Source organism: Vulpes vulpes, chromosome 11, assembly GCF_048418805.1.
Source record: "Vulpes vulpes isolate BD-2025 chromosome 11, VulVul3, whole genome shotgun sequence".
Taxonomy (NCBI): domain Eukaryota; kingdom Metazoa; phylum Chordata; class Mammalia; order Carnivora; family Canidae; genus Vulpes; species Vulpes vulpes.
In genome coordinates, this window is record NC_132790.1 from 39,809,657 (window position 1) to 39,881,745 (window position 72,089).

Below are 72,089 nucleotides of genomic sequence, written 5' to 3' on the forward strand. Positions count from 1 at the left end.
CAAACGTAAACTTCACTAAAATGGAGTGGGGAGGCCAGAGGTGGACGCTCTCACACTCCACCACTCATCCACAATTTTAGATGCCAATGAGTAGAGATGGACTTTGCAAGGGGATACCACTTTACTTTCCCGCAGGAGGAAGAAAGGTTTTTCTCCTCCCCCAGCAACAGCTTAGCCAATGGGACACTTTCACAACTCAGCCAATGAAAAGCCACTGTACTTTAAACTCCTATGTTACTCCAATGGACATCTTGTTCACAACAGCCCTCCGAAATGCCTTTCCTCGATAGAAGGCTGCCCAGCTGCTTTGTTTTCCCCTCTTGCCTGTGGTTTTGCAGTAGTGTGCATGTTTGGAATTGTAATTTTGTGCTATTCTCGACCCATTTTTGTTGGTACAATAACATAGTTTCATTTTTAAGATTAACAGTTGAGCTCTTTAGGAAAACACTAGGGATATTTTTTGTTCATTAGCCACCTCCTCCCTTTCCCCACAGCGGACTGTCCTGATTACTGCAGAATCAACATTAGGGAAGTTGCAGGCCAGCAGGAAGGCTGTCTCCTCCCGTAGCCGGACTTCCTCCTCCCCCCCTTAGGCCCCCTGGGGACCCGAGGGCGGGTAGTTGTTGGCCCCTGGCCTGGAGGGCGGGGGCGCTGCAGCGGGGCTCGGGGCTCGCAGAAAGCCCAAGCCCGCGGGCACCGGCACCAGGCACCACCGCCTCCCCGGGCGCGCTCTCTGTATCTGCAGGTTAGAGGCCGGCTCTTTCCGGAACCCCAAGCTCTGTCCCCAGGGAGCCATGGCGACATCCAGGGCCTGTCTCTACCTTGGGATGTGCGTGGCTGCAGCGCTGGCGTCTTTCCTGGCGGGATTTATGGCGGGTAAGTGCGCTCCCCTTCCCGGCGCGGGCTGGCGCTGCTCCCTGCCACGCTGGGGAGCAAGGAGAGAAAGCCTGGAGGGCTGCGTGCCGGCTTCCCCGAGCCCCGGGCCCTCCAACTCCGCGGGGTTCAGCCCACCTGGAAACCGAATGGAATGCATTTGACCTTCTTAATGAGGTGCGACTGACATTCAAGTGAGTTCCGCACACTTGTCAAGAGCCCTTGGGTCAGGGCTGTCCCTATCCGCAGGGATGAAAACGCGGTTTCATTTACAGGCGCTGCTAGTGCATGGACAGCGCTGCAAAAACTGCCCCAACGTAGTCCTTTACTACGTAGACATTTGTGTGATGTTTGTGTGTCAGGCATTGTGCTGTGGACTAGAGCGCCCCAAGGAGAACAAGAAAATTAGAGGCCCGTGCCTTGATGCATTTCATGTAGGAAAGTGAAAAGAATAAGGCCCCATGCAGGGAGCCTGACACGGGACTCGATCCTGGGTCTCCAGGGTCATGCCCTGGGCTGAAGGCGACGCTAAACCGCTGAGCCACCTGGCTGCCCCATAACACTGGTTTTAACCAACTCAGAATTACACTGCATGGTAGAATTTGAAGGATTTCTGCGTCTAATATGAACATTTTTGTAAAGCTACCCTTCAGCTATTTAAGGACTTTTTTTTTTTTTTTTGGCTTCTAATTTTTATAAAAGTCAAAAGCAATTATCTAAGTACATATGGTAAGTATATGTGTATGCGTTCTCTCCCCTAGGCTGGTTTATTAAGCCTTTGAGAGAAACCACCACTTCACTCCCCTATCATCAAAGTATACGGTGGAAACTGGTATCTGAGATGAAAGCTGAAAATATTAAATCATTTCTTCGGTAAGTTTGTTTTGATGTTTGGTCTTAAAATGTTTAAAATATTGCAAAGGAGAAGTGTATTACAACTAATTTTATTCATGTGGGTAATCTTTCTGTGAAATTATATGATCTCACATTGATTTATGGTAGTTTAAAATGTCCCTCTAAACTATTCAGGGTAAAATGTATTTGAATGTTGCAGGAGTGAGTCTTTCTTCTCTAACTTCATCTACAGAAAAAGTACCGGGTTGCTTTATTAAGAGATGTTTCAACTACATGTAACTTTAGACTGCAAGTGAATGTTATTTCTTCCTTATGCCTGGGTTCAATCAGCAATTTTATTTAAAGGTCCCATTCTGTCAGGAAGACTTAGATGGTTGTAAAATTAGATTTAAAGGAGGGGAGATTAAAGTTTCAGAAGGTCTGTCACAAATTAAACCTTTGTCCCACATTGCAAATACAAGTAACACAAATTGGACAAAATAAGAGCAAAAGGATCAGTGCAAAATTCCTGAAATGCTAAGAATGCATTTGCCATACAACCTAGCCATTTTTACCCTTGGGCATTTATGCTGGAGAAATGAAAAACTATGATCACGTAAAACCTGTACACCAATGTTAATAGACAGCATTAATCATAATATCCAAAAACTGAACATAAATGTCCCTCCATCGGTGAAAAGTTAAAGTATAGTAGTTAATCTTATACGTTTTTCTTTTTAAAAATTGCTTTTACTTTAAGCCATTTGCACTTGCAGGTTAATTTTAGAATCACCTTCTGAATTCCTACAAAAAAATCCTGCTGGAACTTTTATTAAAGTTGCATCAATCTATAGATGAATTCGGAAGAGAAGCGACATCTTTAAAATATGGAGCCTTTCAGTCTCGTTATTCATTTGTCAGAGGGAGGTACTATAGTTTAACTTTTCACCAATGGAGGGACATTTATGTTCAGTTTTTGGATAGTATGATTAATGCTGTCTATTAACATTGGTGTACAGGTTTTACGTGATCATAGTTTTTCATTTCTCCAGCATAAATGCCCAAGGGTAAAAATGGCTAAGTTGTATGGCAAATGCATTCTTAGCATTTCAAGAATTTGTTTAACTGCTTTCTAGTATGGCTGTATCACTTATGTTTTCCATTCACATTATCATTCTTAATTTTACCCATTCTAATAAGTGCATAGTGATACCTCATTGTGGTTTTAACTTGCAGGCCCCTAATGGGTGCTTACTCATCATTTATATACCATCTTCAGTGAAATGTTCATGTCTCTGACCTATTTTCTATTTGGGTAATTCTGTTTTTTGTATTTTTGCTATTGAACTTTGAGAGTCCTTTATATTTTCTGGATAAGTCTTTTGTCTTTGTGACATTCAAATAGTTTTCTATTTGTCTCTTCATGTCTTTTTTTAAAATTTTATTTATTTATTCATGATAGTCACACAGAGAGAGAGAGAGAGAGAGGCAGAGGGAGAAGCAGGCTCCATATAGGGAGCCTGACGCGGGATTCGATCCCGGGTCTCCAGGATCACTCCCTGGGCCAAAGGCAAGCGCTAAACCGCTGTGCCACCCAGGGATCCCATCTCTTCATGTCTTAACAGGGTTATTTGTAGATTAGATGTTTTAAATTTTAATGAGGTCCAATTTATTGCTTTTTCCTTTTATGGATCAGATACTTGGGTTCAGATCTAAGATCTCTTGAACTAGATCTCTTTTCCCCTCTCTTCCCTCTGCCCACACATTTTATACTTTACATTTTACATTAATTTTGTGATTTGAGTTAATTTTGTCATAAAATATAATGTTTGGTTGAGGTGCATTCTTTTGCCTATGGATGTCCAATCGCTCTGGCACTGTTTGTTGAAAGACTATTCTTCCACTTAATTGCTTTGCACCTTTGTTAAAAATCAGTTGGGCATATTTGTGGGAGTTTATTTCTAGATTCTCTATTCTGCTCTATTAATCTGTATGTCTGTTCTCTGCCAGCACCACATGGTCTTGATTATTGAAGCTATATAGTAAGCCTCAGCAATGTGTAGAATGATTCCTCCCATCTTATTTTTCTAAACAATTGTTTTAGCTATTCTATATCCTTTTCCTTTACATATAAAACATAGAACAAACATACGTCTACAAAAAAACATTGCTGAAATTTTTTTTTTTTTTACCATGATTACACTAATCTTATAGAACAATTTGGGGGTACTTGACATTTTTCCTATGCCCAGTCTTCTAATCCATAAACATAGTAAATCTCTCCAGTTATTTAGGTCTTCTTTGTTTGCTTTTATAACGAAATTTTCAGGATGCAGACCCTGGATGTGTACTGTTCGATTTATATCCAAGTATTTAATTTTCTTTGGAGGAATTGTAAGTCATATTGGGTTTAATTTCAGTTTCCACATGTTTATTAATATATAGAAGTACTGTTGATTTTTTTTGTGTTAAAAAAAACTGTAGTTTTTTGCATCCTGTAGTCTCTCTGAACTCATGTCTTTAGGAGTTTTTGTTAATTCATTGGGATTTTCTCTGTAGACAATCATGCCATTTTCAAATAGGGACAATTTTATTACTACCCTTCCAAATTGTATGCGTTTTATTTTATTTTATTTTTTTTAAAGATTTTATTTATTTATTCTTGAGAGATAGAAGGAGAGACAGAGCCAGAGACACGGGCAGAGACAGAGCCAGAGACACAGGCAGAGGGAGAAGCAGGCTCCATGCACCGGGAGCCCGACGTGGGATTCGATCCCGGGTCTCCAGGATCGCGCCCTGGGCCAAAGGCAGGCGCCAAACCGCTGCGCCACCCAGGGATCCCTTTTTTTTTTTTTTTTTTTTTTAAAGATTTTATTTATGTATGCGTTTTAAACTTGGGTTTGTTTTGTTCTTATTGTGCTGACTGAAATCCAATAGTATTTCTTTTTTGTTGGTTTCTAATCTTAGAGGGAAAGCATTTAGAGTTTCATAATTGTGATACTGTCTATAGATTTGTTGTAAATGCTCTTTATTTAGTGAAGGAAATTCCCCTGTATTCAAAATTGCTAAAAGATTTTTATCATGAATGGATATTGATACTGTCAAAGGGTCATTTTTCTGCATCAATTTCTCTGATCATGTTTTTTTTTCTTTACCTGGTTAGGAATCTAGCGATTCCTTTACTGATTTTTGGAGGCCTAGGGATCAAATTATATCAAGAAGGGAGTCACAGTCTCCGGGAGTGCAAAAGTGTATATTTTTCCCATTTATCATGTAAACTTTTGCTTTTTATATTATGAAGATTATTTATAGGACAGAATTACCCTTTTATCTTTATGAAATGTCCTTTTCTTTGGTAATTGCTGTCTTTAAGTCTATGTTATTTGGTATAAATATTGCCACTTCAGCCTCCTTACATTTACATTTACATGGTGATCTTCTTCCATCTACTTTTAATCTACCAGTTTGTTTAGAATTAAAATGTACCTTCAATAGAGAGCATTTAATTGCCACGTGGTATTTAATATATTTTGGTCATCTTAAAGTGTATCATCCTCTGTAGACAGCAGATAGATAATTTGCTATTATATTCCTTCTGGTAATCTATGCCTTTTAATTTGAGTATTTAGTCCCTTAACAAATAATATAACCACTGATATGGTTAAACTTAGCTCTACTAATTTATTGTTTTCTGTTTACTCCTTTTTTGTTCATTCTCATCTTCTGCCACCTTTTTAGTAAAATTTTATTTCAGATAATCTTTTACTTATACATTCTTACATTGTTTTTTTTTTTGTTTTTTGTTTTTTGTTTTTCTTTTAGTAGATGCTCTGGTCCTTACGTCATACATCTATAACTTATAACTCCACTCAATTCTTATTTTTGCACAACTTAACATACAATAGAGAACTCACATTTCTATATTGCCATTTATCCTCCCCTCTATTATCCTTTATATTAGAGCTGTCAAAAGTATCTTATCTACAATGCAATATAAACCTTGAAAAGTAATTTTTCATTGACCACATATGTATTGAAAGCCAATTAAAAATTAGCATTTTATATCTTATTTCCAGTGATCTTCATTTGTTTTTGAAAATTTGGGTTATCCCACGGTATTTCTATTTAGTCTAAATAACTTTCTTAAGCATTTTTAATGTGAGGTCCAGTGGTGACAAATACTTAGTTTTTCTGTCTATAAAATCCTTACTAAATCATAGTTTTTGAAGCATAATTTTCCTGGATATGGACTTTTAAGATGATTTTGTTTTCTTCTCCTTTCAGAAATTTCAATGCTTTTTCATTGTCTTCTGTCTAATATTGGCATCTTATGAGAAGTTTATAGTTATTCAAGTTATATAACATACATCATTTTGTCTTTAATTTTGAGTAGTTTTACTATGTGCCTAGGTATAGTTTTAGTCAAATTTATTCTGTTTATGGCCCTCTGAGATTCTTGACTTTGTAAACTTATATCTTTCACTAAGGTAGGAAGGTTTTACTCATTATTTCTTAAAATTTTCTGCACTATTCTCTTTTCCCCTTCCAAGACTCCATTTAAACCCTAGAATCAAATAGAGTGAATACAGTATGGTGTGTTTCCTCCTGATTTAATGAGGTCATGAAGTTCCATCTTAAATTCCATGGATGAACTAGAGCAAACTATAGTAATAAGGTATGAAAACGACTATACTATTTTATGAAATTGAGCTGATTTATGATGGAGGTGCATTAGATATTAGGAAGCAAATTTAGAATGTCTGTTTTGAAGTGCTCATTTAGAGATAAAATAATCACTAGGAAGTTAGGATGCATGTCATTTATTTTATTTTTATTTTTATTTTTTTATGATAGTCACAGAGAGAGAGAGAGAGAGGCAGAGACATAGGCAGAGGGAGAAGCGGGCTCCATACCGGGAGCCCGACCCGGGACTCGATCCCGGGACTCCAGGATCACATCCTGGGCCAAAGGCAGGCGCTAAACCACTGAGCCACCCAGGGATCCCTCTGACCCACAGTTTTAACAGCTTCCAGAAGGTATAGGTGGTAACTTTTGGTGTGAGATTTAAGAGTCCTTATTTTTTAAAATGATTTTCTTTCTTTTTTTTTTTTTTTTCTTTTAAAGATTTTATTTATGAGAGAGAGAGACAGACACATAAGGGAGAAGTAGGGCCAGGATCCTGGGATCACAACCTGAGCCAAAGGCAGATACTCACCACTGAGCCACCCAGGTGCCCCCTGAAAGAATCATTATTTTTGAAAGAACTCCTAGCACATCTTCTAGCCCTGAGATATGTGGGGGCATGGGAAATAAAACAGCTTGCAAGTGAGCAGGGTCCTCCGAGGAAACCAGTTAAGGCAAGGAAGTCAAGCAAACATTCAGAATGGTGGCTGAGGGTAAAAGAATTGTTGATCATAGTTGTAGAAGGTTTATGATCGGTGAAAGAGCCCAGGAAGGAGAGGTGTTCAAGATTGGGTTCTTGATTCTAATGTAGTAGGAAGAATTCGATATCTCCCCAGCCTCAACTGTTGAGTATTCATCCTCCTTCATGTATTCAGTAAGGATTACCTCCTTTCCAGCCCAGGAGTATCTTGACTGGTCCATAATCCAGTCATTATAACTCTTCCTTCTGGTGATGTTTCTTTCATTTGAGAAGAGGTATATATTCTATGATCAATGAAATGAGAGGGAAATTTAGCTGTGATCTTCTACCATAAGTTTTCCTCTGTTGAACACAGAAGAGGAAATAGATGTTCTTGTTTGTACATGTTTCTCCTGAGCATTACAGTGTGAGTATATGATATCTGGAATTGTACCCACCTTGGGACCATAACGAGAAATTTAGAAATGAACTAAAGGATGTTACACCCTGTGGCTCTTTTTTTTTTTTTTTCCACTTCTTTATTCCATTTCAGTGGGTTCTTCTCTTTCTTTTTTAAGAGTGAGAGAAAGACTGCACATGCATGCAAGTAAATATGTGGGATGGGGAGGAGAGGCCAAGGGGCTGAGGGAAAAGAAAGAGAAAGAATCTTAAGCAGGCTCCATAACCAGCACAGAGCCTGACAGGAGGTTCAATCTCACAACCCTGAGATCATGACCTAAGCTGAAATCAAGAGTCTGATGCTTCACTGACTGATCCACCCAGGCTCCCATTAGTGGGTTCTTTAAAAGATGGATGGCAAAAGTTCATGGTTAATCCTTCATTATTAATTATAAGAATGTTATCTGCTTACTGTAGAAAATAAAACAATAATAAATTATATAAAGTAGAAATATCTCAAGCCCTACTTTTTAGAATGCATGTGAAATAACTTCTGTCTATAAATTATTTTTAAAACAACTTTTGTAAGGTATTCAATATCCATAACCTGTAGATTTCATTTAATGATATAGAAAGGGAAAACTGCACAGAGAAGATACTGGAGGAGTCCTAATGGATAATGAATAGCTTGCAGTGGGAAAAGGGAATGAAAGAAGTGGTGATAGAGACTCAGGTAGGTGGGACAGTATTTATGTCTCAGAGAAGACCTTGTGCAAAGGCAGTAGGTAGTCACTGCAGGAGAAAAAGGAGTCTACCAAATGCTTTAGGGTGGAGAATTTTATATGGAGAGTGGTGGGAAATGAAAATGGAAAGGTAGAAGTGTGGGTCAGATGAAAAAGAACCCAATACACCATGTTTGAGTGTGAACTTTATAAAAATGCACAGTGTAGGGAGCAATACAAGGAGTTCAGGCAATTAAATATTATCAGTTGAATGATTTCAAATTATCGCTGTTCCTCAAGGTCAGACAACTATGACTTTTGTATTTTAGTCCCAGAATTTAATGACTATGAAGTTATGAACAAGTTATTTAACTATTTTCTCAATTTCGTTATTTGCAAAATGAGGACAATGGGAGAAGGGTTGGGAAGATTCATTGAGTTGACCCAGGTGAAAGTGCCTGGTCACATGTCTGGCATGTAGTTTTCAGTGAATGTCAATTATCCTTTACTGCCTGTCTTTTGTTGGTTGTCCCATGGTTGATTAAAAACCCAATTTAGAGAAGTATTATTATTTTACTGAAAGGGAGGGTGGGGTGGAGAGTGGGAGGGGTGAGAAAATATTTTAAAAATATTATTTACTCTCATGTAAAATGAATCTATATAAAAACTACTTTTGTGAGGCCACTTAAATACTACAACACATTTATACTCAGAACCAAGAGAACATTGCCTAAATTCAGTTCAATAAATATGTTGTATAATTTCCAGGTAACAGGGAGGAAGGTAATATAAAATGAAAATGCATGGACTTTTAACCTCAATGAAATTAATACGCAATTGAATAGACATAACAAGACAACAGTTGAGGTATACATTAGATTGCCCAGCTGGTCTATGGCAAACATGATGAACGGCCCCCTGCTGCCCAAAATGTCCTAACTGATGATGAGCAAGGAGAAGCACCAGTGGTATAGAGGCCTGACTTTCTTCCAAGGTGTCTTCTCATACCTGCTGATTACATGTGTTTACCATGGAATATGTTCTTTTCTGGGGAAGCATAATGTGAAAATTGTAGTTACAAATAATTTTTAAATTGGCATACCTATAATTTGCTATTGCTAGCTATTTTTTTAATCTTTGATGTAGAAATGATAATACCTAAAAGACGAGGGATGCATCTAGAATAATCCTTAGGCATATTGTCTGAATATGGTCTTTAACTCCCACTTGTATTTTATTTTCATGTAGTTCTTTTACAAAGCTTCCTCATCTGGCAGGAACAGAACAAAATTTACTTCTTGCCAAGAAAATCCAAACCCAGTGGAAGAAATTTGGACTGGATTCCGCCAAGTTGGTTCATTATGATGTCCTCCTATCCTACCCCAATGAGACAAATGCGAACTATATATCAGTCATGGATGAACATGGGATTGAGGTGATGTGGAATTATTGGTACTCTTTGTATTTTGTAACCCCAGTTTATGTGAATTGGGATATAGGGTCAATAAAAATAGAAATTTGGTAATAGTGCAGTGGAACTCCTACTTTTTAGAAGAGTTGATAAGTTGTAAACTAATTATTCAGTGTTTACTGTGTTAGGCACAGTGCTAAATCTTGAAGCCAGAAGGAAGCCTAGAAACATGATTCCTTTGCTTTAAGTAAGGCAGGGCAGATGTTGGAACACATAATTTTAAATCGATATGGTTAAGTGTTAGGAAGAATATGGTTTGGGTTCTTTACACAGAAAAATTTCACTTCAACTAACATGGACTTAGATTAGGCTTCTTGAAAGAAAACTTTCCTGATATGTGAGTCATGAAAGATCCTAAGGATTTAACAACATGAAAAAAACAAAGAAGAATTCTAGGCAGAAAAAAATGCCGGCTAACGTTTGGAGACCTATAACTACCTTAGTATTATTGAGGAATTTAAACATTTTCTGTATTTCAAAAATGTGAAGTATAAAGTAAGCCACAATAAGAGATAAACCAGTATTTGTTTTGGGGACAGATCATAGGAGGGCTTATACATTGTCCTAAGGGGCTTAGAATCCAACTTCAGTCAATGGAAAGCATTGACAAGTCCTAAGCAATGGAAGAATATGGCTAGAGAGGCATTTTTTTAGATAGTTTGGATCATCTGCAGGTTAGACCTTGACTAGGTAAAAAGTTCAAGTCTTAGGAGAATAGGTGAAAGATGAAGCCCTAAATGACGATGTCAGTAGGAATGAGGAAGAAGGATGATCTAAGAAGTAATTAGGAAGCAACATTAGTGGGAATTGATTAGTGATTAATTGGAGGAAGGATATGAAGACAGAGTTCAGGATGACTCCTATGTGTCTGGAACGGATATCTGAGTAATGATGCAACTCATAATAGCAAGGAATGCCAAGCAAGAAGTAGGCCTGGGGTGAGGGATGATAAATTCAAAATTTGACATGTTGAGTTTGGACATCCACGCTGAAATAACCATCAGGCCCTTAAATACACGTGTCTGAAAAGGAAAGCTTTCTAAGTATTTGGGCTATGGACAAAATTTTGGGAGTCCATGAAATCTTATAGGAAGGGAGTATAAAATGAGGCAGACAGTGGCCTGGGGATAAAACACAGGAAACATTATTTAAATACATTTGAATTAAAAGAGGTCCAAAAAAGTTGGAAAGGAATCATTGGAACAGGAGGAGGAGAATCGTGGGGGTGTCACCTTCACAGCCCTGTTTTTATGTGGGAACTTCTAGTCACCTGAGACTGCATGTATTTCTAGAAGTTGCTACTATTTTGAAGGTAGTAATAATAATAAAGCTCTTCTTCACTGTTGCCAGTGGAATTTACCTGATTAATTATTGAGCCTAGTTTTAGAATATTCTATCGTTAAGTGTATACTTGGGGGCATTATTCTTTAATAACAATCTGGAATGTTTCTCTCTAACTGCATGTGTTACAATTCTTGCTAGATTTTCAATACCTCCTATCTTGAGCCACCACCAGATGGATATGAGAATGTTACAAATATTGTTCCACCATATAACGCTTTCTCAGCCCAAGGCATACCAGAGGTAAAATAAGACTTGTTTACTCAATTCTTTAAGCCTTCCTTTGTTATTTAAAGCCTATGTAGAGGACTAAAACCAAGATTAGGTGAATCATTCATGCTGATCCACATTTTGAGGTTCAATCCTATGAACAACCTTTCTAAAAATAATCTGAGGGGAAAAAAAAAGAAATACATAAAAATCATAGCCTGATGAAGCAGATGCCACTCTGAAATAACAAAGAAGCTGCTGAACTCATCTTTAATTTAGTTATGTCAGTAGTTGTTTTTATTAGCTCTTTTCCTTTGTTTATAGTTTGATTTTTTTTTTTCATAGATTTATAGATCTGGTTTTATAGATCATACCATAGAAGTTCTTAAATTAATACTATGTTTGAAAATTAAACATGTTTGGGATTTCTTTTTCCTTTTAAAAATCCTCTTTGTAAAAAAAAAAAAAAATCCCCTTTGTTTCACTCGCCTCTCCCCCTTCAATCTGTCTCTTCTCTGGCAACCCTCAGCTTGTTTTGTATTTTAGAGTCTGTTTTTGCTTAGATTCTGCATGTAATTGAAATCATATGGCATTTGTCTTTCTCAGACTTATTTCTCTTAGCATAATACCCTCTAAGTCTATCCATGTTGTTGTAAATGGCAAGATCTCACTCTTTTTTATGGCTGAGTAACACACATACACCACTTCTTCCTTATCCATTCATCTATCAATGAACACTTGGGTAAATAATGATGCAGTAAATATAGGGTGCATTTTTTTAAATTAGTGTTTTTGCTTTTTGGGGGGAAGTATCCAGTAGTAGAATTATTGGATCATATGGTATTTCTATCTTTAACTTTTTGAGGAGCCTCCGTACTGTTTTCCACAGTGGTCGCACCAACTTACATTCCTACCAACAGTATGCAAGGATTTCTTTTTTCTCTACATCTTGGCCAACACCTGTTACTACCTTTTTGATACTAGCCATTCTGACCCATGTGAGGTAATCTCATTGTGGTTTTGATTTGCATTTCCCTGATGGTTAGTAATGTTGAGAATGTTTTCATGTGTCTGTTGCCAATCTGTTTATGTTCTTTAGAAAATGGTCTATTGAGGTGTTTTGCCCATTTGAATTAGATTATGTATGTATGTTATTTAGTTTTTGGTATTGGGTTATATAAAGTCTTTACATAGTTTGGATATTAATCCCTTACCAGATATATCATTTGCAGCTATCTTTCTCCTTTTTAGTTTGGTTTATGGTTCTCCTAGTGATGCAAAAGCTTTTTATTTTGATGTAGTCCCAATAGTTTATTTTTGCTTTTGTTTCCCTTCCCCAAGGAGACATATCTAGAAAAAGGTTGTTAAGGCTCATGTCGAAGAAATTACTCCCCTACGTTTTCTTCTAGGGTTTTTATGGTGTCAGGTCTCATGTTTAGTTTATTTTTGTGGATGGTTTGAGAAAAGTTTCTTGGTTTCATTCTTTGGCATATAGCTGTCCGATTTTCATAGCACCATTTTGGAGAGACTGTTTTTCTTCACTGTATATTCTTGCCTCCTTTGTCATAGATTGATTGGATAAGTGTGGGTTTACTTCTGGACTTTATGTGTCTGTTGTCATGCCACTATGATGCTGTTTTGATTACTCTGGCTTTGTAGTCTATCGTGAAATCTGGGATTGTGATACCTTCAGCTTTGTTCTTTCTCTTGCTCACATTGGCTGTTGGAGGTCTTCTATAGTTCTTACACAAATTTTAGTATTACTTTTTGTAGTCCTGTGACAAAGGCTGTTGGTATTTTGATAGGGATTGTGTAGAATCTGTAGATTGCTTTGGAAAGTATGGAAATTTTAATGATGCTAAATAATATTCCAGTCTGTGGGCATGGATTATCTTTCCATTTATTTGGGTCTTCAATTTCTTTTAGCAGTATTTTATAATTTTCAGAGTATAGGTCTTTCAAATCCTTGGTTAAGTTTATTCCTAGGTATTTTATTATGTGGTGCAGTTATAAGTGGAATTGTTCAAAACATAGTTGGGGGCACCTGGGTGGCTCAGTGGTTGAGCATCTGCCTTCAGCTCAGGGTGTGATCCCAGAGTCCTGGGAGTCCCATACTGGGCTCCCTGCAGGGAGCCTGCTTCTCCCTCTGCCTGTGTCTCTGCCTCTCTCTCTCTGTCTCTCATGAATAAATAGATAAAATCTTTTTTAAAAATTAAAAAAATATATAGTTGGAATTTTTAAAATTATCTTTATTTCCTTCAGCTCCGTATAGTCTGATAATCTCTTCAAAATAGAACACTGCTTAAAGTGTTATATATTGGCATTTTTTTTAACTTTTCAAAGTATTAAAACATCTTCTAAAAACTTCTACAGAATTAGCATGGATCTGTTTTTCAAGCCCAATCCAGGATAGATAACTTTTGATGATATGGTATTGTGGAGCAAACTTATTCTATTGTTTTCTCTTTAATTAGCAGTATTCTGTATATTTTTAATTTTTTTTCTTTTCTTACAGGGAGATCTCATATATGTGAACTATGCTCGTACTGAAGACTTTTTCAAACTGGAAAGAGAGATGAACATCAACTGCAGTGGCAAGATTGTTATTGCAAGATATGGAAAAATCTTCAGAGGAAATAAAGTATTGTATCATCTCCTCTTTTTCTAGAGGGAAGAGGATAGTGTATATCCTCTAAATGTGAATGATCAGCTTGCATCATGTTTTCCAGGATTACCTCAATATATGTATTTAACAAATCTTCCTATTTGTCATGGTTGCACAGGAAATCTGTTTTTATGTTACTTCACATACCTAGAAAAGGAAGTTACTTTTACTACAGAAACAAAATTTGTTTTTCGAAATTTTATGTAAACTGAAAAATGAAAGCTACCCTACATTACCCATTTTATTAGCCCCCAGACATGATCAATCTTAACAGTTTTTCTTAGACCTAATTCTGTGACATATAAATATAAATTTTTTCCATATACTAGTTTTACATGTTATACTTTAACAAAGATGGCATCAAATACTATATATAACTTTTTTTCTACTCAGCAATAATATATGGGTATCACTCCACGCCAAAACATTGAGAGTTGTATAATGTGTGGTTAAGAGTATAGGACTCTAGATCCATACAACATTGATTCTGGTCTCATCTAGGTTCCTTGTTCTCTAGATCTTTTACTGTGAGCAAGTTATTTAATCTTTCTCTGCCCATGTTTCCTCATACATAAAGTGGGAATGCTAATAATACCACTAATCTCCTAGAATCCTTAAGACTAAATGACTTTGTTTGAAAGCACTTATGATAGTGATTGGTACTTAATTGATTCTCTATAGCTACTTAGTAGGTAAATACCTTGTTATTTTGGATGGGTACATAATACTTTCTAGAATTGATAAGCAGTTTAGCCATTCCTGTGTTGATAGATGCTTGGCTGGAATTTATTACTATTAAAAATAATCCATTGTGAACATACATTGTATGCACTTGAACATTTATGCAAAGGTTTTTGTAGTATGGATTCCTAGAAATTGAATGGCTGAATCAACATGTATGTCCTTTGAAAAATTTGGAAGGCATTATCAAATTGCCCTTCAAAAAAGTTGTGGCAGATTGTACTCCCATTCATGTTGTAAGAAAGCTTTCTAAATATTGAATATGTTTTCATTAATCAAGACTGGTGGTAATCTGTCTTTTGCTACAGTATTTCTGGTAGTAAAGAATTCAGAATCTTGCAGGAAAGATTTTCCTATTTGTGGTCAATTTGGATTGTTAGAAAATGTTTACAAAACACAGTGGGCAATTTTTCACACACTCTGTATAGATCTTAAATTAGTTTAGTTTTATAAATATTTATATGATGTGCTAGACTTTGGAGGGTGGGTAGTTAAAAGGGAATGAGACATGGTCCATTTTCTAAAAACACTCAGTCTGGCAAGGGAGAAAGATGTTTTAAAGACATACAATGGGTCATAGTATTTTAATATAACAAATATGTACAAAATAGAAGAGATAGAAAAAAGGGAGACATTAATTTTGCAATTTTAGTGACAATAGGAATGTTTCACAGAAGAGACAATAAGTTGTTTGGAGTTGTATAGAATAAATGAGAGTTGTTAGTCCCCCAGGAGATAAATTGTACTCGAGGCATAAAGAACTAAATGTGTAACAGCATGATAAAAAGTAGTGTCTTAAGTTCCTTACATTATTAAGTTGATTTTTCTCTTAAATGAATTAATCATTTGTCAATTCTACATTATGGATTGCACATTGCCTCTGCAGGTTAAAAATGCCATGTTAGCAGGAGCCATAGGAATCATCTTGTACTCAGATCCAGCTGATTACTTTGCCCCTGCCGTACAGCCATATCCTAAAGGATGGAACCTTCCTGGAACTGCAGCGCAGAGAGGGAATGTGTTAAATTTGAATGGTGCTGGTGACCCGCTCACTCCAGGCTATCCAGCTAAAGGTAATGGATGGGCCTGTCACTGTTCACCCATTTTTGCAAAAATAGTACTTGCCTTTATAGAAGTCATGAAAGCAAACATCTACAGAATAATCTCAAAACTGTATGCCACTACGGTATTGTGGATAACTATTACCAGGAATTAAAAAAACATTTTCCACATAATACTTTTGTTTCAAATTTTCACGAGGTGTGGACATGGAGAGGGAAGGGTCAGTTGAATTTCCCTCTTCTTTGAGTAAAGGTGCCGAAATGCAGATCCCCATACCCAAAGTATATTGCTTTTACCAAACTAGAGCTTTGGTTTTCTGAATTGCCTAGTAATTTTATGCTTCTCTAGATCGTACATTTGTATTTTTTTAATACCACTGAGTTTTTTGGTGTTTAAAATATAAAATGTGAAAAGTTTTGACATCTGTTTAACTGTCTCCACAATTAAGATAATGAATATATCCATTACCCAAAAAGTTTTCACTCATCTCTTTGTAATGCTTTCCTCCCAACCCTTCCTACCCACTCCCTGCCAATCCCTAGGCAACCACTAATCTGCTTTCTGTCAGCAGAATTGTTTTGAAATCCATCTGTGTTGATGTCTGTGTCAGTAGTTCATTCCTTTTTATGCTGAGCAGTATTTCATTGCATGGATACACTATTTGTTTATTCATTTATTGTAGGACATTTGGATTCTTTTCAATTTGGAGACTCTTGTACATAAAGCTGCTATGAACTCTTGTATACAAGTCTTTGTATATATGTTTTTATTTCTCATAGGTAAATATATAGAAATGGAATGACTGGATAATATGATAGATGCATATTTAACTTTTGAAGAGATTTTCTTTTTCTTTTTTTTTAAAGATTTTATTCATGAGAGAGACAGAGAGGCAGAGACATAGGCAGAGGAAGAAACAGGCTCCCCACAAGGAGCCTGATGTCAGACTTGATCCCAGGACCTCAGGATCAAGACCTGAGCCAAAGGCTCAACCACTGAGCCACCCAGGTGCCCCTTTGAAGAGATTTTCAAATTGTTTTCCAAAGTGGTTATGCATTTTACATCCTCGCAGCAGTGTGTGAGTGTTCCACTTGCTATATATCCTTACTACATTTAGTTTGGTCAGTCTTTTTAATTTTGCATTGTAATAGGTATGTAATTCCTTCAAGTTACATTTTTTTCAAAGTTTTGGGGGGCTATTCTAGGTCCTTTACATGTGAATTTTAAAACCAGCCTATTAATTTGCACTGAAAAGCATGCTGGGAATTTGTTCGAGATTGAATTAAATCTATATGTCAATTTGGGGAGAATTGATATCTTATAAAATATTGAAGATTTTGATCTGCATGGCACAATTCTCCATTTACTTAGGTATTCCTTAATTTATATCAGCATGTTTGTAGTTTCACTGTACAGATCATGCACATCTTTCACATTTATCCATATGCATTTCCTGGTTTTATGTTTTTCAAAAACACATTTTAAATTTTAATTTCCATACGTTCATTGCTAGTAAATTCTTTGTATTTGTGGAAGAAATAAATTGATCTTGTATCCTGCAAACTTGTTTAACTTACTAAGTAATTCTAGGAGGTTTCCGTGGATACCATCAGAGTTTTTACATAGATGATCATGTTTCCTGTGAATTCAGTTTTATTTCTCTTTTTCTAGTCTAGATGTCTTTTACTTTTTTAAATGTCTCTGTCATTGTATACTGACTAGTATGTCTCAGACATTGCTGGAAAAAAAAAAGTGTTAGAGCAGATGTCCTTGCCTTGTTCCTTCCTCAAGCAGAAGAAATCCAGTCTTTCTCTGTTAAGTATGATATAGCTGCAGGTTTTATTTTAGGTTCTTTTTGTCAGGTTTACCCTTTACCCAAAGATACTGAAGTTCCCAAAGAGCTTTTGATTATGCAGATTTTATCTATGATTACATACCACATTTGATAGTAAAAATGAGTACAAATTCAACTTTTAAAATATGTGGCTCTTTAGGTTGTTCATGTATTGTTAGGTGAGCTTTGGTAACTTATGTTTTCCACGGATTTTTTCCATTCATCTAAGTTAAATTTAATAGAGTTCATAATATTTTCATTCTGTGTGTATGTGTGTGCATGCACATGTGTGCTTATGCATGTGCAGGTTCTACAGTGATATTCTCTTTATTCTTGATCATGGGATTTTTTTTTCCTGAACTGATTTGCTAGAGATTAATCAGTTTTATCAATTTTCAAAGAACCATGTTTCTGTTACCTATTTCTCCTGATCTTTTTTACGTTCTTTTCTCTGCTTCTTTTCCCATTTGCTCTTGTCTAGTTTTAAGGTGGAATATGATGTGATTTGACTGAAATCTTACTTTGTTTCTAAGATAGGTTATAGAACTATTTTGGCTGAAAGCCAAAGTCTCAATGAGGTTGTAAGTCTGACAATACTTTTCAGTCTTCCTTTAAAGAGAATATTGTATTACTATTTGAAAAATATTTTTATTATTTCCAAGATCTCATAAATTCCCTTTAATTTTTTTTCAGTTATACCTAGTTTCAGAATTTGGGACACATTTTCCAGGCAGCTGGTTAAATGAAGCTTCTCTAGAAAGGATTCAAGATATCGATGAGGAAATAAAATACTCTTGTAAAATTCAAGAGAATTTGTTGAAATGTCAAAAAAAAATTAGAAATTTATAATACCTACAGTTGATTTCACACTAAAATTTAAATGATTTCATTTCTTACTGTTGAATTAAATAGGTCATATTAGGTAAAACAATCATTGGCTTTGAGGGAACTTTAAATTTTGATATAATTTCAAACATGTAGTAAATCTAAGACAGGAATAAAAGAAATTTCTTTATACCCATGCTCAGATTCTTCAGTTGATTTCATTTTGTGCAATTAATTTCTGCAGAGTACACCTTTAGACTTGATGTCAAAGAAGGAGTGGGAATCCCCAAGATCCCTGTACATCCTATTGGGTATAATGATGCAGAAATATTACTACGGTATGATTTTCTAATTGGATATGAGATTTAAGATTTTACACTAATATGTCCATTTTCTCATCTACAACCAACGTAATCTAATAATGTTAAAAGTAGTCTAGTTGTATACTTGAAACCAATGTTATATGTCACTTATACCTCAATAAAATTTTTTTAACTTAAGGGAACAAAATAGGAAGATGAATTTTTAAAAGAGTCTTGTATCAAAATAGCTCCTGAAGTAAGAATAACAGAGCACAATAGGAAATAGCAAGAAACCATTAGTCTGGTACAAATGAAAGTCTTAAGTACAAAACTGTGTCCAAAGATAAATACTGATTGGAGATTTTTCAAATATTTGGATTTTCTTGATATTTATTTGATGTTTGTACTTGACCTGTATTTTAAAAATATTACAGTGTCTGCCACTTATTAGATGTGTGAACTTGGACTAGCTACTTAATCTTTCTCTGATTCAGTTTTCTTATCTGTGAAATGAGGGATAGTAATTGTTTCTCCTTGGTAGGTTTATTAGGAGGAGGAGATGACATTCAATGCAAGCGTGTAAAGTATCTAGAATATAGTAAGCATTTAATTAATGTTTGCTATTTTTGCATTTATATTACTGATGTTCTTTCACAGATCTCCAAACTTTTATTTTTTTTAGATGTCTGTACCAATACAATTTAATAATTGCTTTATGAGTGCCTACTAGGTAATCAGCAGCTTCTCTAGAAATTAATTTCTTCTCCTTAACATGCCACAGATGCAGGATAGTTGGAGGTGACCATGTGAAGAAAGACCTGAAGTCTCAATGAATTTTAATCTAGGGGCCAGGGGGACTGACTCAAACCACTGGGACCTCAGACCCCAAAGCTTTGTCTCCTCCAGTTTTTATTAAGAGAGTCAGCAGGTTGGCTATAGGAATGATTAACTTTGGGAAGCAGAGAAAAACATGTTTACTTCAAAAGGTAAAAGAATAGGCTATTGACTCAAGCAGGGGGGCGCAGAGGAGCTTTATCTGGAGAACAATGTGGTCAAGAATCAGTGTGCTGACTCTGGACCTCCCATATCCCCAGTGTGCTGAGGGCTAGGAGATTCAGTTCTCAGATAGGCTCTGCAGCTGGTTCCCCACATTAACACAGTCCTGGATTGCCTATTTTCAATATTTCGTATATCTAATGCTTCCCTACATAAAGTCAGAAGGAAGGAGGTTGTTGTTTCTCATTTCCTCTCCCTATTTTTTTTCCCCAAGCCCTCTTATCACAGACATATTAAGTACTTCATCAATTTTGGCTCTCTTGCTAAAATGTAAGTTCCACAAAGGGAATATTGACAGTACTTGGCTCAATAAATATTTGTTAAATGTATGAATGAAATATCTCATCAAACTTCATGATTTCTTCTAAGAAATTGTGATGCTCAGCCTTTTTACGTAATTTTCCTTCTCTCTTGACAGTCACATGGGAGGAACTGGTCCACCAGATGACAGCTGGAAGGGAAGTCTTAATGTGGATTATAACATTGGGCCTGGCTTTGCAGGGCATGAGTCCTTCAGGTAATTTTATATTACTTTAATAGACTGGAAAAGTTTTATATGCTTAATGGAAAAATGTGAAGATAACTGCTCTGCCAAGTTATATTTTGCTTATCTTTTTCTCATTTTTTCATAGTAAACACTTGATCATTTTATATCACTTAAGAATTACTGAGGGAATGATATGCTGAATTCTTCCAATAGTGAGATCACTGATAACCTTTGTTTTACAAAGTCTTAACCGTGACTACATTTGAGTTTAGGTGAAGTAGGTAGTTAAAATATTAAACCTAAACTTTTAAAACAGTGTTTCAGGGATCCCTGGGTAGCGCAGCAGTTTAGCACCTGCCTTTGGCCCAGGGCGCGATCCTGAAGACCGGGGATCGAATCCCACGTCGGGCTCCCGGTGCATGGAGCCTGCTTCTCCCTCTGCCTATGTCTCTGCTTCTCTCTCTCTATCATAAATAAAAAATTAAAAAGAAATAAAACAGTGTTTCAGATAACCCAATATTTCAAATGTAAGCATTCTGAAACTTACTTTAAGGGAGGGAGTACAAGAGAAGAGAGAAAGGAGCTCACATTTATTACTTACTGTGTAGGTGGGTTAAATGAGTTAAAATGGAAAAGCAAATAACTATTGTAAGGCTCACTGAATTAGCACGGTTGTAGAGGAGTGATCACAGAATATTCATTGAGTTTAGTATTCTAGAAAGATTAAGTTTCCACTGGATCAAGGCAGGCAGGAAATGGCAGTTCGAGAGATCAGCTTGTGTAGAGTTGTGAAACAGCCATGCCATGATTTAGAATCTTAAGTAGTCTGATTTGCTTGAGAGAGAAAGAGAAATTTAATGCTGATAAATCAGAATATATAGCTCTTTTGATTAAACCAAAATTAGTAAATCAGTCTTGTTTGCTAACACTTTAACAATGCAAACTTGGATTCTCAGTGTTTTCTTAGTTTTTGTAAAAATATTTCTCACTTCAGACCTTTTAAAGTATTAGAAGTTCAATATTTTAAAGGAATTTTAGAAATACTTCATGTAATTACTTGTCTCTGTAACTCAGAGTTACTTTAGAATATGAGAGTTTATTATCAATAGCAGCAGGAAAATCTAACATACACAATTAAAGATAAAGGCCTTTCTGATTTAGAAACATAATGACACAGAGAACAGAGAAAACATATAGCTTTAGTTCTACAATCTCAGTTCAAGAGTAAACTCAAAAATATACAAATTCTCTGGTCTAGATATTAAAAAGTTCTTCACTATGGGCACAAAATTCTTAATTGATTTGAGCTCAAAATGGGCTCACACACACACACACACACACACACACACACACACACACACACACAAAAAAAAAAACTGTTCTTTCTCACCAGGAAGAACTTTTGATAATTGATTAATCCATCTACAGGGATTCTGTCATTTTTCTCTGACAAGACCTCTTGATAATTATTTATAGAGATTACCAAATGACAAGACCTAAAATCAAATTTTTAATCATTGCTCCCACCAATAGGGAATAATTTACCTGCCATAAGGAAACTAGTAGAAATATAAGACACAAAATCAGTAGGAAAGACATTATAAAGTTAGAAGTCCACAAAAAGACAAATGAAGAAACACTCTGAACTACAGAGGACAAATGATGGTTGCCCAAAGGAGGTGGGTGGGGGGATGGGTGAAATGGATGAAGGGGTTTAAGAGTCTACTTACCACAATGAACACTGAGTAATGTATAGAATTGTTGAATCACTACATTGTACATCCAAAACTAATATAACATTGTATGTTAACTATACTGGAGTTAAAATTATAAACTTAATAGTTTAAAAAAAGTTAGAGATAGAGTTAGCAGAGTAAAAATGTCACTGCTGGTGGTTTACCTCCGAGCCAAAAGAAGACATACCTAGGTTTTAGGTTACCTGCAACTGGTTCAATGAGGTGAATCTACTGCACATTTCAATGAGACTTCCAAAAAATGATGGAGGATTTTTTTAGAAGTAAAACCATGTTTCTCCTATAAATATAAAATGAACATGTGTCAAAATTTTCATTTAATTCATTAGTTAATAAGAGAACCGTGAAGGAATTGAAATTGGTTCAAAGGAGAATTCAGTGATGATACCAAAAAATCAGCTCATCAGGAATACTGAAAGTATTTAATAGCAAAAAAACCTGTTTCTTCTATGTTGAAGGAATCAATTGAACATTCACTAGACATTGTATATTTCAGTGGATGTGGTATTTCTACAAGTTAAATTTGGTCTCTACAGAGTTGAAATAGTCTCATCAAAGACAATGGTAGGCAGAGGTGACGGATAAGCTAAGGCCTTTCTCACTTTTCCCTTACAGGGGTATATTCATTCATTTCACAAATATTTATTGAGCATTTACTATAACCCAGTTACCATTCTGGGCACTGGGGATTCAGCAGTGAACAAAACAGGCAAAATCCCTGGAGCTTACATTGTAGAGTTCATTTTATTTGAAACATGATGAATTTGAAGTGATAATAGGACAAAGACATAGATATTCTTTTAGAAACTCCTGGAGTCAATGATTCTTAAAAACTAGAAAGACATACGAAATAAATATGTGGATTAGCTCGTCTGAGAGTCTGAACAGATAGTCTATGTTTGCTTTCAGGTTTTGATTAAAATAGGTTTTTTTCCTCATTTGTAACATTATTCTTTTCTTCATTTAATGCCATAATATCAATGATTTGGGGTTTCTTACTAATAGATCTTAGGCTCATATTTTTAGAAACACATGCTAAAAATGTTTCTGCTTTCTTGCTATTTTTATCTCTCAGTAGCAAAATAAATGTCTTAAAATGGAAAAAAATACCCATTAGATTCTTCCCAAAGGCACTTTGAATATTGCACATGATTTGTATATGAAATCAGAAGCACAGTATCTTTATAGAGGGGAAAAACGAAAATCTGCACTTAGCAGTATCCAAGTTTTGACAACTTCTTGGTTCTTCCATCCATATGAATAACCACAAACTAGAAACTGCTGGGATTCCTCTCTATCTACTCTCCCACCCTGCTCCATAGATATTCATTTTTATTCATTTTGTTTCCTTGTGAAAATGAGACTCCGCATTTTCCCATGTCATTTTGGATTCATAGAATGTGAATGGGTTTTTTTCCCCCTGACTATTTGCGACTGATTTTATTTTCCCTTGAATTATAATTTGGTTAATTACATTTCATGAATGGATATTTAAAAGGCTGGTTTCAAATCAGAATCAACAGTAATTTTCTGGGCTAGAAAAGTTTTGTTACATAGTTGTACATTTTAGTCGATGCTTCCCAAATTCCCATTTCCTTCCCAAATTTCCCATGTTTCTCTTTGGCAGCACTCAGCCAGCTATTTAACAATGTACTGATATTCTGCTTCAAGAGTCTTGAAGAGAGTCACTGACTCACTGACCAGCAGGAATTAATGTAAATACAAAGACACATTTTTTTAAATTAATTAATTAATTTATTTATTTTTTAAGATTTTATTTATTTATTCATAGACATAGAGAAAGGCAGAGACACAGGCAGAGGGAGAAGCAGGCTCCACACAGGGAGCCCGACGTGGGACTCCATCCCAGGTCTCCAGGATCACACCCCAGGCTGCAGGCAGCGCCAAACCGCTGTGCCACCGGGGCTGCCCACAGACACATTTTTAAAAAGCTTGTTTGTTCTCTAACACATAATTGGCTGCCTTCCTTATTTTTGTAATTAATAGTGTATTTAAAAATTTTAGAATGAATACCTAAGACATTTTGAATAAGAATATTTTGGACTTTTTTTTACTTAATTTATTTAAATTCATTTTGGGAAGATATTGGACTTTAAATATCAACAATGTAGCTATGAGGGAGGAATAATAAAAATATTGAGATTCAGTTTTTAAAAATCTGCCTTTAAGCTTGCTAAAGTACTTAGGAGTAAAATGCATTAACCGTTTACAAATTGCACACATCAACAATATTAATTATTGAATTTAGGCTGGATATATGGGAATTCATTGTCCTGTTATACAGTTTTCTGTAATTTTGAGATTTTTTCATAATACGATTGTGGAACAAAACTCTTTGATGTAATGCATGTAAAGTAATTTATTCCCTTTGAAATTCTAGGAAGGTAAGAATGCACGTTCATAACACTAATAAAATTACAAGGATTTACAATGTCATTGGAACGATCAGAGGATCTGTGGAACCTGGTAAGTCTGAATTTTTTTAAACACTTCATTTTTACTAAGTTTAAGAGTAAGAGAAAACAAACTTCAGTCAGGAATTGATTCTTTTTCCTTGACGGATGTGAAACAGCTACATTTGGGGAAAAAAAAAATAGTACGACTCTAAAAGGAATCTCTATAGTGTTGATTTTTATTTTTCCCCGTATGGAAGAATCTCAACCAAAAGGAAGTTTAATTTAAAAACCTAAAATGGGGATCCCTGGGTGGCGCAGCGGTTTGGCGCCTGCCTTTGGCCCAGGGCGCGATCCTGGAAACCCGGGATCGAATCCCACATCGGGCTCCCGGTGCATGGAGCCTGCTTCTCCCTCTACCTGTCTCTGCCTCTCTCTCTCTCTCTCTCTGTATGACTATCATAAATAAAAAAAAAAAAAAAAAAAAAAAAAAACCTAAAATGCAACTCTTTGTAATGTATTCAAAGTTGTGGTTCTTTTGAACGCATTATTTTCCAGATAGGTACGTTATTCTAGGAGGTCATCGAGACTCCTGGGTGTTTGGAGCAATTGACCCGACCAGTGGGGCTGCTGTTTTGCAAGAAATCGTCCAAAGTTTTGGAAAACTGATGAGCAGAGGTGAATAATGCTTCCTCGGTAGCTGATGACAAAAAGGGACTCACTTAATTGTCCTCTATTTTTAGGCACGTTAATGTATGTTAACAATGATTGCAGGCTGGAGACCTAGGAGAACCATCATTTTTGCCAGCTGGGACGCAGAAGAGTTTGGGCTGCTGGGCTCCACAGAATGGGCTGAGGTAAGTATGACCAGAGGCTCTTGTTAGTTTCTTTTTTTTTTTTTTTAATTTTTATTTATTTATGATAGTCACAGAGAGAGAGAGAGAGAGGCAGAGACACAGGCAGAGGGAGAAGCAGGCTCCATGCACCGGGAGCCCGATGTGGGATTCGATCCCGGGTCTCCAGGATGGCGCCCTGGGCCAAAGGCAGGCGCTAAACCGCTGCGCCACCCAGGGATCCCTCTTGTTAGTTTCTTAATAACAGGGAAACAAGTACCTGTATCTCAGGATGAGCAGAGATACAGAGATAGATTCCATGACCTAAAATAGGTTTAATTGGGAGAAAGACTCAAGAATTTAAGAAAGTTTGTTTTTATTTTCACATCAGTTTGGCAAAGCAGAGTAATCTCTTAATTACTGGACTAAATCCAAATTTATTCTTGTCAAAACATTTTGGCTCCTGATTGTATTTGTTTTGCTAATTGAAATTTGTAAGCTCAAAGAATAATCAGGGGATCCCTGGGTGGCGCAGTGGTTTGGCGCCTGCCTTTGGCCCAGGGCGCGATCCTGGAGACCCGGGATCGAATCCCACATCGGGCTCCTGGTGCATGGAGCCTGCTTCTCCCTCTGCCTGTGTCTCTGCCTCTCTCTCTCTCTCTGTGACTATCATAAATAATAAAAAAATTTAAAAAAAAATAAAAAAGAATAATCAGACCTAGCAAGCTTTTCTGAAAGTAGATGGGCCTATGTAAAAATGGATACAGATCCTTGGAGTTGATTTTCAAGTTTTGAAGTTGCTTTGGAGTTCTATCTAAGAAAACCTGTGATCTAGTAAGGTGACTGGATTATAATTTCATATTTGTAGACTCCATATACATTGCAACCATAGGTATATATTACCATTTTAAAAAAGGTAAGTGGTTGATTATTGAGTAGAAGATAATCTTGGAAATGGAATTACTTTAGTAAATTGCCTTTATAATTTCAGATATTTATGGTATGATTGAATTTCAGATATGATTGATTTTTTTCATTTCACACTGGCTCCTAATGCTTGATCTGTAGGTGTTTCTCCTAGGCCCCCTTCTTTCATCATCTTCCCTAGGCCTCCCACTGAGTGACAAAGTTCTTTAATGTACAATGTTAAGGACACACATTTTTGTAAAGACAGGTGCAATATATAAAAGCACTTAATCTCCCTGAACCATGTATTTATCTTTTATGAGTTGAGATTTTTTTTATGAGTTGAGATTTTATGGAATTATTTTAAAGATTTTTTAATTTTTATTTATTTATGATAGTCACACACACAGAGAGAGAGAGAGAGAGAGAGAGAGAGAGAGGCAGAGACACAGGCAGAGGGAGAAGCAGGCTCCATGCACCGGGAGCCTGACGTGGGATTCGATTCCCGGTCTTCAGGATCGCACCTTGGGCCAAAGGCAGGCGCTAAACCGCTGCGCCACCCAGGGATCCCTATAGAATTATTTTAAAGCATGTCATACATTTCTTGTTTAATTTTCAAATACTTTCCTCCTGACTCATTTCCTCTTCACTTTATTTTTTTAAAAGATTTTACTTATTTGTTCACGAGAGACAGAGAGAGAGAGAGGCAGAGACGTAGGCAGAGGGAGAAGCAGGCTCCATGTGGAAAGCCCGAGGCAGAACTCAATCCTGGGACTACGGGATCACGCCCTGAGCCAAAGGCAGACGCTCAACCTCTGAGCCACTCAGATGTCCCTTTCTCACTGCACTTTAAAATAGTAATGTGAATGAAACAAATATGGGGATAAAATCATACAGTTACTTGTCTCCTATTACCCTTATATTCAGTGGATGTTGCAAAGTTTTGTCATCACATCAGTAATTATGAATATGCATTTTGGAAGCAGACTATTAATTTTGATAAATTTCCTATGGAAATGTAAATTCTTGTGAATACATGTAAATATAAATATGTGTCTCTAATTTTAAGCAGCTCAAGGATAAAAAAAATCTAAGCTATAAAGAAATAAATATACTTTGCATTAATCTAAATAAATCTGGGCTAGGGACAATTGTAACAGTTTTCAATTCTTGATCATATTCAGTAGCATACTTTCTTTAAATATAGTTAAGGAATCTTTCTTTCTACTAAAAATGTGTTATAGTGGACACTCTGACTCTATATGCATTTATAGCAGGGGCAACTGCCATCTGGCCATTGTGGTCAAGTGAATATAGCCAGCGGTCCTCACTTGTGCCATAACCACTCACAGCTTTAATTTTTTTTATTATAATCTTAAAATTTAGGTATTGTTGACAGACAATATTTTTTTTTAATTTTTATTTATTTATGATAGGCACACAGTGAGAGAGAGAGAGAGAGAGAGGCAGAGACACAGGCAGAGGGAGAAGCAGGCTCCATGCACCGGGAGCCCGACGTGGGATTCGATCCCGGGTCTCCAGGATCGCGCCCTGGGCCAAAGGCAGGCGCTAAACCACTGCGCCACCCAGGGATCCCGACAGATAATATTATATTAATTTCAGATGTACAAGTTGTGGATTGACAATTTTATACATTATGCAATGCTCACCACAGTAAACGTAGTTCCCATCTATCACCATACAAGATTATAATATTATTGACTATGCTGTACTTTACATCCTCATGAATTATTTACAACTGGAAGTTTGTACTTATTAATTCTGTCACCTGTTTTGCCATCCTCCTACTCCCCTCCCTTCTGACAACTACCACTTCTCTATATTTATGAGCTTTTGTTTGTTCATTTATTTCTTAGATTCTAAGTAAGTAAAATTCTACAGTATTTTTCTCTGACTTCAATTAGCATAATATCCTCTAGGTCCATGTATGTTGTCACAAACAGCAAATTTCATTCCTTTCTATGCCTGAGTAGTAATCCAGTGTACACTCACACATATACCTCATCTTTATTCATCCATTGATGGATACTTGAATTACTTCTGTATCTTGGCTATTGAAAATAATGTTGTAATATATACAGGGATGCATAGATCTTTTTGAATTAGTGTTTCAGGTTCTTTGGGTAAATAGTGGTAGAATTACTGGATCATATGTTTAACATAGAATTAAATTAAATAGAATTATTCTATTTTTAATTTTTTGAGGAACCTCAACACTTTTCCATAGTGGCTGCACCAATTTACATTCTCACCAACAGTGCAAGAGGGCTCCCCTCTGCCTATGTTTCTGCCCCCCTCTCTCTCTCTCATGAATAAAATCTTTAAAAATAGTAATAAATTTAATGTTATTTTTTTTTCCTTTTGTTGTTCACCTTGGTTGCTTGGTTTCCCTGTCTTGCAGCTCACTCATCTGTTCTGCTTCCTCTACTGTGCTGTGGATTCCTTCTAGTGCTGTCATTTAGTTGTATTTTTGAGTTCTGGTGGGTTCCTTTTTAGATTTTCTCTTTGTTGAAGTTCTTACTAAATTAATCCACTCTTCTCCCAAGTCTGGTGAGCATCATAATGACCATTACTTTGAACTCTTTATAAGGAGTTCAAAGATGGATTATAAACAGATGGATTATCTGTTTCATTTAGTTCTTTTTCTGGGTCTTGTTCTTTTGTTTGGAACTTCCTCTCTTCTGATTTTTCTCTTTGTTTCGATGAATTAGGTGGAATGGCCACCTCTCCTAGTCTTGAAGTGGTGATATGTAAAAATGTCCCCTGTATAAGCTGTGTACTTGGTGGTTTTGGCTAGCTGGCTGGTGCTGGATAGGTGTTAGCTGGGGCACTCTGCATAGAAGCACTCTGTCAGGTCAGTTACGACTGAAGCAAGTGTAATCCAGGCGTTCCTGGAGTGCTTGGCACCATGGTCACTCTGGAGGGACAGCTGAAATGGAATAGGCTCAGGCCAGGGGTTTTTGGGCTGCTTTGGTGGGATGGCTGGAGATGGCATGAGACCAGGCTTAGGTAAGATGAGGGTGCTTTGTGCCTGGGTCACCTTGATGGGCAGTTGGAGCTGGCATTAGGTTAGGGGCCTGAATACCTCTGATCCTGGAGAGTTCAGCAGTTCTACCACTTGGCAGACATTCTAGAGTTATTAATAAATGAATTTCCTTCACTTAATAGTCTAGTTTCCCTTTAAACTACAATTTTTGTTTTGTTTTTCAGTGCCCCAGGGTGGATAAGTCTGCACATGGGCCCCTCAGTGATATCCTCCCTGAGGGGTGGTTGTTACCAAGGTTACTGTGTCTCTCCTGTTCCTTTATGTGGTCCTTCTATTCTTTGTTGTACAGAAGCTTTTCGGTCAGCCCTTAGTTCCTCCTCATATAGGAAGTGCTCCATATGTAAGTATAGATTTGGTGTGTCCGGGAACTGAGTTCAGGCTATTTCTATGCTTCTATCTTGGACTGCCTCCTATGATAGCATGTTCTTATGAGGTAGCAAGTTAGAAGTAAAAAGGCTCCTTCAGCATATTTTCATCAATGTGGTGGTATTATTTTGCGTGTCTGTGTATGTGTGTGTTAAAGTGAGAGGGAGGGGAGGAGAGGAGGGAGAGAGATTATTGAAATGTCTTTTCTTCTCTGTGGTTTTCCTATCCTTTTTAAAATTTTTTCTTCATATCTCTTCTTTTAAAAATAGGTAAGTGGGATTCTCACTTTTAAAATTTTACTTCGTTATCCAGTCTCAATAGATCTCTTAAACTTCAGTGTGTGTAAGGATTTCCAGAGATACTTTGTAGAAAATAGATTCCCTGACCTTTCAGAAATTCTTCCTCAGCAGGTCTGCAGGAGGGCCCAGAATTGGGGAGCCTCAGCACTTTATATCCTAATGCCAAGTAATCAAGGAACCACACTTTGAAAATACTTCTGACAATTCCTGCAAACAGTAGCTACCTGGTATTTTCCTTATTTTAATTGCATTAATGCTGTCAATCAGCCAGATATCTGCATTTCCTTAGAAATTGTAGTCAAAGACCTAGGCATTAATTTTCTTTTTTTTTTTTTTTTAACATTTCCACAATTGTAAATATTGTGAATTCAGTAACAACTTTGCTTCAACTGTAGGAGAATGTAAAAACACTCCAGGAGAGAAGCATTGCTTATATCAACTCAGATTCATCTATAGAAGGTAAATTTTCTTTCAGATTATTAAAAAGCATATCATCTTTTAAGTCTGCAAATTGTAACTTGTAAACTTATTTTTCTATGAAATTCCTCAGTGATATCTTCATGTTCCATTTTGCCAGAGAAAATTATGATTCAAATGAATCAATATGATTCATAACTAAACTATTGATCTTAATTTCTTTAGTATATTTGCCATTTGCCTATCTTGAATTACTACTTAAAACTCTACTAGTATTAACCATATTCTTCCTGTGGTGATATTACAGGAATTAGGCTAAAATATTTCAGAATATTTTACAAAATATTCCATGTAGAAATATTTCCTTTATGTATTGGAACAATTTGAGATAAGCACAACTATAGACTTCCCTAGGAACCTGGTATGGGACATTTGTGTCTCTAGGCTTTCATTGTATGATGAGGTCTAGGTAAATTTCAGAGCATACTTATAAAGTTACTGAAATGCTCTACTCTCATGTCTTGATACTGTTGAATTAAGTAAGGAATGAATGATATAGTTTACTACATCCTTTGCCAGTCCCCGTAAGAGATACTACCTTAAGAATGATGTTATGATTACTATGGGACCTGCTGCCTTAGCAAAGTCTTCCTATACCTGTGTCTGAAATATACCCTACAGCATCTCTTGCTCCTAAAGAACTATTTCTACTCTATTCTAATTCCTTGGAAATGATGCCTCCAATTTCAAATCTATTATATCTTGTTTACAATTAACAATAGAATTAGACATTGGAATTTCATTTGGAAGTATTAAAATCACTGTATTTTATTTTTTCAGGCAATTATACTCTCAGAGTTGACTGTACACCCCTTCTTTACCAATTGGTATATAAGCTGACAAAAGAGGTAAATAGATGTCTTAATGTTTTCTGATGAATGGATAAGTGAATAACACCTGTTTTCTTAATTAGTGGTATGATGTGTAAACTGTACCTTAAAAATTCAAAGCTGATCTGTATAAATACCAAGTCAGAACAAAATCTTTAATACACTATTTAAATGTCCTAACTATAAAAATAGTATTACTAGTGTCTTCTAATAGCAGTTGTTAATAATTGAGTGCACTTTTGTCATGCATAGGGTATACAGTTTCATGTGGTAGAGGTATTTTCAGTGAGCTGAAGTGGAAAAAGCCTTGGGTTCAGGGCCCTCTAATGTGAATTCTAGCAGTAACAATGATAAAAAGACAAAGTCACGGAATCCAAATACTTAGTAATCTAGAGAGGATATACACTTATAAGTGAGGAATTACACTTCAGTAGAATATTAGATACTACAAACAATGGAAAATAGTTATGGGATAGAGAATCTGAAATCCTGGGGTAGCTGGGGAAGCATCAGAAGACGTTTACAGAATAATTAGTGCTTGGGCTGTAAAATGGAAGTATGTGAAAGTAAGAGAGAAGGCATTCTCAGCATGGAACATAGTACCTAAAACAGATGTGGAGATATGAAAGAGACTGTAAGCATAAGGTTTTGGTGGAAAGATGGTAAGAAATGGAGCCTGACAAGTAGGACAAATTCAGAAATCTGGTGATGGAGAACTTAAAAAATCTTTAACAAGATTATACAGTTCATATTTGTTCATTAGAAAGATCACTCTGTACCAGTGTACTGAATAGATTAAGCTGTAGTGACTCTAACAGCAAAATGGAGATAATTCTACTTAATCATTCAGGAATTTTGTAAATATTACTGATAAAAAATACTCTGAACTCTGTACTCTAAAAATTACATAATCCTTCAACATCTGTGAACTTCATTTAAATTGTTCATTATAGATTTTAATTACAAAAATATTTCTTTGAAGTAGGTATCACATTACAATGTGAAGTAGGCTGAAGGGACACCATTCTGGTTAGTGCTAGACTGAGATGGTGATTCCAGAAAATGAAAGGATTTTTCAAGGATTCAATCTAATAAGCAGGATGTGTGAGTTGGAGCAGGTTCTCAGCTATTGCAAGTTGTCAGGAACAGAGTAGGATAGAACCCAGTGATTTGGCTGGAAACGAACAAAACATCTCCAAAGCTGCAACATGCTGGTGGGCAAGGGGATGACTAGAGTGTCAGGACTGTTTCCAAGCTGAGGGCCTCCTATGCAGTGATGAGGCAACAACCAACTTTGTAGAAGGCCAAAGAAAATATCAGAGGAATTGATGTTTATGTTCAGATGGGGACTACTATCCCCACTTCTGCAGTGTGACAAAACTAGGGTTTTCTGTTTTGTTTTGCTTTTTAAAAGACTTTATTTATTCATGAGAGAGAGAGAGGCAGAGATGTAGGGCACGGGAGAAGCAGGCTCCCTGCAGGACCCTGGGATCACGAGCTGAGCTAAGGCAGACGCTCAACCACTGAGCTACCCAGTGCCTCAGAAAACTAGGGTTTAAAGAAGGGAAGCAGTACACCAAAGGTTATAATGCTTTCAGAGCTGCATAAGTACAGTATGCCTTTTTTTGTTGTTTGTTTTTTTTCCTTTTATTTTATTTATCTATTTTTTTTTGAACAAAGCAGATCTATAACCAAATTTCAGGCTGTATGTGTGATAATACGAATCTAAAATAGATGTTAGCTTTCGTAGTCTACAGTTTTTCCACCACGTGGCCCTGCTTTTCTTAGAGTGGAAAAAGAAAAGTATGTTTATGGGCATACTTTTAATGAGGGTACAGAGGTTCATGTATTCATAGAAGCTCTTAAAATTTCTAAATAGGAATATGACGTTATGCAAGCTTTTAAAATGCATCAAATTCCAACTCTGTTTAAATATAATTTGACTTTCTAAAATAGCAGTTCTTCCTTCACCCACCTGCCTTACCAAACCAGGACTTACGTTGCCAATTTCAAGCTCAGCTTCTTCACCCATATATGTTGCCCTGAGGCCTCTTCTTACAGGTCTTCTTGAACAAAAGCAATTTATTAAAGTAAATCATCTACCCAAAGTTTGACTTGCTACTAAAAGAAATCTAAGCTGCCACAAATCAAAGTGATGACATTTGTTAAAAATCTGAAACTCTCGTAAAGTTTACCAAAAGAAGCAGGAAATTTTACCCCAAGTACATGGCAAAATTACATTAGGCAGGCAACAAAATTGAACGAGAATTTGGTTGGATTTTTTCCTTGCCATTTGCTTTTGTTTTTCTATTAAGAACATGACACACATCCATATAATTAGAAATTGATCGCATATGGCTTCATTTTTGGCATAAGTTTAGTTGCTTCTGCCTCTAATTCACAATGTTTTTCTTTGCAGATCTCTAGCCCAGATGATGGTTTTGAGAGTAAATCTCTTTATGAAAGCTGGTTGGAAAAGGATCCTTCATCTGAAAATATAAATTTTCCTAGGTAAATTATGCTTTCTACCATAGGACAAGTTATGAACTCCTCTTTGCCCCTTATTTCTCCAGACATGCAATTCTCAGATGTGTCAACAGAGTAAAGATAATCCCACAGAATCCCTCTTTGTAGCCTTTGATTTGCTAATCAGACAGAATAGCCAAGTCTTAGAATCTATAATAGATTCCAGTTTTGCAGATTTTGTCAAAATTATGTCACATTAACAGGTATTATTTTGCATTTTTGCATTAAATTTCAGATATTAGATGTATTAACTCCAAATGATAATGATGATGTCAAAAAGTGGATTATCTTCTTCTAAACCAAAGGGGCATTATAAAAACCAAATTGTGCCTTTACCTGTAATCAATTTATTTTAAAAAATATTTAAGGGGGGGTTGGAGAGAGAGAGAGAGAGAAGGAGAAGCAGACTTCTTGCTGAGGGGAGATCTGACCTGAGATCATGACCTGAGCCGAAGGCAGATCCTTAACCGACTGAGCCACCCAGGCACTCCTACCTGTAATCAATTTAGAATACTATTAGTTTTTTACTACTTATTCATACAACAGCAGCTTTCTTGAATTTTTTTTCTCCTGCAATACTATCTCTGAAAACTAGCAGATGATGGTAGGACTTTATAACTTTATTCCATATTCCAAATAAGTCTTGTGAAGGTTTGTGTTTCCACTATAAAAATTTCACATGCTTATTAAAAAGAAAATACTGGAGTAGAAGAAAAGCTTTTAAAAAACATCCAAGGTCAGGGGCACCTGAGCGGCTCAGCTGGTTAAGCATGTGCCTTTGGCTCAGGTCATGGTCCTGGGATCAAGCCACTTTAGCTCTCTGCTCAACAGGGGGTCTGCTTCTCCCTCTCCCTCTGCCCCTCCCTGATGATTGTGTTCCCTCTGTCTTTCAAATAAGTAAATAAAGCCTTAAAAAAAAAAATCCAAGGTCTAAATCTCAAACATATAATAGTTTAGAAGTATATAGTTCTGTTCCTAATGCATATGTAGTTTTATATTGTTTTACTATTAAGAATTTTCATTACATATGTATACAAAAATGTGTAGTCATTTCTTTAGTAAATGCAAATAACTATATTGCTTTTTTTTAATAATAAATTTACTTTTTATTGGTGTTCAATTTGCCAAAATACAGAATAACACCCAGTGCTCATCCCGTCAAGTGCCCCCCTCAGTGCCCGTCACCCACTCACCCCCACCCCCCACCCTCCTCCCCTTCTACCACCCCTAGTTCGTTTCCCAGAGTTAGGAGTCTTCATGTTCTGTCTTTCTGATATTTCCTACCCATTTCTTCTCCCTTCCCTTCTATTCCCTATATTGTAATTGAATTTCTAAATAGGGCACATTTAGATTCCTCATGATGTTAAATATATTTATTTTCTTTTAAATATATTTTATCATGGCAGTTTTCTTAATATTGTTCTTGGAGGGTAGTGACCAAATCTTATTTTCCCCTCTAAATAAATGCCATAAAATGCTGGAAATATCCGACTATAGTCACTAGGCTGCTGTCTTTGGCAGTGTTGAACTCTGGCTGCACTCAATGCAGAATTACAGGTTTATCACACCAGTTTCTAGGACATGATAGTAAAGTATCCTGGAGTGCTGTACCTTCTCCTAATTCTTGTAAATGTGCTATGCAGTTCTTTGCTTGGATTCATTGTTGCATTTATTTAAGTTCCTAATTTTTTTATGTATTTATTTCTCCCATCTGTGTATATATTTATATCCTACATCTAGAATCAACAAACTTGGATCTGGAAGTGATTTTGAAGCTTATTTTCAGAGACTTGGAATTGCATCAGGCAGAGCTCGTTACACGAAGAATAGGGTAAGCCGTTTTATTATTTTGGATACAAAGCACTTTATCCAACTTTTTGTTAGGAATTTTAAACAGTTTAGTTTTGGGCACCAGGTCACATGGCCCAGAAGAATTCCAGGGATAAAGGCTGACTTCATGTCCCTTTGTAGATGGACTAGGAATTAATTTGGGTTATTCTATGAATTTTCCCTGTAGGATTATTCAGTGAAGTGGTGGTAGCTGACAGAGTAATGCCAGGGACTTGGCTGGTTATCAGAACCAAGTAAGTAGTTTGTAGCCTTTTTCTGTACAGGCTTTTGTTGGAAAATCTCATTCTTCTCACCTTTTCCTGAGGAAAACGTTCAGGTGAAGAACCTGTTTTCGTTACAGGGGATGCCAGGCCAAGAGTCTTTACTGTCCGTGGCCCTTCACATCCCCATCCTGCCTGTCATCTGAGTCCAGGGCTCTTGAGGAGCAGGGAATAAAACAAGTTCCTCCTAATTTTTAAGTTGATTCTCGTTTCTGTTCTGCACTGACTACTTTGTACCATTGTTATTCAGACACATTGATGATATACAGGTCGTAGGATATGCCAACATATTCCATGGCTGCTATGTTATAAATTATGTGATAAACCAAACTGAAGATTACATCGGTAAACTCAGATTTGTCAGATTTTAGTAATTTTCAAATCATAATCGCAAATCCCCAATACCTTGCTTGACTATGCAGAATATGCAAATTTGACTATCCAGAATATGACGAAGGACAGAGATGAAAGCTTGACTATGCAGACTATGCTTGACTATGCTTGACTATGCAGAATATGCAAATTTGACTATCCAGAATATGACGAAGGACAGAGATGAAAGCCAAAACAGCTCCAAAGTAACCCAAAACAAGTGCATAAATCTGTATAATACTCATTAAACTCTTTTACATTCTGTCATCAATCTGAACAAAGTTATCTAGTTTCTAAGACCTTGTGGATTAAGAGTATTAAGAGACTGAAACGGGATTCCTTTTAGTGATACTAAAAGCAAAAAAAAAAAAATGTTAATCTTAGAGCAAAGTAACAGACAAAAACTAAATTTAGGAAAGGCAGCCCTAAGAAGTCAAAAAATATTTATATAAAATACCCCTTTGTAATGATTTATAGTGGTAGCCCATAATTATGTAATAAAGGGTAAATGGCATTTGGTTATACTGTTCGGAAAGGCAGAGAAGGTGCTTAGATACTGAATTCCTCAACTGTACAGATCTTAGCCACCCAGAACCTTTCATATCCAATTGATAATTTTATGTGTTAATATGCAATTTGAGGATGTACTCCTTAATTTCAGTTATCAGAAATAAAGACAACTTTCAGGAAGTATTTTGAATGATTACATGAATTATAAAGCAGTTAAATTTTAAGCTGGTGATAGTGTTATAGTTAGATTTCAACTTTTTTTTTCTTTTTTCTTTTTGCTTCATCGTGATAAAACTCAGGGTGCCACTTAGTATTATTTTTTTCTGAACTTATGATTACATCAGTCCTTTGAGTATTTGATGTTTGTCTATATCTAATACCTGCCCTTTTCCTCCCCTCTCAGAAAACAGAAAAGTACAGCAGCTACCCGGTATACCATACGATTTATGAGACGTTTGAATTAGTAGAGAATTTTTATGACCCTACATTTAAAAAACAGCTCTCTGTGGCTCAGTTACGAGCAGCACTGGTTTATGAGCTCGCAGACTCTGAAATCATTCCTTTCAATATTGAAGATTATGCAAAAGCTTTGAAAAACTATGCAACAAGTATCTACAATTTATCTAAGAAACATGACCAGCAATTAAGAGACCATGGAGTATCATTTGGTAAGAATGGCTGGGTATTTTATAATCTTCAAGTTAGAGCTTTAAGATACAGTCTCCTCTTGTCATCACTGTATACACTCATCCTAGAATATATCCCAGTGTTTTGCTAAGTTAGTGCTACAAACATTGGGTTGGTAAAGATTTTCCCTTTATTGCTGCCTTTAAAAATATTTTTACTGCTCATATGCTAAAAATACAATACTACACAAAGATGGGAAAACAGAAAACCAATTGCACTATGTAATTATCATTATTATTGTATATATTTTCCTACATGATTATCTTTTACATGGTCTCAAGCATTCTTTCATTTTATAATTTATATAGGCATTTTGTAGTTACTGTTCTATACAATGTGCCTCCTACAAAGCAGGGATGAAATGTAGTGCTGTAGTACTGAGTCTGGAAATAGTTACCCAGTTCAAATCTTGGCTCTAACTAGTATTTAATCACCGTGTGATGTTGGGAAAGGTACCTGATCCCTTTTTTTTCTTATCAGTTTTCTTACCAGTGAAAATATAACCTGTTTCCAAGACTGCTGTGGGTGATGCAGTTGGTTAATATATAGAAACAATGGTGCCAGGCACTTATGCTCATGAATGTTACCTACTAGTAGGGCTTTATTATAACTATTTTTTTAAAATCTGGAAATACACATTCTTAGTATATACCAAAATTATCAAATATGTATTCAGTGTCTACCATCTACGAGTTATGATGTGTTATTTCTTGGGAGGATATAAGGATGTGTAAAATAAGTTATTGTCCTCAAAGAGTACAGAATCTCATGTGAGGGAGATGACCAAATGCCAGGACAAGTTGTTCTAGTCGTATACAGAGAATACTATAGGAACACAAAGAGGAAGTACAGAGTAGTCAGTAATGGCTTTTGAATATTACCACATCCATACTAGTCATCTTCAAAGTTATGATGAGCAACAGGTACTAAGGTCTAGATAAAATGATGCAAAGAAAATTTAGGAAATTGTGTTTATTTCAATTGGAGAATCTTTGTAATGCTAGGGCAAGTGAAGAGAAATTAAATGGGAGAAATAAGGGACATTCATAGTTCTATGGCTATCCAGCATCGAATTCCTTTCCTAAATGCCCTGATTTTCTTTTGGTTAATTACTAGGGACATTCATAGTTCTATGGCTATCCAGCATCGAATTCCTTTCCTAGATGCCCTGATTTTCTTTTGGTTAATTACTTATCAATTGAAGTCAGCATCCAACTAAGAGAAAGCACACAAAGTGGAGGGACTCTGTTTACACAGGGTAATTAACCTAGTCTCTCTTGATACCTAACTCCTCCTCCCCCATATTGTCAAACTCTCCATCTCATTGGTGATACTCCACCTGCATTAACCACTCTTATAATTTTCTATCTTATAAACATTTCTTCTACCTAATGTGTCCTACTTCATTCCCAGTCAAAATTCTTCATTTAGTGCCAGGCAAAAACAGTACCGGAGAAAATGTTTTAATAAAGGGGTGATGGATATATAATCCATCCAGACACTTCCTGTCTCTAGTTCTTTTCTTCCTTCTACCATTCCAGTGTATGGTCTTCCTACTACTCTACTGAAAATGCTTATGCTGAAGTTATTGTTCATCTGTGTGAATACCAGGAATACATTTCATTTATCCATCTGGACTCATTGTGGTTCACTGGAAATTTAAAATTCCTTTCTCAACACTTTAGCCTCCATAATATCTATTACTATATTATTTGGTACATGGTTTTAAAAACAGCAATAAAAATGAGAGCTTAACGGTCGTCTAGGACAAAAACAGGACTTCTCTTTTATACTGAATATACTATTTACTAGCTGTGTGATCTATCAGAAGTCCTATATCTAGAAGTACAGTGCTTTATCTGTAAAATGAATATTGTATCCCTTGCATCCCAGGATTAATGAAAAGAAGGAAATTAGTAATTTGTTAATGTTCCATTTAGAAAAGATGGAAAATGATAAATAGGTGGTTTTAATAAAAAAATACACTGAGAACCTTCTCACTTTCCTTAGAATTTTTGTATACTAAGGAAAAAGCTTTCCAGACGAAACCAGATCCTATTTCTGAGTCCACATATGCTGGCTTGTCACAGGTTGCCTTTAAACATGACCTTACATGCACTCTTTACAAAGAGGGATTAACTTTAGCCTGTATTAACTGCAGGAATATAGCTCATAGATAGCTGTACCTAGTATCTAGCATATATGTAAGTTGTACCAATAAATATATATTAAATGAGTACATGAACAATGCATTTCTGGTAAATCATGAGTTAAAAGATTTATGTCCTAGACTCTTAAAAGTTCTTTCCTGAAACACCAATGTAGACATTTTCTATTTTGTATGTTTCATTACAGTATTTTCTGGGAATTTCCATGATCTACAGGAAGGCTCAAAATTGTTTCAGTATCTACTTAATCATATAAACCTGGAATGGGGAGGGCAGGAAATAAGCAATTAGTGATTTACCTTCCACTTTTCTATTTTTAAAAAAGATTCTTTATTTTCTGCTGTGAAGAACTTCTCAGATGCTGCTTCAGATTTTCATAGAAGACTTAGACAAGTTGATCTTAATAAGTAAGTTTTAAATTAGTATAAACTTTCCACCACCCATATTGGCAGAAAGATGTATCCCTCATTTTGAGAGGCTTCTCTCCCCCCTTGGGTTGTAGGAAAGCCCAGAGAACTTATGCCCAAAAAGAGTTGGCAAATTTCAAGTGTGAAAGGGGATTCCCTGCCCCTGATGTAAAACTATCTCCTACTCTTCTTGCAAACCACTGCAACTTTCCTTTCATTTGTTGTTGTTCAGCCTTTATTCAGTGTAATGAAATGGCTTATCAAGAACTTGATGGTACACCCAATCTGCCTTTTTGCAGGCCAGGCTCTCTTCTTAGGAAGAAATAATATCTTTCTGTGGTCTTGAAAAACAAATCATTTCCAATAGGTCTGTCTTATTATAATAGAAAGATGCCATTATATGTATTATATGCATAAAAGCATTACTGTTAATATGCATTTTCTCAATCTATTGATTTTAGAAGTTTATTTTTCCATGCTTTATCCTGTATTATCTTAAAATATAGTTCCCTGGGAAGGGTTATACTTATTTGTTTATTATTTTCAAAGTCCTATTGCAGTGAGAATCATGAATGACCAATTGATGCTCCTGGAGAGAGCATTCATCGATCCCCTTGGTTTACCAGGGAGGCGGTTCTATAGGTAAGGAAGCAACACCTATTTCTCTAAAGGACATTAAATACTTGACCAAAACCTGTGTGGTTTAAACTCTTTGTCATTAGATAAATCGAAGGTGAAGATGTATGCTGAGAGGAATATGGGCTAGATTATTTAAAATACTAAAAGTTGTATCAGAAAAATTCATGTTTGTTTTGCTGCAAATGTAAATGAAAAATGGTAGTTGAAAAATAATTCTGTGTAAGAAAATCTAAAAGCTATAGAATCTTAAAGGGAATCTTATGACTTAGGTAGGTCAAACTTCTGTTAATCTTTTCTGTATCATCTGAGATAAGTAGCTATCCAGCCTCTAAATCTTCCAGTAATAGGAAGTTTACTACCTCACGAGGAAGTCCACCCCATCTTTAGTAAGGTCTGTGTTAACAAAGTTTTCTTCATAGAGATTGTTTTCCTTGTAATGTTCTTGGTCCCTGTTCAGCCCTCAAAATCAAATACGATAAATCCAGATCTATTTCCATAGAATAATTTAGGTTTATGAAGGTGGCTGCCACACTGAAGAAACGTCTTTTTTTTTTTTTTTAATATTTATTTCTTCATGAGAGATACAGAAAGAGGCAGAGACATAGACAGAGGGAGAAGCAGGCTCCATACAGGGAGCCCGATGTGGGACTTGATCCCAGACTGTGGGATCATGCCCTGAGTTAAAGGCAGATGCTCAACTGCAAACCACCCAGGTGCCCCTTAACCTTTAATTGTAAGCACAGGGTTTTAGAGCCAGGCTCTGGCTCATGCTAAGTAACCTAAGCAAAATACTTACCTAAACCTCAGGCTTCTTAGCTATAAAAGGAGACTCTAATTGTTTTCACCGCAAAGGTATATACATTGCAGGCATGTGGAAGATTTAACTCAGAGGCATTTACTCAGTAAATGGCTATTTTTATAAAGTGATAAATAATACTACTTTGCATTACTTATTAATACAAATAACCATCAATTAAGTATTTACATGGCAAAAAGCTGAAAGCAAATTTACAGATTAACCCACTCTTCCTTGTATTAGTCTATTATTCAAAAGCAAAACATCTTTTTCTCAAAATGAATGCACTCTATAGAAGCTTATAAGATAAAGGACTGTGCTCCTTCTGTAATGCACTCCCAGCAATTTGCTATTCTTGTTAAAGAAAATGTGTATATATATATCTATATATTTATTCATTTCTATTTCAATAGGACCATATATTTTGCATCTTGCTTTTTCATAACAATTTATCTTAGAGATCTTCCCATGTCAATATAGTTTTAGCTCTTATCTGACATAATGTTCCTCTGTATGGCATATTATATATATATATATATATATATATATATATATTTATATGGCATATTATATATATATATAAATTTATAAAGTCCTTGTTGAGTTTTTAATTTTTTCCCCCAATTATTTACTATTACGAAAAAGTACTGCCATGCCTTAGTATGTCCCTGTGTCCTATTTGAACATTTGTCTTAGTATCTATATAATCTGTATATGGATTTCAGGATCAAAGAGTAAACACATTTTTAAATGTAAGTATTACATTATCCCTCCAAAACACTGTATTTTAAAAATATATTTGGAATTATTACCTGAATATTAAGACTATTTTCTAAAGTCAAGGTGGTGTAAGATAGCAGTATGGGAAGATCCTAAACTCACCAACTCCCATAGACACACTTAAGCTACAACTACATATGGAACCATTTCCTCTGAAAAGACCTGAAAACTAGCTGAACCCCTTTCTGTCAAGTAAGAAAAAGGCCATACCAAAGAGTAGGAGAGAGTCTGAGAACTGTGCCATAAACCCGAGGTTCTCCCTTGAGGAGTGAAGGGTTCATACCTCAAATAGGGGATGCCCCAGTTTGAGCAAATATCCCAAAAAGGATTTTATACTTTTGTCAGATACCCTGATTTTTACAGCTTCTGCCAGAGGACACCGGCACATTGTCTGGCTCTGGTGGCCAGTAGGGCAATGCTTACAGGTTCTACAGGCCTGAAACCAATGAAGAAAAAGGTCATAAACAACAACCCCTAAGGCACAGCAAAAGGCAACAAGACCCAAGCAGCCCAGTCTTCCAGTGAAAAGATGTCTTTAAGTTTACTAACATGGACAGCCTTAGGGGCAGGTGTCTAATTAAATACACTTCTAAGGATTAACTGTAAACCTTACCAGAGACCTGGAGGGCAGGTACTATCTTTTGTGCTCTACTCTGTCTGTTCCAGAGCACCAACATCTTTTGGAGGGGAGCTCTTACTCCCTGGTTTCTATGGCTGCCACCCAAAGAATACCCTGTGGTCATCTGGCTCCGGGGGCCAGAGGGGCTTATGTTGCTGGGCCTCATAAGGCTAAAACCACCAGAGAGACAGTGCTTGGCAGGCTGTAACCCCCATGCCACTGCACGGAGCAGACTAAAACATGTATCCCTCTTCTTTTTGTAAAAGAAGGCTATTTTACTTATCCTTGGAGCTTCAACCTGAAGGGCAAGCTTCAGATCTGGCGCTTATATCTGGAGACCTATGGAAATGCAGGTTGGGGCTCTTCTTACAACAGCCTGCTGGTATATTCCATAATGCAGCTTATATAACTCATCTGGAGCCCAGTTTTTACTACTGTGTCTAAGGGACACCTCCTTATCACTTGGCTCTGGTGACCACCACAGCTTACTTATGCTTGCAGTCCCACAAGATGAAACATTTACATCCTTTGGAAGCCAGACCCTCAAGCAGCAGACTTTAATCACCCTGAATTTAATTCCTGACTGAGATATTCCCCTTTGGTACAGTGACAGGTCTTGGAAAACCCTCAACTACCAGGACCTGTTAAAAATAGCCTGCTTGGACAGTCACAAAAGTTTGAGATACAAATGAGATAAAGCAAGGTTGGATGAAAAGGTTCATCTACACCAGGCCACTCCTTCAATACCAGGAGAAGTACTGTTTCATTTAATGCACAGAAACCAACACATAGTACAAAAAATAAACATAGGACTATGTTCCAATGAAAGGTAAATCCACAGAAAAATAATCTAATGAAACAGGTAAGTAATCTACCTGATAAGAGTTCAAAGTATGGCCATAAAGATGTTAACCAAACTTGGAAGAATGGATGAACATAGAAGCTTGAAAAATAACAAATAGAAGTTACAGAGCTGAAGGACACAACTGAACTGAAAAGTATACTAGAGGTGTTTACAGCAGACTAGATGAAGAAGGATCACTGAACTTGAAGACAGGGGCTAGAATTCACCCAACAGAGCAGAGGGGGGAAAAAAAACCACCCCAAAAGCTTAAGGGACTTACAGGAAAACATCATTTCCAGTACAGGAAGAGAAAGGGGCTGAAAACTTCCCTAACCTAGAGAAGGAAACAATCATCTAGATCCAGGAAGCCCATAGATAATTCCAAATAAAATGAACCAAAAGAGAGCCACACACATAATTAAAATGCCAAAAACAAGGAATCTTAAAAGCAAGTGAAGAACTGCTTATTATATACAAAAGAGCCTCCATAATCTAATCAGATTTTTCAGCAGGAACTTTGCAGGTCAGAAAGGACTGGCAAGATTTTATCACTTTGATTATGTAAGACATCCAAACCAAGAATATACTGAAACAACACTCAGAACTGAAGGAGAAAGAGCATTCCAGACAAACTAAAGCTAAAAGAATTCATTACCACTAAACTGGCCTTATAAGAAATGGTAAAGGAAGTTCTTTAAGCTGGAAAGAAAAGGTGCTAATTAGTAGCAAGAAAACAGAGTGAAAATTTTACTAGTAAACATTATAGTAACGGTAATGGATTAAATAATATGAAGGTTAAGACAAAAGTTGTAAAAGTATAACTACAATAATAAGGGATGCACAAAATGAAGAGGAAGTAAAATGTGACCTCAAAATGACACGGTGGTGGGGGAGATAAGAGTTTTAAAAAGGGAGAGCTTTAGAATACCTTCAAAGTTAAACTGTAACATTCATGAAAGTCTACTTTAAGTTGATACATTGTCATAAGGTAAGGCTCCAGTAACCACATGCCAAAAAGCTGCATAGGCATACTTCTGGTATACTGCAGATTAGGTCAGATATCTGCAATAAAGCAAGTCAAATGAACTTTTTGGTTTCCTAGTACATATTATGTTTATACTATATATGGTAGTCTATTGAGTGTGCAAAGCATTTCTAAAAACAAAGTACATATTTTAATTACTTCATTGCTAAAAATGCTAACCATCTTTTAAGCTTACAGGTAGTTGCAATCATTTTGCTGGTGGGAAGGTCTTGCTTTGACATTGACTGCTGACTGATCAGAGTGGTGGTGCCAAAGGCTGGAGTGGCTGTGGCAGTTTCTTAAAGGAATACAAGCATGAATTTTGTCATATTGCATGACTCTTCTATTTACCAGATTTCTTTGTAGTATGCAATGCCATTTGATAAAATTTTATCCACAGTACAAGTTATTTCAATACTGGAATCAATTCTCTCAAAGTATGCTGTTGCTTTTTTACCTAAGTTTATGTAATAATCTAAACCTTTTGTTGCCACTGTTGAATCCACTGTTCATTCTTTACAGCATCTTCACCTTTTAGATTCATCAAAAGTAATGATTTTCTTTTGCTCACCCAAGAGCAACTCTTCTGTACAGTTATCTTGACTATAGCAATTAAAATATTATGAAAATTAAAGCCAGTAATCATGAGCAGAGATGCAAAAATCTTCCACAAAATAGTAAACTGAATCCAATAATATAAGGATCATTCACTGTGATCAGGTTAGATTTATTTCAGGGGTACAAGTGTCTCAGTATCAAATCAATTTTCTGGATAGGCCTCGGGCAAAAATAAACTGAGTATCACACTAAAAAAGCTTTTGTGCAGTAGTGGGAACCATTAACCAAATAACAAGACAACCTACAGAATGGGAGAAGATATTTGCAAATGATATATTCAAATAAGGGGTTCATATCTAAAATACTAATTGATGCCACTCAAAACACCTTAATAATCGATTAAAAAATGGGCAGAGAACCTCTATTTTTTCCAAAGACAACATACACATGGCCAAGAAATTATGCAATAAAAGGGTCAAACAAAAGGATTTGACATTTGTAAGTATTTATGCACCCAACATAAAAGCACCTAAACATATCAATTATTAGACTGAAAGAGAAATAGCAATACAATAGACTTAAATGGCTAGCTTCTAGACAAAAAAAAAAAAAAAAGGAGACATTAGCCTTAAATGACACATTAGACCATACAAAACGAAAAGATATATACAGAACATTCCATCCAAAAAACAGAATACACATTCTTGAAGTGCACGTGAAATATTCTCCAGGATAGGTCCTATGTTATGCCAGAAAACAAGTCTTAATGAATTTAAGAATGAAATAATGAAATACCCAGCATCTTTTCTGACCACAGTGGTATGAAACTAGAAATCAATTACAAGAATAAAAGTGGAATACTCACAAATAGGTGGAAATTATTCTACTAAACAACCAATGAAATCAAAAAACAAAAAAAAATGCCTTGAGAAAAATGAAAATGGAAATACAACATGGCAAAATTTATGGGATACAGCAAAAGCAGTTCTAAGATTGAAGTTCACCAGCAATGAATACCCTACACCTCAGGAAAAAAGTAAAACTCTCATGCAACCTAACATCACACCTCAAGGAAGTAGAATGACAAATGCAAAAGTTAGCTTTGCACAGTGGCAGTATTGTAGTCAATGAGTTTTATCCGAGGCACGATTGTTGCTAATTGAACACAAAAGTTGGAAGGAAATAACTAAGGAAATCAAGGAAGTAGAAAAGTTCAAAGAGGTGAAGAACTGACTGAAAAGATGAAATTTATAAACCATTCACTGGATTCACCAAGAAAAGAAGAGAAAGGGTCAAATAAATGAAGACGACATTACAACTAATACCATGGAAATAAATAAGAGACTATTACCAACAACCATGGAAATAAGCGACTATTACCAACAATCATATGCCTACAAATTGGACAGCCTAAGATATAGACAAACTTTCAGAACTGAATCACAAACGAATATGGAAATAGAAAATGTGAATAGACCAATTATTAGTGAGATTGATTTAGTAATCATAAACCTCCCAATGAACAAAAGTCCAGGACCAGATGGCTTTACTGATGAAATCAAACACTGAAAAAATAGTATCAATCCTTTCCAGATTCTTCCAAAAAGTCAAAGAGGGAACACTTCCAAACTCCTTTTAAAAGGCCAGCATTACCCTGATAGGAAAATCAAATAAGGATGTCAAAAGAAAATTACCAGCCAATATGATGAACATAGAAGCAAAAATCCTCCACAAAATTTAGCCAACCGAATTCAACAATATATTAATATCATGAACCACAAATGGGATTTATTCCAGGGATACGTAGATGGTTCAATATCCACAAATCAATGTTATATATATTACATTAGCAAAATGAAGTCTTTAATAGATGCAAAAAAAGCATTTGACAAAATTCAACATCCATTTTTATTAAACAGTCAAGGAGAAGAAATGTAACTCAATAAAGGGCACGTCTGACAGATCTATAGCTAATATCCAATTTAATGGTAAAAAGCTAAAAGCTTTTCCTCTAAAATCAGGAACAAGACAAGGAAGCTTTTTCTTGCCACTTCTTTTCAACACAGTATTGGTAGTCCTAGCCAGAGCAATTAGGCAAAAAAAGGCATTCATACTGAAGTAAAACCATTATTTGCAGATGACTTTATATGTAGATAAACCTAAGGAATCCACCAAAAACCTGTTAAAATGAACAAATTCAATGTAAAGATACAAAATTAATATATAGAAATCTATTTCTATTCAAAGTTGCATCACAAAGAATATCTAAGAATTTAACCAAGGTGAAAGGTCACAGGGGTATTAGATGCCAATTCAAGGATTCAAACCAGGTTTGTACAGTCTTTATATTTTATCTTTATATTTTTTTTACTCTTGCTTTTACAATTCTGTGGTAGAAGGAATGTATATTAATGAACAGCTATAACCTTTATTTGTAGTAACTCATATGTAAGTCAAAATATCAATGTTTATGAACAGTTCAGCACATATACTGGCTTTAGTAAAGAAAATTCCTTTGAGGTTATATTATGATTTAAAAGCCAAGAGCAATAAATCTTGATGTACTTTGGATAACTGAAATGATTTGCATTATAAGATTAATATTGACTTAGATAGTTTCAGTATTCTCAGATTTACATCTTGAAGCTGTAGGATTTGACTGTTGGACCTAATTCCTGATAAGTGTTCAATAAAATATGTCCCTTTCTGGAAGGCAGAATTCCAGAGTTATTGAGAAGTAGCTTGATTTCTTCAGGTACTTATGAGATGAAATGGGAAATCAATGGCAAAACTGTCCTTTTAGATTAGAAATTAAATGTGTCTGCAGGCAATTCATATATAATTCCTTTAACTTTGTGGAATGGACTTCATTATCCTTACCATTTATATTTTATATTTTATATTACAAGTGCACTGATTTTTAATGTTCTAAAATACTGCAAACAAGAATTATTTTTGTTGAATTTCTTACAAACGCAACACAGATATATTTTAGTTTCCTCTCCCATTATTTATACACCCATAAAACATACTTGTTATCACCATGTGGGTAGATGCTGGCAGTCAGACAACTGATGTACACAACTTATATGAACTCATTTTCTTCTATTTGTATGGGTTGGCAACACAATTTGAGACTAATCTTAATGCATAGTCGGCTTTCATTGCTTAAAATTACACTATTACATAAGTAATAGATACATAAGTATCTTAAATCAATTATAGGTCATTTTGGAGTAAAAGAGTGAATGCCAGAAGGAGACATAGAATTCTTAAGATGTAGTCTAACAAAAGGGAATAAACAGAGAAGCATATAAAATGTAACTTATGATATATATAGTCTTTAGCTCAACCTTTTTTTTTTTTTTCTATTAGGCACATCATCTTTGCTCCAAGCAGTCACAACAAATATGCTGGAGAATCCTTTCCTGGTATCTATGATGCTATGTTTGATATTGAAAATAAAGATGACCCTCGTTCAGCCTGGACAGAAGTAAAGAAACACATTTCGATTGCAGCCTTTACAATTCAAGCAGCAGCAGGAACTCTGACAGAAGCATTATAGTAGTAAGGCCTCAGCCAAGTGGCTAGCCACTGAAATTGTTACTGAAAAGTCTTAGGATAAAATTGTTTTTTTGATAAATCTTGCTTTTCATGTCAGGTTTTGATTTTAGACTTCCATCCTGTCCAACTGTGAAGTTTTTTTTTGGCTCTTTAAAAAAATTCATAACTTCCTCAGTGAAAACAACTTGTCACAGGGCAGAAAGACAGAAAGAACCTGAAAATGCCCTAAAATAAAATACGGCAAGGAACTTGGAAAAGAGATGTTTCTTACAAAGTTAAAAATACAGTTGACCCTTGAACAACATGGGTCTGAACTGCTCATGTCCACTTAATACATGGATTTTTTTCTCCTACAGTACACTATATATGCATTTACTTTTGATGATTTTAACATTTTTTCTCTAGTTTTATTGTAAGAATACAGCATACATGTACAAAGTGTGAGTTAATCAAAACTTTGCTATTGGTAGGCTTCTGCTCAACAGTAGACTATCAGCTGTTAAAGTTTTAGGGAGTGAAGTTGTATGATGGATTGGCACCTCTAACCCTCACATTGTGCAAGGGTCAACTACAGTAACTTGCAAGTTATTGCTTCCTAAGTTATTTTCATCCTCTTTAATCAATAGGTGATCGTTATGAACAAATGAATGAATGAACGTGGCAGTGTGATGTAACTAATCAGATGTTATTACATACAAAATGTCCTTGAACTATTTCCTAAAAACGTTTTCCCTTAGGAGTACTTTACCTATGAGATGATGTTTTATGTTTTATGTATGTTTTATGTATGTATGTGTGTATATATATGTATATATATATATATATATATATATATAAAGGGAAGACTGAACAAATCATCATGGAAATTCACTTTACAAATAAAACAAACAGAATGCACACAGCAAGATGGCAGTAATTATGAATGGACTGAATTCACCAAGCAAAGCACATAGTGGCTGGAAGAAAAAAAAAAAAAAAACTCCACTGTGTAAAGGAAATTCATTTTGGCTCTTAAGACATACACAGGCTCAAAGTATAGGAACAGAAGAGGATATTCCATGGAGGTGGATACCAAAAAACAAATAAAACACGAAAGTGGGTGTGCAGCAATACTTAGCAATACGTAGCCAGAGAAAATACACTTCAAGCCAAAAAACATTAACAACAGAGAAATCATATAATGATAAAATACATCAAGAAGAGAGAATACATACACTTCCAACATCAAAGCACCATGATTAAAAAAATTCTCACATTTAAATGGAGAGATACTTCCTTAACAGGAGACTTTAATACTATTAGAATAAACATGTAGACAGAAAAAAAGGAAACACTGAAATTGAACCAAAACAACTTAGAAAGCAAAATGATTTAGCAGTTTTTTATAGAACATTCCATCCAAAAGCAGAATACACATTCTTCTCAAGTGCGTATGAACATTTTCTATGGCAGATCCTATGAGAGGGCACAAAATGAATCTCAGCAAATTTAAGATTGAAATCGTACCATCTTTTCTGACCACAATGGTATCAATTAGAAATCAGCAAGAGGAAGCTAGAGGAATCTACCAATATGTAGGAACTAAACACTTCTAAACAAGGAGTCAAAAAAATGGGAATGAACTATCTCATAACAAATGAAAATGGGAGTATAACACATCAGATCTTATGGGATACAGGAAAGTAAATGGGAGTAAAGAAATCACAAAAATCTCAAGCAACTTAATTGTATACTTCTAGTAAGAAAGAACAAACCTAAAGGTAGCAGAAAATAAAATCAAAGCAGAACTCTCTATTTTAGGAAAAAACTATCAGTAAAACTAAAAGCTAGTTCATCGAAAAGATAAAATTGACAAATTTTACTAACTAGATTCAGAGAAACAAAATTAGAAATGAAAGATCTTACAACTGATACTACAAAAATACGTAAGATTGTAAGAGACCATTAGGAACTCTGTGCCAAAAATTAGATAACCTTGAAGAAATGGACAAATTTCTACAAACAACCTACCCAAGATTGAATGAAACACAAAGAGAAAATGTGAATATACCAATAACGAGCAAGAGATTGAATCCATAAACCTCTCGTAGAAAATATAACCCAGGACAAGATGGCTTCATTGGCAAATTCTAACAAACTCTTAAAGAATACTAATCTTTTTCAAACTCTTAAAATATTTGAGGTGTAGGAATCACTTCCAAACTCATCTTAAAAGGCCAGCATTATTTTGGTACCAAAGTCAAATAAGACCACAATAAAAAAGGGGTGTCTTGGTGGCTCAGTCAGTTGAGAACCCAACTCCTGATTTTCGCTCTGGTCATGATCCCAGGGCTGAGAGATTCAGCTCTGCATCAAGCTCTGCATTGGATGTTGAGCCTGCTTAAGATCCTCTCCCTCTCCCTCTGCAACCCCCAGCCCCTTCTCACACGTGCATGCTGTCTCAAAACCAAAAAACAACAAAAAAGAACCATAGACCAGTATCTCTGATAAACATAGATGTAAAACATCTGAACAAAATATTAGCAAACCGAATTCAAGAACACAGAGATTAAAAACCGAGACTAAATACGATTTTTCCCCTGGGATACAAGCAAGGATGATTCAGCATATACAAATCAATACATGTCCTACTTCAGATTAATGAAATGGAAGATAAAAATCATGATCATCTATGCATCTGACAAAATGCAACATCCTCTCATGATGAAAACTTTGGCAGACTGAGTATAGAAGCATAACACACTTCAGCATAACAAAGGCCATCTATGACAAACCCACAACTAACTTACTCAGTTGAGAAGAACTCAAAGTTTTCCCTTGCATCCAAATCAGGAAGGAAGAGGTCAAACTATTCCATTTGCAGTTAATATATTTTACGTATGTAGAATCCCAAAGACACACAACCAAAAAAAACTGCTGGAACTAATCAGTGATTTCAGTAAAGTTGCAGGACAAAGTACAGAAATATAAATAAATCACATTCCTATATACTAAGGATAAAATATCTGAAAACGAAATAAAATTCTCCCATTCACAGCATCAGAAACAATCTACTTAGTAATAAATTTAATCAAGGAAGTGAAAGATCTGTACAATGAAAACTCTAAGACTTTGCTGAAAGAAAATCAAGACACAAATGGAAAAGACATCTTATGTTCATGGATCAAAAACAATATTAAAATGTCCATATTACACGAAGCCATCTACAGATTTAATGCAATCCCCATCAAAATACCAATGGCATTCTTTACAGGAATAGAAAAACGATCCTAAAATTTGTATGGAACCCCAAATAGCCAAAGTAATCTTGAGGGAAAAGAACTAAGCTGGAAGTATCCCATTTGATTTCAAACTATACTACCAAAACAGCACAGTACCAACGCTAAAACAGGCATATACACTAAGAGAACAAATTCCAAAACCAAACCCCTGCATATATAGGCCAACTAATATTTGACAAGGTAGCAAAGAACACCCAATGGGGAAAGGACAGTTTCTTCAACAGACAGGTGTTGGGAAAACTGGATAAACACAGAGCAATGAAATTATACTCTTCTATAGCTCACAAAAATTAACCTGAAATGGATCAAAGACATTAAACATAAGACCTGATACTATAAAACTAGAAGAAAACATAGGGAAAGCTCTTCAACAATGGTCACAGTAATGTTTGAAATATGACTCCAAAAGTGCAAACGAAAGCAAAAAAGTCAACAAAATGGGACTACATCAAAGTTAAAAGTTTTCACACAGCAAAAGAACAAAATGAAAAAGCAAGGTATAGAAGAAAACTTCTGCTAATAATATATCTGATAAAGTGTTAATATCCAAAATACACAAAGAACTCCTAAACTGGATACAAAAAAAAAAAAAAATCAAAGAATCCAAAAAATGGGCAGAATAACTTAACGTTCTCTAAAGATATCCATCCATGTTGTCAACAGGTGCATGAAAATTAATCAGGAAAATGCAAATTAAAACCACAGTGAGACATCACCTTATGCCTAGTCAAATGGCTATCAACAGAAAAACCAAGGTGCGGCAAGGCTGTGGAGACAAGGAAGCCCTTGTGCAATGTTGGTAGGAATATAAAGGGAGCTCTTCTGTGCTGTTGGTAGGAATATAAACTGCTACAGCCACTATGGGTAACAGTATGGAGGTTCCCTAAAAAAAGAACTATCACATGATGTAGTAATTCTACTTGTGACATTTATCCAAAGAAAACGAAAACACTAATTCAAAATGATATATGCACCCCATCTTCACTGCAGCACTATTTAGAACAGCCAAGATATGAAAGAACCTGTGTCCACTAGCAGATAAAGGATTTTTTTCTTTTAAAGATTTTATTTATTCATGAGAGAGACACAGAGAGACAGAGGTAGAAGCAGGCTCCATGCAGAAAGCCCAATTTGGGACTCAATCCTGGGACTCCGGAATCACGCCCTGAGCCAAAGGCAGACACTCAACTGCTGAGACACCCAGGCATCCCGACAGATAAATGGATTAAAGAAATGCAGTGTATATTCACGGAGTAGTGTGTATTCACTCATGAATACATCCTAGTAGGATATACAGGATATCCTACTGTCTGTGACAACATGGATGGACTTAGGGGCACATTGTGCTAAGTGATATAAGTCAGATAAAGACAAGTGCTATATGCTGACAAGTGCATATATGCTATATATGTATGTGGAATTTTGAATGACCAAAATTGTAGAATCAGAAAATAAAATGGTGATTACCACAGGACAAAAGTTGTGGGGTCCAGAGCAGATGTAGTTTGAAGGTACACATTTATAAGATGTAGTTAATACACCTTAGAATATAATGCCCAGTACAATGAATAAAAACATAAACTTGTATTATAATCAAACTTGCTAAGAGATTAGAACTTAATTACTCCAACCACCAAAAATAATGATTATGTAATAATTACATAATGCAATAGAGATGCCAATTATTGCTTCAATGGCAATCATATTACAATATATGAATGTATCAAATTAACATGTTGTACACCTTAACTTTCCTTGGAAGCACAGGCCTCTGTGGTTGGTCAATTATCAAGAGCACAAAGGAAGTGACTATAAAGTGTTTTTGTTAAATGAATTAAGCAAAGGGACGGCTACAATGCTAAAAATGCTCACAAACTTACATCTTACTAAAACGTTAATAAAACTTGTAAACTGCATACCTACCAAACTCAGAACTTTTTGGAGAAAAACTATTAAAGCTAAAATTCAGCTGGTCTCAAGATTATCTGGCAAAGCACAACATATGCAAAGTAAATCATCCATATAAGCTAGAGATCTCCCTTTGGAAGAAGGGCCCTATAATTTATAACTATAATTTTACATTTGGTTCTTGATTCATTAAACACTCTTTTAAGGTGGTTAAAAAAATCTTTCCCTCATAATTTCATGGAACATCTTCCCTAGCTTTTCACAATGAGAACTCATCCAGTTTTCACATAATTGAAGAGTTTGTTTGCTTAACACACCAATAATTTTAATGTGTTGCTTTTCTTTCACCCCATTACAGTGACACTATTTGCCTATGTACACAGTCAAGTATACAGAGATGCAGGAAAATTGTCCCAAAGTCCAGATGATAATAAGGCCAACTTACATGCACAAGCTTTTACATGACAAATTCATTGCTATGAGCCTGTCACTTTCATTCAGTCTTGTAACTCAATCCCTAATTTTTGTCAATTGCCCACCAGCCTTTAGAGGTCCTCATGAAGTATGTCAATGGCTCCACTGATTGGCACAAAAACTGAATACCCACTATCCTTTCATGATAATTTGGTCATTTGATACTAACAAAAAAAAAAAAGACTAACTAAAAAATGGCAGTTACTAATTTAGGTTTAGGTGACTTTGGCAGTTACTATTTTAGGTTTAGGTGACTTAGATGCCTTTAGTGTCATGGTAAAGAGTTTAAGGATTTAGGAATCAAAGTCCCTCAATTTAAAATCTAATCTCAAAAAACTCTAATCTCACCATTTGCTACCTATGTGACCTGAGGCAATGTATGTAGTTTTCCTTTGCTTCTGCTCCTCTATCAGTAAAACATGGATAATAGTATATAATCATATGGAGGTGACCAAAAACTAAGTTAGTAAGAGCACTTACACTCTAGTTGCTAAGCTCTTGAACAAAAAATTAGCTGTAGTTGGGTCTACCGTTTTTTGAATTACTTGTAACTGATAACTAAATTCCCAAGCCTCGACTGCAAAATTTGTAAAGTCTTCTAACCTAATCAAGTGAATAGTGTTATTACTTTTCCTGATAGCTTTAAATTACATGCCTGGAAAATTAAACTAGAATCCCATCTAATTGAGTACCTTTCAGTTCTAATTTTCATTATCTTGATACTGGCTTTCTGCTCCCTTAAATTTGTTCCTTCCTTTTGCCTCCAACCCCAGTTCTTCCTGCTGATAACTTAGGGTGTTTTATGGAGGTCAGGGAAGGTACTTGAAGGAATCCTTGAGTTATCAAAACCAGTCCAAGTTGGCCTCTACTATTAGGTCACCAGTCAGATCAATATGTTATTAAAATCTTGCTTTCATTAGTAGGGAGCCTTTTAAAGCTTTACACACAATTGTAATTATAAGAAACCCATTAATTCTAATAAGCCCATGTATTGAACATTTATAACTTGTAGATTTTATTTGTTGACACAATCTTTACATTTTCCTCCACCTTAAGAATATATCATGCCTAACTAAACTGTGTGATCACTGATGCTGACAGGATCAAGCAAGAGACACTCTGTGGTGAATTTATGAATTTACGTTGTTTTGTCAACGCAGCAGCCTTCCTTCTCTGTCCTGGCAAAGAACTTTTCTTTCGTAAAAGGGACTCATTACAGGTGGTTTCGGGGACATACAGTGCACATTCAGGGTGTAAGCCTGAGCAATCCTTTATTTGACTTATCTCAGCACCTGTGTACTTCTACTTCATCATACTTCAGGGCAGGGTCTGTCATTGTTTTTTGAATTTTCATTGAGGTGCCCTCAAATGTTCAGAATGCTATCAATTCTGCATCCTCAAAGTTAGCTAAATGGAATATTTACATTATTATTAACCTACGATTTCCAAATCCTGAGAACCACACAAGGCCTCACCATGAGCTTCAGAACTTACCAATAGACTGGACTACTTCACCTGGATGTTATAAACATTCCTGGGAGTCAGCAGTCCTTTATGACAACCACTTTTCCATATCCAAAACCTTTTTCTACATTCCCTGTCTTGTTCACAAACCTAGAAGTTATCCAAAACCTTCATTCTCTAGTCCTTAAAACGTTTCAGTTCAAGATCCTAAGTCCCTTCATTTATCCCCTTCTCTTCCTACTGCTTTTGTTGCATTTCATGCCTTCATCCTATCTGGCCTTTAACTACTTCCAATGACACCTTCCTATCAAACTGATTTTTCTAAATTAAAATGCAAGCCTTATTGCAAACATAGGGAACAACCTAAGTGAAGGCAAAAGATGACTGAGTCTGTACAAGTCTTGAATAAGACTAAAGGCAAAAAACTCCGACAAACAAAATGCCCACTGTACTCGAGTTGATAAAATTTGTTCCCTGTGGGAAGTTAGTAATTCTGATACTGCTATACATGTGTACTGGAGCTGAACAATTAAGTAAATGGATGGCAGACGGAAGAATCCACATTTTCACTGCAGGAGTAAGTTATAGAGAAATGAGGAGGCCAGAGTGATGTACATGGTAACAGATTAGTGTTGGAGATATAAGTATGAATTCATGTTTAGCTTAATGTAGATACAAATTGTTACTTATAGAAGTATTTATATAAACACAGGTTGATATATACATTTCCTTGCTATCAGCTAAGTGAGCCTAGAAGCAAAGATAAGTCTGTGGCTATGAGTGTACACCTAATATCCAGATATTAGTTTCTAATACCATTCTTCAATAAACCAGGATCTTTGGAGAAGTGGCTAACTGGAGGGAGCATCCTGAAGTAGCAGAAAAAAAGTACTAAACAAAAAACTAAAAAACCCCATAAAGAGAGGATAGCAGTCCAACAGAAAAACACAGGAGCAATGGAATGGCTTTAAAAACCAAAGCTGGAACAACCTGAGAAACAAAACAATGTAATACTAGATTATAACTTGAAATAGGAAATAGAGTCCATAATGAAATAAAATATGAAGAGACAAATCTCCTATACACAGAAATTCTAAATAATATAAATTTCCACCCTTGAAATATAATTCCCCACTCCTATTTAAGCATAGACTGCACATAGTGACTTCCTTTATTTTTTTTTTTTAGTGACTTCCTTCTAAACAAAAAGAATAGTAGTAACTTTACAGTTAAAAAAAACTGAAAAATACTAGTCAGATAATCCAAATGTTAAGACATGTTGACAGTATATACCCATGATACCACCAATGAGAATGACATTTTACGTCTGTGGTTTTCTTTCTCAATACACAGAGGTTCAACCCTAAGAAAATCAGCAGACAAATCCCAAGTGAGGGTCATCCTACAAAATACCTGACCAGTCAGTACTCCTCAAAACTGCCAGGGTTTTGAAGGAAATCTGAGAAACTGTAAAAACCAAGAGAAGCCCAAGAAGACATGATGACTAAATGTAATGTAGTATCCTAGATGGGATCCTGGAACAGAAAAAGACATTAGGTAAAAATTGAGTATGGACTTTAGTTAATAATAATGTATCAATATTGGTTCATTAATTCTAACAAATGTATCATACTAATGTAAGATGTTAATTATAGGGGAAACTGAATGTAATATATGAGAACTCTGTACTATCTTCAATTTTTCTTTAAATCCAAAACTGTTCTAAAACAAAAAGTTAATTTAAAAGAAATTAAGTTGGTAAGAGGGAAAAAAAAAATGCCAGCCTACTCACACTTCCACGCTGCTAGTACAAACTTCATGGTATGTCATAAATTTTCTGCAAATTCTTGGGTCCCATTCCCAGAGTTTCTGATTTAGTAGGTCTGAGGCTGGGGACCAAGTTTGCATTTCAAATAAATTCTGAGATTGATCCTGCTGGTCTAAAAATGGTATTTTGATAGTCACTGGCCTCGCCTAGAAGATGGAACTCAAAACACACGATCCCTTGCTACCTATCCTATGTCTACAATCTCATCTGTCTTTCCTATGCAGGTATCTTTTGTTGTAGACACTTTATGTAACTGCTGAAAGCAGGTCTCATACTAATGGGGAAACAAAGACCAATCTAATGCTGTTTCATTACACATTTTTCTAACTGCAGAGAGGAATTCCTATCTATAAGCTACATACAAGATACATACCAAAAATGACAATGGAAACTTGTTTTTGAAACTGAGGATCCTGAAACTTCCTTGGAGGCTGTTGAGAGAAACTAGACACCTAAGAGTTGTCAAATCACAAATGATGAGTTTATAATCCAGCTATTCTTATAACTAAAATAACCAAGACAAAAGGACTGCATATTTTATTTTATGAACTTATTCCCTAAGAAAACATACGAAACTCAAAATTTGTTCCTGGTGACCAAACATAGTGTTACCAATTTTTTCTATGCTATGTGCCAATGTTTTATGGAACCTATTAATTTGACAGACACAAGCAGCACAGAGTAGCAGTTAAGAGCACAAAACACAAAGCCACGCTGCTGGAGCTAGGAATCTCTACTCTCTATAAACTCACTAGCTTTGACTTAGATGAGTTATTTAACCTATGAAATAAATCACTTTCCTCACCTGTAATATAGTGATAGCCTATCTCATAGAGTTACCATTAGGATACATTCATATTCATTAAAATCCTTAAAACACTGACTAGCCCATAACTTCAATTAGCAAAGTCTTAAAGATAATTTAACAATCCAATCATTTGGACAGTATACCTGCTTGGTCAAAAAGAAATGGAAACCAAATTATTTTGACACAATTTTTAATCAACATAAAAATGTTTAAGGTCAGAAGTTTTATTTCACTTTAATAGACATTGAAAGTGGCCTACTAAATTGGAAAACTAAGAAAGGTAATTAATTGGCATTTAATTAAAACATGCTCTTTAGAGAAACTGTTCTTGAAGGATTTCTTCAAAACTAAGAACTATATAAAAACTTAAAATCAAACAGTAACTATGCAGAAGAAAAACACTGCAAGCTCAGTACTTCAGATAATGCTACATGTATAAAGCCCCAGGCATCTACACCTAAATAAAAAAGGCAAGTCATGCAACAACTCCAGAAGAGTTTAAGTTGTAAGATACTTAGGCAGTAAAGCAGCAATTAGGTAAAAAACAAAAACAAACAAACAAACAAAAAAAAAAAACAACTTCCTATCAATTCAACAATTAAAATAAATGAAATACCTATTAACAAAACCAAAAAACAAGCTACACTTAGCTTGTATTTCAGAACTGAGGCCACAAAATCATATTATAGGCAAAAGATAAAAATAACAGCAAATATGAATGCCAAATCAAAATTAATTTGCAAGGAAGGAAACCCCTAATAATGTTCTGACAACTTAAAAATAGCTGGTTGTTAAAAAGAAAGAGTACATAATCAACTGCCCTAAAAACTGATACCAGAACTCAAAAATGAGCTTTTAAAATGTTATTTATTGTGGGTGTCATGCAGTCTCAGGCTGAGGAATGGCTGACTTTTTTTTTTTTTTTTAAAGCAAGGAGTGGCAGAGCAATAACCCAAAGTCACCTTAAAATATCTGTAAGAACTCTGAAGATTTTCTTCACCTTTAAATGGTTAAAGATTGTCTGAAGAAAACCAAACAAGTTATACTTAATAAGAATTAGATCTCTAGCATAAAATTATAAGAAAATTGATCACTAGTCCTTTGCTATTATATGGTTACAAGAATTTACATCACTGACCGTATAAACAGATCTTTCTCTGGTAGGTTGATTTCAATTTGTATTTTCAATGGTTTAGAAATTATTAGCTAAAATAATTACAAGAAACTTAGGGTAAGTTTTAAGAACTTCCCTTCAAGTGTTCCACTAAAAGAAGAATGGTCAAAATCAATGTTCTATTTTAGGTAACAGTATTGTACCAAGGCTAATTCCTAGTTTTGTTCATGTTCTTTGGTCACATAAGATTTTAATACAAGGCGAGGATTAACATAGGAAATAAAGACGTCTCTTAGTACTTTTCTTGGTAACTCTTCTATAAATCTAAAATTATCTCAAGATAAGATGTTAAAAAAATAAAAGCTCAACCATCCGGACCTTATTACCTTTTTACTACCAAATGTACGGAACAATAAAAAACCATATTTTCTATTTTCCCATGTTGAATTGAACTCTCAGATTAGTGTATAATAAAGTTAGTTTTGACTGCTTTGCTATAGTAATTACTTTGAATGCTGAGAAAGACAAACCGTATTTCTAAAGAAACAGTAAAACTTAACATTCTTAATTTTTTGACAGATAAAGTAACAATATTCTACATAAATTATAACTCTGTCCCTTTATGTATGAATCTAAGATAAAAATATTTAGATTTTTATTTGAGCAACAAAATCAAGAGGTTCATAGGAATAAGAAAGAAATAGAATGATCACTAATGTAACCAGACTAAATATATAAGCTGCATCTCTCGTTCTCTCTCTCACTCACACACTCACACTCAGGCATACACACATACACACACACACAGTCAGTGCTTTGTAACTCAGGTGAATAATCCACTTGGTTTAAATACTAGTTCAACTGCAATTAACACATTAAGATATTGTTTAGGTGGAAAAAAAGTCCCAAGGAGAAAACATTAAAAAAGGAATATTAGTCATTACTTCAAATCAAGTTATCTCTCCTCTAGACAATAAACAAGATTTTATGTCTCCAAACGAACCCAGGTCCTTAAATTATGAAAGATAATTTTTAAAAATTTAAACACAACCCTGAGTACTAGAAACTTTTATGCTGTAGTCTAATTATACTGAAACTATCTTTAGTAATCTAACAGTAGTTGAGTGAGACATACTACTTATTAATTAACCTTTACTTCTAAAATTGTACTTATGCAAATTTTCTTTATAAGAACAAAAGAAAAACACTCAAGGGGCTTAGGAAATAATTTTAATCTACATTAGCATAATTCATACCCAAATTTCTTAAGTTCTGCCAGAGTTTTGGCCTTCAAAACATTTCTTAATTTTAGTTTTCTTGGTGAGCTAGCTCTGCATTGCCTTTAAAAGTAAACTATCCTTTAATGGGTTCAATTAGCATAAACAATCTAAATCTGTGATACCTGTATCTAATGAAGTACAATATATAAACAACACTGTATCACCTAGAATTGTCAAGCTTTTCATGAAAGCCTAAAAAATAACTCCAAAAGAATTAAGCTATTTAACAGGTAATAGATATTTCTCATAAAGCGAAGCTTAAATATTTAATTTTTTGATACCCTAAAATGTATTTCATAAGCCTTTAAGTCTATGGTTTTATACAGTTTTCCATCAGGGAGGCCAGATATACATATACACACACACTTATATACACACATATGTGTGTGTATATATATAATTTCTTTTACATGTAACTAATTAAAGATTTTAAGAGGGTGGAGGCTATAAATTAGGTGCAATTTAGTCATAACACCATACAAAGACCTTATATAATAATCAGGAAAGAGATGTTTAACATTATTGCTTAGTCTTAATAAAAAGGCAAATTTTAACCAAACTGATACCTCTCCACTCTTATGTTTTATATACATTTAAATCATAGTGCTTAAAGTAATACAGGTACTGATATAATGTTTTAATTTAATTAGTTGTAAACAAATTCCAATTTATTATTCAATGCATATATTCCCCTTTAGCTACTATGCTACCTCAGAATTATTCCTTCTAGAAAAAGTAACCTTCCCAAGGATAAAACAATGCAGAGCTTCTTTTCCTCCTTTTAAGTTTTTCAAGTATTATAGGAACACAAACTCATGAAAAAACTACTTAAAAATCCAACATCCCATCTTGCTTTACTAATTATGGGATGAAGAAAGAGATGTGAACAAAACAAACATTCTTTTACACTTCTCTGTTAAACGTAAAGGTATACCAAGAAATACTGTAACTGTTTATGAGCTACCTTCTAGCTTTTCAAGTATAGGACACAACTATAGTTCTGTCAACTGAGGAGAAATGAATAGTCAACCTTAGGTAACTAAAAAAAGATGGGAGGCACGAAAAGATAAACTGACTTTGGCTTTTAAGAACCTACCGTTGACCCTGAACTGCCAGATTCAACAACAGCAACAGCAACAATAACGACAGCAACAACAAAAGAGGACAGCAGCAAGCCACCATTTTACCATACAGTAAGAATTCTGAAAATAGGCAATACATTTTTTCCCCTGTCAACTCATTCTGTTGTATCTTCTTGTTTCTCCTGCTTTTTGGTAGCAGGCAGTTCAAGGCTTGCCCACTGCATAGGTTCAGCTTTTCTCATGGTGATCTCAATCTTTGTTGCAGTCATAGTTACATAACTTCGTGTTACATCAATCACCTGCAACAAATCAGAAAATGACTGTAAGCCTCGATCTTAAAGGAAAATACTGGTCTTGTCTATGCTAATAATCAAAACTCCAAGCTGCTAAGGCCATTTTTATACCCAGATTTAAACATTTTAGTAAGAATTGTAAGTTACATACCTACTTTGCATCACTGTTTTGTAAAATAGTTTATTTTTACCGTACAAATGGGCATTTTAAGGTATAAGAAAAAATTCTGGATTCACAGATACTTACACCCCATAATTTCACATTTTGATGAAATTCCTTCTCTCCTTCAAATACAATGTGCACATTTAACTGAAAAATACACAGGGTTATCTGATCAAATACAAATCGATATAACAGGATTTAAAACAATCATTATTATTATTTTTTTAAAGATTTTATTTATTCATGAGAGACAGAGAGAGAGAGCACGCACGAGGAGAGACACAGGCAGAGAGAGAAGCAGGCTCTATGCAGGGAGCCCGACATGGGACTCGATCCCAGGTCTCCAGGATCAGGTCCTGGGTCAAAGGCGGCAGTAAACCGCTGAGCCACCCAGACCGCCCCAACAATGATTATTTTTTTTTAAGGGAACCATTAGCAGAAAAGAAAAATTAACTGAAGTTTCACACTGAGAACTAGGTACTATATAATATGATAAATCTTCTAAGCTAATACAGTATCTCCAGAATGCTTCAGAAAGAATTCTACTATGCAGAAATTTTCATTTCAATAGTTTCTGACAGCAATTTCAAACTATTTTTTTCGAATGGAAAACAATAAAAAAAATCTTAAAATCACCCCACAGTATTTTATAATACATTAACATAGAGAATAATGTACAAAGACAATTTTTTCTCAAAGATATTTAGTGTACTTACCAATGTACTATTTGCTACTACTTGGCTAAGTTCTGGAAGTGAATTTTTAGCATAGATTGAAATGGTTACTTCACCCCCTGTTTGATGCCAGTCATGTCTACATGGAACAACTTTTTTCCCCTGTAAGAGAAGAAAAATTAGTTTACAAAATGCCATATAACCTCTAAAAAAAGAGGAATCTAAGCCAAATAACTGATAAAAAATTACCATGTGCAACTGAGGTCCTTAAAGTTTTTTTTTTTTTTTATAAGATTTCATATATTTATTAATGAGAGACACAGAGAGAGAGAGAGAGAGACAAAGACACAGGCAGAGGGAGAAGCAGGCTCCATGCAGGGAGCCTGACGTGGGACTCGATCATGGGACTCCAGTATCACGCCCCGGGCTGAAGGCAGGCGCTAAACTGCTGAGCCACCCAGGGATCCCCTCCTTAAAGTTTTTAAGGGAAGACATCTTCTAAAGTTCCCAAAGGTTTAAAAAAACATATATATTACAATATGAATCTTTATAGTCCTATGGCTGAAGAACATGTTTATTCTTCCATTTGATTTTTTTCTTTCATGTCCATATCTTTAATACACATTGAAAAAGACAACTTAAGAACTACTGAATTTTATCGTATCTTAACATCTCTGCAATCTGCTAAGCACAGTCATAAAAACATTCTATGAAGACTAAAATAAGACATTTACTTGGTGAAATAAATCCAAACACTTTAACTTCACGCACAGAAACCCTCCACTTATTTTCTGTAAGTTGGAATCTGACTACAAATTGAAATTTCTAATTTCTATAAATTGGAACCAATTGAGTACTTATACTATCTGTTCTTTGTTATAAAATAATTTTCCTCTTATAATAACATGCAGAAAAAAGTGATAATTTGGTTATTGTTACAGAAATAACTATTACCTACCAGAGGAACATTATTTTATCAAGGACTATTTAAAAAAAGAGACAAATCGTGATGTTTTGTAAATGAAAGCAATTTAGTTCAATGGAGCAAAAACTGGGAGACACTACTGTTCAAAAAGCAGTATCTACATTTTGGTAAAATTATGCGAACCTTATTTAAATTACTTATATCGCTTATATTTTTTGCCCTTAACTACTAGCTCAGATACTTAATACTTGGTAACTGTAAGCATTAAAAAAATAACAAAAACATTAATCAAGGGTTATACCCTGAAAACTTCTGCATATAACAGAAAACAGCATTTTCAAAATTATGGTCCTTGAAGAAAATACAGCGAGATTTTACCGAATCTTTTGGTTAATAAAACATTCCTGCAAGTTCTGTAGCAGATGAATTAAAATAACTTGAAGGAACACCAAAGCATGTTATTAAAAATCAGAAACCACAGAATATTCAAATGTAGAATGAATGAATCTCTAAAGCAATTTGAAAATTTACAATTATTTTTTAAGTTAAAAGTCATATATAGTGAAAAGCTTCATTGCTAGTAGGGGTTTAGTACCAATATAGGACATAAAACTAATTTAGTATATTATAAAATACATTACAATAGCTAACACATACTTATTGAGCAATAAATTGCTTGCCTTCTTACAATTTAATGGGATTTTTGGACACTTACTTATGTGGATAGCCTGCATCTTTTTAAAGTTATCCAGGAAGTAGGAACTAAAGTTTTTGTTATTTTGATAAACTACCCCGTAGCAAGCAGAGGCATTCAAGACAATTGGAACAAGTTTGCCATCCTTCTCTTTAGCCAACAGATGGAGTGTTTTTGTACTGCAAATGGTTGTCAAGTTTAAAGGACCAAAAGAGAATCAGAAGTCTAAGTGATTAAACACTGAAGGAGTAGAAAAGTGATTTTTAATAAACAAAAAGTGGGAAGAAACTAAAGAATTACAGAAACACATGCTTCAATTTTGGCAGAGGCTTTACTATTTCACAAAAACCTGCATATTTGCATTGTCATACACAATGGCTGCTTTGAGCAAAGGGTAGTGCTCTGGGAGCTTGACTCAACTTTAACTTTTAGGCACATCAAACTTTTACTATGAGAGAGAAAGTTGTTTGTTTTTAATCTGAAGACAAAATCATCTTAAATGTTTAAAAAACGACTCAGATTAAATATATCCCGATATGTTATTTTTAAAAGCTACTTACAGCATCCTTCTTAGTCCACATGTGTTTCCCTGTTGTACAGCCCTCTTGGGCTAAGAATGTATTGAAATCAGAAGTTTTTCTTCTACAACAGCTCCAGTATTTCATCCTTTAAATTATCATGGAAAAACTTCAGAAATAAAAATCTTACAACCACTTAAGTCCAGAAGCAGTACAGTGACAATGTAATTTTAAAAGCTAAGTAAGTGTGTGAACTGTAGTATTCTACAAAGTGTCTATGTCTCTAAAGAGTTAAAACTATCAGAAGACTAATCATTTTAAAACCAGAATGCCATTTATTGTAGCAGTTTTGGAGCTCCTGAGTAAAGATGCTTAAAACCACGAAATTCCAAATCCGCTTTTCACTAATAACTCACATCCAGATTCCTCATAAAATTCCCCAAAAGTGGTATGACCAAAGGTTTCAACAGAGTGGAAGATTTTAACACGGTACTGTATTTCTATCAACTATAGCATAGAACAAAAGAGGAGCCAGATGAGGACTGTGGAAAGTGTGGCTTTTTTTGGATGACACAATACTGGTGTTTTAGTGCTCTAGGGCTAAAAATTCTCAAAGTCTGTCAATGCACAGAAAAGTCTTTCAAACTAAAAACGATCCAACCCAAAGAGTATCCCATTGAAAATTTAGGGAATAAGGAAAAACATCAAGTTTGAATCACAATGGCCACTTTACTGTAATCATTGTTTCAGTTTTCTGACATGTAAAAAGACAAAATCCACAGTCTAGGGTATTTTGAAGACTATGTAACAATGTAAATAAAATACCCAATAATGCTGCATGGCAAATAATATTTATAGGCATATTAACTTTTCTAACCTCTACCATGAAGTTTTTATTAGTCATGTATAAGTTACCCTTCATGAAAAATAGGTACTCCAGAATGATATACACAGACTTCTTCAAGACTCTGTAGACCTTGATATGTCTAAAAGAGAAAAAAAAGAGGAAAAAATAAGCTTCACATCTCAATGCTATATTTCATAAATATTTGTAGGACTGGTGACCTCTAAGAACTATGAAAATGCTCAAGAAGTAACAATTACCTACAACATTTTTTATAAATTCACCCCAGGCCATTCCAATAAGGAATTTGAAAAATGATTCCTTTTTGGATATGCTTAAGTTTTACTTTCCTGTGAAAAAGGCAAATAGTAAAGTAGACAATGGGATATATTAAGATGCTTTCACTTTCAGGTATGAGGTCACAACTCAAGCATATTCATGTATCTAAATTTATAGAGTAATACTGAAACCAAAGGATTAGTATTCTCAATAGAAACAGAGTTATATATAGCATGATTTATGTGTAGAGGAAACTCTGTGTGGGGCATTACAAATTAAGAAGCAGTTCTGGAAATTCTATGGTGTTGTTGATTTCTTATCCCTAGGAAGGGTAAAATGAGCTGCAGACCTATAAATATATCCAGGGTTTGTCTGGAAGATCCGGGCCCCATTGCTGCTGTAGGTGAAGGCTCTATAGATGAATTCACAAAAAGTTATGTTAATAAAACACAGATGCAGCCAGTAGTTTATTTTTACTTTGGTATTTATAGCAACCACCTACAAGTACAGAAAATAAAATTCTGTATATTTACTTTTGGTAAATCCAATGTACTGCCTGTATGCATCTCCTAAGGAGATTCCATAAGCACACAAAACTCAATGTTAGATTCTGAACTTACCACTATTGCCCCCTCCACTCCTACTCTTCTTCCTACCTTATTTGATGGCACAATAACCATTTAGTCTTCCAAAGGAGAAAAAAAAAAAAAGAGGAAGAAGAAAAAAGAAGTCCTCCGCAGTTTTTCCTCTCCCTCCATTCATATTTTCTAGCATGAAATCCTGTCAATTTACCTTGAAAATATCTATCAGTTTAATTTGCTAACCTTCCTCATGATCACTAGCAGATTTTAGAAAATGAGACTATGCTAACAGATTTTAATTAGTTTCTCTACCTCACACCTTACATAGTTATCAGTTCTAGGTGGTTTGTACATTTAAATGTGCCTCTCTACATACGAAAAAATATTGATGGCCTTAAATTAGGCAGATTTCTTAAATGGAAAACGAAAAGCACTAGTCAAACCAAACAGACAAATTGGATTTCATTAAACAGCCTCTGTTTATCAAGTCATTACTAAGACAATGAAAATGCATAGAATCTATCTCTGGCTAAAAAAAAGAAGTCCTAAAATCAGTAAGAAAAAGCCAACTGATAGAAAATAGGTAAAAGTTTTTAGACATTTCACAAAAGAGGATATCCAAGTGACCAATAAACATAAAGAAAGGTACTCCACCTCATCACTGGGAAAGCGCAAGTTAAAATCACAATGGGAACACTATACACTCATAGCTAAAATATAAAAGACTGATGTTACAAAGTGTTACACCAAGGTGTAGAACAAACAAAATCAACCTCATATACTGCTGGCAGATGTATAAATACAACCATCCAAGAAATCTATGAGGAAGTATCTGTTAAACTTGTACACAAACTATGGTCTGATAATTCCTTTTCTAGTCATTTACCTACAAAGAAATGTATCCATGTGTCCCAAAAGTTGGGCACAAAATGTTCACAGTAGCATCAAACCAGAAAATTTAAAGGACAACAGAAAGGGTAAACTGGCAACATTCACACAAGGACATATTTTGAAACAATGAAAATGAACTATGGCTACATGCAACAAAGATAACTCTCAATACACATTTTATTAAGCCAAGACAACAGGTACTAGAGTACCTGGTCTATGATTCTATTCACATTAAGCCCAAAAATAGGCAGAATGACTCTTTACTGATAGAAAAACGTTACTTTTGGGAGAAAATAGTACATGGGAGAAGGTATAAGGAGGGCTCTACTTTGTGAAAATCCCTTGAGCTATAAATTTACTGAAATCTGTATACTTTTTAATGTTATTATTTCAATAAAAAAGATAATAATGACCTCTATAACCTACAGTGAAATCTAACTTTTGAGCACTGTGAAAGCGTTTTGAGATAGATCTGGTCCCTACTTTTCTAATCTTAACTCCACACCAACAAATTTTGTGCCATTATTATTTACTGTTCATTGTTTTCTGTATACTGCTATCACCTCTGCTTGAGATATCCTTTCCCTGTTTGTCCATTTGCAGGATGGACTTCATGTTTCAAAATCCATCTGAGACAGTTTTTCTCTCATCTCCCTGCAAACACTTCACCACTTGCATGGTCTCCCGCAATCCAGTACTTTAGTACTTACTCTCTATTTCTACCTTACATATATATAAATACATTTTCATTTCCATCGCTAAATAAGAAAGGTGATCTCAAACTTAACATGAGGGAAAATTACAAACTTCCCCTAATCCTCTTTTTCTCCTTCTTGGTTAATGGTGTCAGCAGTCACCTAGCTGCTGGAGCCCCAACTCCCCTTCACTTGAAGTTCATTACTAAGTCCTGTTAGTATTTCCAAATAGTATTCATTCTGCATGATTTGACATTAAACCAGGCAGGCAGCGTTCTAAAGCATTCAAGACACAGCAAACGACAAAAACAAAAATTCTGTCCTTGTAAACCTTACATGAGAGGAAGAAGGGAAGGGAAAGTCAGCTGGGATAGATCATAGGCAAAATACACATGCAAAAGCAGCAGCATGTTATATGGTGATCAGTGCCCTGGAGAAAAAAGGACAATTTAGAGATGTTGGAGGGCACTCAATTTTTTACATAGGTAGAAAAAAATCCTTACTGAGATGTCTGAATATATCCCACATTGAACCATTTCTAAAGAATACTCTCTAATCCCACTACCTGGTCTTCTACAATTGCATCCTGGTTCGTTTTTCTTCCTCCAATTCCCCTACTGCCCCATTGTATTTGTCATGTTATCAGCCAAAGAGGTATTTTTTAAAACCCCTCCTTAAAACAGAAAATATCTTCCCATTATACCTTAAAATACAAAAAAAAAAAAAAAAAAAAAAAAAATCCACCCCCTCCCAAAACCCAAACCCTTCCCTGGGCCCTGAAAGGATCGCCATAATCTTGCCTATCTCATTTACCCCTTTCACATTTTACACCGCTGACCAAGCCCCACTGACCTTTCTCTTCATTTCTTGAAAAACGAAGCTCTAAGGGCTCCACACATTCTGCTCTCAAATCAACTTGGGAGATTTACATAACTCACCTGCCACATTACTTACATTTCTGGCTTAGTGTCACTTCCAAAAGAACTTTCCTGACAGCCTTATTTAATAGCTATACTCTCTACTGAATTCTCTTCATATCAATTTGAATTTATATTTAATACCAATGTGTTATCCTTCCCTCTAAATTAGAATAAGTGCCACACAGCAGAAATTTTTAGTTAATACTGTATTTCCAGCCCCCAAGCAATGTCTGGCACACAGTAAGTGCTCAGGAAATGCCGACTGAATTAGAATTACTTATTCCCATGATTCTGTCAGATACAATATTCATCAGACATTATCTCTTATCCATGTTCACAGCCCTAGTCCACAGCACAGCACACCAACCAAGACATAATAGGCACCCAAATGTTTGTTGAATTGAATCAGTAAATTGCACTCTTCTTCAAAATTAAATTTTACTTCCGTGATACAACACAAATTTTACAATATATACCTTTGTACACCCTCCATTTTTACATGAGGTCCCAATCTTAATTTCATCACTGTCCTCTTCTAAAAAAAAAGGAAAGAAAATCAAATTAGAAACATTAAAATAACTTTAGTGTCATTCTTAAGTAACCTTCTTCATAAAGCAAGTATTTGAAAAAAATAGTAACCTTAAAAAACACCAATATTTTAAAATAATTTTAAGTTACTAAATTTTCTACATGACCTCTCAGGTAATATATATAAAAAGCTAGTAAGAAATCAACTACTGTGATTAGGTTTTGCCCATGTCCCCAAATGATATACGACACATTTCTATTCTATAATGCAATACAATATCCAACATCTTAACCCTGTAAAAGAGAAGTCATGAAAGGGGTACTACTTTCCTCCATGGTATTGAGTGTAGGTCAGAATATATTGAATATGTTTTATTTCATGCATATTTATAATTATCAAATAAATTTAACAGTTAAAAAGTAATGAATGATAGAAGAAAAAATGCTTAACAGTTTCTCATTTTAATAAAGACGTTACAGAATAAACTAACAATTCATTTTGTGGTATTACTGGTATTTAGAAAACAAAAACAAATTCTTTACTATATTGTGCTATCTTTTCAATATTTATGTATAGTGAACTATACTGCTTCTCTTTTAGATAGCTGGTTAATTGTACAAAAAAAAAGTTTCAAGATAAAAATCTTACCTTTCTTACTTTCTTCATTCCCCGAGGATAGTTTAAGTTTGTCAAGTGCTTGTTTTAGGGAGGCAGATATTTTTAATTCCAAGTTTGTCATTGGTTCATCTGGGCTGGAGAATTTTTAAACTTTATTACCATTATTGATGTTCCAAAAATATATACATATGCATGTTTTTTTTTTTTTTTTACTAAAAATAAATACACTAAGAATCTATAAAAAAAAACCAATGCCTTGTGAATTTTTTCGTATTAAATAGTATTTTACAAATACATGCTATTACGTATCTACACTTTTACGTTTTAACAGAAAAATTCTGATATAAAAACATTAAATTCCAGACACTTGGGTTGCTTAGTTGGTTAAGTGACTGATTCTTGATTTTAGATCAGGTCACTATCTCAGGGTCGTAAGATTGAGTCTTGAGTCAGTGGAGCCTGTTGGGGATTTTCTCTCTCTCCCTCCCACCTCATTAGTAAATAAATTTAAAAAAATTAAGTCTCCAATAATCATGCTATTACCAACATGGTAAGTCATTAATCAGTAAGTTTAATGAGAAAAGAGTAAATACTAGGAATCCAAGTTGCCAAGAAGGGACCGAAGGGACCATGAAGTACTTTTACATTCCACACCTAAGCAAAATGCTGAGCATACAATTAACAGGCAACAAATACGTACTACATGAATCCATATTCCTATCACTGGAGATAATTCACTTGATGTGGACACTGTTTACATGCATCCATAAAATCAAAATTATATCACAAGATAATTTCAGTAGGGTTAAAAATGAATAACAAGACCTCCCTAACATTTCATAATGGTTAAGTGTTATGTGTACAATTTATTTAAAGCCATTCAATAAGTATTAAGAATATTAATGCAACAATAAAATAGAAATCCTAGGTTATTCATATTCCACATCCCTAATGAAAATAATTACTGTAGGAAGATGTAGGAAGTATTAACAAAGTACATAAAAACCTGTATTTCCATAATCTCTACCATACTACCAAATGAATTTAGAGAAAAATACTTAGTTTCTCTCACTTCTTAATTAGTTCATCATTTAAAGTAAATATTAACTCATACTGATAATTACAGTAGGCACCACTGTAATACTTAAGAATGAGCCATGCCAAAATTGTCTTTTCCTTATAATTTTTTTATAACTGGTGTATCAGCCAGGAAGTCATTTGATAAAGTCTCTCATGATTATGAATGAGGTGGAGACGGAATAAAAATCAGTTTAAGTTGTCTGTTTGAATGAACAAACATCAAAAAGTCTCTCAGGTCCAGTATTATTCAGTATGCTCTAAACTTATTTAAGATCAATAAAGGAAAAAAAGTCATGAAAACCATGAAGTCCATCATGGGAATAAAAATATCAACTGGGGACATATTTGAGACCAACACATCTGTTTTCTAAGTCTTATATTTTGGTTCTTCTTTTTTTTTTTTTTAAGATT

General features: G+C 35.1%; 2 protein-coding genes and 1 pseudogene across 4 annotated transcripts in view; 2 read left to right on the top strand and 1 right to left on the bottom strand.

Moving 5' to 3' along the window:
* The first annotated feature begins 526 nt into the window (after positions 1-526).
* Positions 527-49,482, top strand: NAALAD2 (N-acetylated alpha-linked acidic dipeptidase 2). 3 transcript variants are annotated; one of them, XM_025993199.2, is made up of 19 exons: positions 527-876; positions 1,635-1,746; positions 9,439-9,625; positions 11,144-11,245; positions 13,728-13,853; positions 15,505-15,691; positions 18,584-18,677; positions 20,116-20,214; positions 24,340-24,425; positions 24,911-25,030; positions 25,127-25,209; positions 30,219-30,282; positions 31,081-31,148; positions 33,550-33,641; positions 35,397-35,487; positions 37,053-37,317; positions 39,830-39,911; positions 40,461-40,553; positions 48,547-49,482. In XM_025993199.2, the coding sequence occupies exons 1-19, from the start codon at positions 795-797 to the stop codon at positions 48,734-48,736; spliced, it is 2,223 nt and encodes a 740-aa protein (XP_025848984.2). In that variant the 5' UTR covers positions 527-794; the 3' UTR covers positions 48,737-49,482. The 3 variants fall into 3 exon arrangements, with proteins under 3 accessions (XP_025848984.2, XP_025848985.2, XP_072582260.1); XM_025993200.2 differs by lacking the exon at positions 48,547-49,482 and adding an exon at positions 44,805-45,276 and having other exon boundaries at positions 592-876; XM_072726159.1 differs by lacking the exon at positions 18,584-18,677 and having other exon boundaries at positions 656-876.
* LOC140594539 (U4 spliceosomal RNA) lies at positions 46,270-46,346 on the top strand (annotated as a pseudogene).
* A 9,189-nt stretch (positions 49,483-58,671) lies between the features above and the next one.
* Positions 58,672-72,089, bottom strand: part of CHORDC1 (cysteine and histidine rich domain containing 1) — a 22,416-nt gene continuing 8,998 nt past the window's right edge. Inside the window, exons 5-11 of the mRNA XM_072726161.1 lie at positions 70,629-70,732; positions 69,928-69,986; positions 66,157-66,227; positions 65,284-65,389; positions 63,147-63,266; positions 62,515-62,577; positions 58,672-62,273 (exon numbers count right to left, since the gene is read on the bottom strand). Of these exons, the coding sequence (XP_072582262.1) occupies positions 62,130-62,273; positions 62,515-62,577; positions 63,147-63,266; positions 65,284-65,389; positions 66,157-66,227; positions 69,928-69,986; positions 70,629-70,732 (667 nt within the window). The 3' untranslated portion in view covers positions 58,672-62,129. The remainder of the gene's footprint in view (positions 62,274-62,514; positions 62,578-63,146; positions 63,267-65,283; positions 65,390-66,156; positions 66,228-69,927; positions 69,987-70,628; positions 70,733-72,089) is intronic.

Bases quoted from the DNA above. Each gene is read 5' to 3' on its own strand.
- NAALAD2 (XM_025993199.2), top strand. From the start codon at position 795: ATGGCGACATCCAGGGCCTGTCTCTACCTTGGGATGTGCGTGGCTGCA. The intron at 30,283-31,080 runs GTAAATTTTCTT...TTATTTTTTCAG, and splicing joins CTCAGATTCATCTATAGAAG to GCAATTATACTCTCAGAGTT. The intron at 35,488-37,052 runs GTAAGCCGTTTT...CTCCCCTCTCAG, and splicing joins CTCGTTACACGAAGAATAGG to AAAACAGAAAAGTACAGCAG.